The sequence below is a fragment of the Athalia rosae genome, chromosome 7, assembly GCF_917208135.1.
Source record: "Athalia rosae chromosome 7, iyAthRosa1.1, whole genome shotgun sequence".
Taxonomy (NCBI): Eukaryota; Metazoa; Arthropoda; class Insecta; order Hymenoptera; family Athaliidae; genus Athalia; species Athalia rosae.
This window is the reverse complement of record NC_064032.1, coordinates 8,622,540-8,694,628: the sequence shown is the minus strand read 5'-3', so window position 1 is coordinate 8,694,628 and position 72,089 is coordinate 8,622,540. Positions and strand designations below refer to the sequence as shown.

At 36.7% G+C, this 72,089-nt stretch overlaps 3 protein-coding genes and 2 pseudogenes across 4 annotated transcripts; 2 read left to right on the top strand and 3 right to left on the bottom strand.

The window, feature by feature from the left end:
* Nucleotides 1-1,506: 1,506 nt before the first annotated feature.
* On the top strand, nt 1,507-3,030 carry LOC105688991. Of its 2 annotated transcripts, none has more exons than XM_012405676.3 (2): nt 1,507-1,716; nt 1,796-3,030. In XM_012405676.3, the coding sequence occupies exon 2, from the start codon at nt 1,881-1,883 to the stop codon at nt 3,015-3,017; it is 1,137 nt and encodes a 378-aa protein (XP_012261099.2). In that variant the 5' UTR covers nt 1,507-1,716; nt 1,796-1,880; the 3' UTR covers nt 3,018-3,030. The 2 variants fall into 2 exon arrangements, with proteins under 2 accessions (XP_012261099.2, XP_048513995.1); XM_048658038.1 differs by having other exon boundaries at nt 1,783-3,030.
* Nucleotides 3,031-22,916: 19,886 nt separating this feature from the next.
* On the bottom strand, nt 22,917-24,740 carry LOC125501882. The gene has a single exon (XM_048659002.1). The coding sequence runs from the start codon at nt 24,738-24,740 to the stop codon at nt 22,917-22,919; it is 1,824 nt and encodes a 607-aa protein (XP_048514959.1).
* A 161-nt stretch (nt 24,741-24,901) lies between these two features.
* LOC125501718 lies at nt 24,902-25,475 on the bottom strand (annotated as a pseudogene).
* Nucleotides 25,476-30,202: 4,727 nt separating this feature from the next.
* LOC105683895 lies at nt 30,203-35,098 on the top strand (annotated as a pseudogene).
* Nucleotides 35,099-56,880: 21,782 nt separating this feature from the next.
* LOC125501673 (protein ALP1-like) lies at nt 56,881-58,769 on the bottom strand. Its single transcript, XM_048658023.1, has 3 exons — nt 58,366-58,769; nt 58,081-58,176; nt 56,881-58,012 (listed from the first exon to the last, which is right to left on the bottom strand). The coding sequence occupies exons 1-3, from the start codon at nt 58,578-58,580 to the stop codon at nt 57,028-57,030; spliced, it is 1,296 nt and encodes a 431-aa protein (XP_048513980.1). The 5' UTR covers nt 58,581-58,769; the 3' UTR covers nt 56,881-57,027.
* Nucleotides 58,770-72,089: the final 13,320 nt, after the last annotated feature.

The window sequence follows — 72,089 nt, the reverse complement described above, 5'->3', positions numbered from 1 at the left end:
GCACAACACATTGCTGCTTCACGCGCATAACGAAGAGATAGAGGACTTTGAACTAATCTAACTATTGGTCAACTCGCAATCATGATCAGTCTGCAGATACCAATTGTTAATGACACGTTACTAAATATAATCCAATCTGGCGAATGGCTTTATAATGATCACATAGATCATTTCTCATTGCTTCTGAAAAAATGTTCAGAATATGCACCTCAGGAGACATGGCGGGTACGAATGCCTAATACAATAGAACCTGTTTCGCCAAGCGTCAAGCATGTACAAATTTTGCATAGTGGTACGCAAGAAGCTAAACACTGGGTTTGTAGCTACTACGATACAAAATCGATATTCATTTACGATTCTTTAAATTCAGAGGTGCTCCACAAGGACCATGAAATATACTTGAGGGCGTTGTTTCCCTTTTACAACTTCTCACAGAATCCCGTAAAATTTCCTACAGTTCAGCGGCAGCACAATGGGTCTGATTGTGAAGTATTTGCAATCGCTTTTGCTACTTCCATTCTGAATGGGGTAAAACCTAACCAGCTCACATATCATGCGACCCTTATGCGGGCACATTTGCTAAAATTATTCAAAAATAATGAAATCCAACCGTGTTCATGTACAGACGGAACGAATAGTGTTTCAGCAGTCAAAGGAACTGTTCTTCTCTTGTCTCATCGTGACGACAATCAGCTAGTTAGTGATGAGATTTGACTCACAACACAAGTTTCATCTGCTAATAAAAATAGAGAGAAGATAGCACTTGAAAATCGTAAAAGCGTGTTTCGTCTCACACCGAAGTTGGATGCTACGTCCGAAGATATAATAACATCTGGTGGGTCGTTGACTGACGTACATATGGATCACTTAATTGAAAAATATTCAACATTTTCGCCTTAAGGAACGTGGCGAGTTCAAATGCCAAACACAATTAGGCCGGTTTCTCCGAATGAAAAGCATGTTCGAATACTGCACGGCGGTAATACAGGACTAGACGGGCACTGGGTATGCAGTTATTTCGACGGCGAATCGCTATGCATATACGACTCATTAAATAGGAAGACTCTTCATGAGCACCATGAGATATACTTAAGAGAACTGCTTCCTTTTTATCAGTTCCAGAGGCAACGTATCAAATTCCCACAAGTTCAACAGCAAAGTAATGGGTCCGACTGTGGAGTCTTTGCTATTGCATTCGCAATATCGCTTATCAACGGTCATAACCCATCACAAAAAAATTATGATATTTCTCAGATGCGAACACATCTGATAAAAATATTAGAAAGCAACGTCATAGGAAACTTTCCATGCGTTAACAAGCAAAAGGCTACCGCTTCGAAATATAATGGTTCCTCCAGAAAACGTCAGGCACCTGGCGACATTGTCGCGGGACAACGTACACAACAAAATTGAAAGAAAAATACGTTGCACAAGGTAGCACAAGTCAGAAATAACCCTCTGTTAACGAAAATGTCGCATCCACCGCACAAGGATATGAATGTAAAGAAAGAACACTTTCTTCAACTTAATTTAAATTAACTGCGCCACATTAGCTCATGTTCTATAATCGAGATGTCGACAGGGATCGATATATGACATGATGAAGATAGAGAACACACGTGAACATTACTTACAAAATTAGGAAACGGAATAATAAACTAAAGGAGAAGGAAACCGAGGAGAATAGACTTTAATTGTCGTTTCTCTTTCTTTTAGGTAAATGTCATTAAAATAGTATGTAATAGTAGAAACCTTTGTATATACACCACACGTAAATATAAGCTCTTTCTTTTAGAGCAACACTTTGGCAATTCTCCTGAAAGTTCCTCATATCATCTTTTGTCTTATAAAACGACAATTGTGGTCAACAACAAACAAAAATGGTCAGACTACAATTTGAAATTACAATAGTAGCTTCTCCAAAAGATGAAAGATCGAACACATTGGCCATAACCTCAATCAAGACAGAAGATGAGAAAACTTACTGTTTGTCAGGAGACAAAATATACATGGCTAACCACACAGAACTAATGAAAACAGATACTTTTGCTAAGGTAAGGAACAGCATCAAAAGAAGACATCAATCAAGGAAGGTTTGGATTACACTAACGGATAAACTGAAGGAAATCTATTCGGATGAAGAAGGTAATTTACAATTCTTAGATGAATACTTGGAGGAAGTAGAAGCACAGAACCCAGCGGAAGAAAAAAATGATAACTTGAATAAGATATTAGAAAAATTAGTAGAAGCATCACAGAAGAGGAACGGGGAAAAAAATCTGAAAAATATTGCAGAAAAGTATCTGATTGAAAAGTTCACGAGTAAGAACTCGAACGCCAAACAATGGATGGAAACGTTCGAGAAAGAATGCACACGACTTGATATCACAGAAGATGAACAAAAAATAGAAGTATTGAGACTATTCCTGGATAAATCTTGCGCAGATTGGCACTCTGCAACATTAACAAGATTATCAACCGAAGCACAATGGGGTGAATGGAAGAATAGATTCCTAGAGACTTTTGCGGACAAAGGATGGAACACGGTAACGTATGCTCTAGCATTTAAATATAAAGAAGGATCACTCATCGACTACGCGATAAAAAAAGAAAAGCTTTTGTTAGACATGAACAAAGACATAGATTCGGTAACACTAACAGCCCTCATAGCGACAGGACTGCCGGAATTCATATTGAATAGAATAGATAGAGAATCATGCACAGATTCAACAACACTATTCACTGAAATTAGAAAATACGAAAATTTAGCGAATAGAAAAACTTTCATGAAGAGGACAGATAATAAAACCGATTACAAGAAGAGGAATGAAGAAAAGAAGCCATGCAAAATATGCGAAGATCTGAACAAAGGAAGCAGATATCACCCACAGGAAGCATGCTGGTTCAAGACACAGGAAAATAATAAAGAAAGAAATAAACCGAAAGTAGTAGGACAACATTCAGTAATAGAAGTAGAATTAAATACAGAGACAAAAAACGAACAACCACACCATTGATTAGATTGAAAATGTTAATAGAAAATAAACTAGAGGTGAATGGGACATACGACTCAGGCTCACAAATGTCGCTCATAAACTCAAAACTGATTAAAATAATGGAAGAAAAAGAGGATGCGAATAAGATATATTTGAAATCGGTCAATGGTGTGAAGAGTACAAAAGGTTTAGTCACTATGAAAATAAAAATACTGGATATAGAAAAGATGATAGATGTATTCATCGTTGAGAACGAAGACTTCGAAGACTTCATCATAGGCCTAGACATGATAAAAGAATTTCAGCTAACGCAAGACGAGAACTTGGAAATAAAACAAGTGAAAGATATTAGATTGAGAGATACAGATAATATAGCCAATAAGCAAGTACAAAAAACATATTCAGTGAACTTCAATGAACACGTAAAAGAGGATGAATGTGACATAAAAACAGAACACTTAGATGAAGAGAAAAGGGCTATAATAAAGAAAATAATAGACGAATATAAAAGCATATTTGCAATAGACAAATACGACATCGGCACCGTTAAGGATTATGAGGCACGAATAGACTTACTAATTGATCAATACTGCAGCAAAAGGCCTTACAGATGCTCGATGGAAGATAAAAAAGAAATAGAGGAACAAATATCAAAACTCTTAGAGAAAAACCTCATAGAGGAATCATACAGCCCTTTCGCGGCGCCTGTAACGCTTGCGTTTAAGAAAGATGAAAATAGAAAGTCGAGACTTTGTATCGACTTTAGAGACTTGAATAAGATTATAGTACCACAGGCACAACCATTCCCGATAATAGACGAATTAATAATCCGAACTAGGAATTGCAAATACTTCACGTCGTTGGACATAAACTCTGCCTTCTGGTCCATACCACTACGTATCGAGGATAGAAGGAAAACGGCATTTGTCACGCAAGAAGGACACTTCCAGTGGACCTGTCTGCCATTTGGTATGAAAACATCTCCTGCAATTTTCCAACGGATTTTAAGCAATATATTAAGGAAACACGGGTTGACGAAATTTGCGGTGAACTACATCGACGACATTTTGATATATTCGTCATCATTCGAAGAACACGTGAAACACATAAAACAAGTACTACAAGCCATCACAACCGAAGGGTTCAGATTGAAGTTCAAGAAATGTACATTCGCATCGGACTCGGTGAAATACCTCGGACATGTGATCCAAAATAACTCCGTAAGACCACTAAAAGACAATCTCATCTCAATAAAAAATTTTCCGACACCAAAGACGCAGAAGAACATCCGGCAGTTTTTGGGAAAAATAAACTTTTATCACGAATACTTGCCAAAGGGCACAATAATTTTAGATCCACTACACAAATTACTACGAAAAAACGAAAAATTTACATGGTCGGCGGAATGTCAACTCGCATTCGACAGAATAAAAGAAATACTATGCACACAACCAGTATTGGAGATATTTGATCAAGATCTTCCAATTGTAATAAATACGGATGCGTCAATAGAAGGGATCGGAGCCATATTAAAACAAACACAAACAGATGGGAAAAATAGACCGGTAGCATACTTCTCAAAAAAGTTAAATGAGACACAAAAAAAGAAAAAGGCAATTTATTTGGAATGTTTAGCTATTAAGGAGGCGATAAAGTACTGGCAACAATGGCTTATAGGAAAACGATTCACGGTATACTCGGATCACAAACCCCTGGAAAATATGAACGTAAAAACACGAACGGACGAAGAACTGGGGGACCTAACGTATTACCTATCACAGTACGACTTTGAAATAAAATATGTCCCAGGAAAAGAAAATTTGGAGGCGGACTGCCTTAGTAGAAACCCGGTTTTAGAACCGGAAGAAAACAAAGAAGAACTACTGAGAACAGTCAACTTAATCAGAATAGACGAAATAGAAAAAGATCAAGAACGAAACAAAAATATACAAGAGAACAAAATAAAGCTAATGAAGGAAAATAAAATATTCTACAAAAAAAAAAAGGATAAAAAAAAAATAATATTATCTGAAGACTTCAGCAAAAAATTAATAAAAAACATACATGAGGAATGGTGCCACATTGGCATCAGACAGATGACAAGAATGATTAGTTCAAAATACACAGCGAGAAACCTAATAAAAACTATAACAAAAACCTGCAAAGAATGCAAAGTATGCCTAGAAAATAAATCAAGGAGTCAAGGAAAATTCGGGCGGATGTCATTCCTGGGTCCAGCCACAAGACCATTTGAAATAGTATCAATAGACACTATCGGGGGATTTGGAGGAAATCGATCTACAAAGAGGTACCTGCACCTACTGGTAGACCACTATACAAGGTACGCCTTCATAACAACTTCCAAAACACAAAGTGCGAATGACTTTATCAAGTTAGTTAAGAAGGTACTGGACACAGACCAAATAGAGACGATTTTGACAGACCAATATCCGGGCATCAACTCGAAGGAGTTTAAAGAATACCTAGAAGAAAACAACATACAAATGGTACTCACCGCAGTCGACGCACCCTTCTCAAACGGATTGAACGAAAGGCTAAACCAGACAATCGTTAATAAAATAAGATGCAAAATTAACGAAAATATAAATAAGAAGGCTTGGACAACGACGGCGCACGAGTGCGTAGAAAAATACAATGAAACGGAACACTCAATAACCGGATTTGCACCAAGGTATTTACTGGATGGCACAGACGTAAGCATCATACCCAAGGAATTGAGAGAGGCCGAAGATAAAGACACCTGGTATCGGAATAGGAAAGTGGCGTTGGAGAATACTATCAGATCACACAACTACAATAAAAATTTATTCGATAAGAATAAAAAGAACCATGTATTCAACGTCGGAGATTTAATATATGTGGAAAATGGAAATAAATTAAATAGAAGGAAACTCGACAAACTGAGAATCGGACCATTCGAAATAACCGATAAAATTTCGGACACTATCTACAGACTAAAAACAGGAAGAGAAAGAACGGATACAGGTATATTTCACGTGACTAAACTAATACCAGCCACAGCGAACTTATATGAAGCAGATGAAGAAGATACAGATGTAGGAAATTGGGATAGATGATATTAAGAACTTTCACCCCGGGTGGGGAGATGTAAAGAAAGAACACTTTCTTCAACTTAATTTAAATTAACTGCGCCACATTAGCTCATGTTCTATAATCGAGATGTCGACAGGGATCGATATATGACATGATGAAGATAGAGAACACACGTGAACATTACTTACAAAATTAGGAAACGGAATAATAAACTAAAGGAGAAGGAAACCGAGGAGAATAGACTTTAATTGTCGTTTCTCTTTCTTTTAGGTAAATGTCATTAAAATAGTATGTAATAGTAGAAACCTTTGTATATACACCACACGTAAATATAAGCTCTTTCTTTTAGAGCAACACTTTGGCAATTCTCCTGAAAGTTCCTCATATCATCTTTTGTCTTATATGAATAATAATAATGATGACAATAATATCAAAAAAGATGATGACAAGTCATGGGAATCGATTCAGAAGGATATAACCTCAGCAAAGCCCCCAGTGGAACCACGTGACAGCAACACATCCGGACGTACATTGTCGGTCGTGGATGATCGGTTACATGATCGCAACGTACATACAAACCATCCTTTCCGCGCGTATCTCAGTTGTTCGAAAACGTAGAGAACAACACAAAAAATGTTATCATATGAATATCGAAGCGCAGCGGGCTCGGCAGCGAGAACGTTACGCCCTAAATGTCACGAAGCGCAGAGCTCGACAACGAAAACTTTATCTCTGTAATGAAGAAACACGCCGTGCTGGAAAAACATATAGATATCTGCTTGACAATGATAATCAGCGAAGTCTGAAACGTAAACGACATTTGTCCTAAATAGAAAAAGAACGTGAACGGCATCTCAAGCGGCTTGCTGCCCAAATGGACGGAAAACGCGCGCGATTGCGAGCCAATTATTCACGCCGTTGCGATCCTCAGCGTTCGCAAAAGCAGTACAATGAATTTAATGACAAACTAACCAAGAGAAATGATGACGTACGACAAAAAACGAGTGCCGCCAGCAGAATCATTACAAAATATCGACATATCCGCGCGGCTAATTCGATGGCAGTCAGGCAATGTAAAGAGAAATATGTTACAAAGATATTACCAAAAATCAGTGAAAAACGCAGAACTGAGAGCAGATCAAAAGCAGAATCTATAGTAAAATGGTGTCTCCGTGAAAGAGAATGTAACATCATAGCGTTAAAAAAAAAATTAATGGCCGTTAAGAAGCAGGCACAAATATTGTCAACAAAAGCTGCCGAATGTCGTGATTACAGAATTGAGGATGAGCTAGATGCTTTATGTGGTCCATCTAAACACATTGCTTCCGGTGAACCCTATTTTGCAGAAGCCGCATACAAGAGTGTTCACTCATCAGACGCGATCATAATCAACCGAACAGGGCAAGCAGTAAACATCTTGCCATTAGCTGAGCCAACGAAAAAAATCAAAATGCATGAATAAAAGTTGGCTCTGCGGTAACATGTGCAAAACCCAAGACATACATCAGCTGAATAAATACCTCAGTTTTATACAAATCATATTGAATTGCTCGTTGGAAAATATGAATAAATTCATTGGGCTATTGGATTGTACTATAAAACACATAGACATCAAGCTAGGTCATTCACAAGTGTGTTACATGGATACTGCCAGCTGCAAATCAATCTTTTTACCTGTCCAGATATTAGCACCACATTTTCCTTCGGTGCGATACATACAGCGGTTAGTATGCAAGACAGTGAACTGTTTTGGAAAAATACTCACTATAGATAAAGCTCTAGAAGATGGCGACATAACGAAATTGAAAGAAACATCAGAACTTGCCCAACACAAAGCAAATACTCTCGCCAGTAATGTTACGCAAGAAATAGATCTCAACGAAGAAAAGATAATATCTAAGCACGCGATCGCGTTAAGAACATTAACAAAGCGATCTACGGATACTCCACGGTACGTATGTGTATCCTGTGAAAAACTTTGTTTCCAAAGAAAAGTCACGAACTTGCAGAAATTCAGGAAACCTATAACTAGTCTACTTTGGGCAGAACTGATGCAACACGTCGCAGCTCGAGGTAACGATTGCGATTATGTTTGTAATTACTGTCTCCCGAAGCTTCGTCAAGACATTATGCCACCAAAATGCGTACTGAATAAACTTGCTACCGAGTCGGTACCCGAAGTTATATCGCGCTTGAATGATTACGAGCGAATCTTGATTCAAAGAGCAAAGGCATTCCAAACTATTGAAAGAATGGGCACCGTTGCAAAAAAACATCTACCCCATAGAGAGACGGTGCAAAAAGTCAAGGGCAGAACATTTCATTTGCCCCTTCCCGTTGAAGAAACTTTGAAAAAAGTCTGCCGTGAAACGGATCCGATTGATCTAGACCACGAATTCTACATCCTGGTTCGTGGTATCCCAACAGAATCAAAATTGGTTTGGGAACAACTAGTCGATATGAATAAAGTGTGGGAAGCGTTAGTCTGGCTCAAAAAAAATAACCCACAATATTCAAAGATCGAGCTGCCAGCATCAGCCGATCTTTTGCTGGCTCACATGAAAGACGTAGAATTCCAAATACAAGACAACCAAAATACAGAATCAGTTTATGATCACAAAGACGATCCTTTAGTCGAACAAAACGAGACTCACGATGATGGAAAAGCTGATGAGCGCGCAGCATTACTTACTCAGGCTGCGGCATCGGATGCGCTGTACGAACAATATACCATATATCCGATGTACGAAAAAAAAGAAAATGAAACGGCGACTAACCTCTATCAAATGTTGAAAATTCACGACGTGCCATTAGACAACCGTGAAAAAACACTAGATTTGCAATGTTTTCCGCATTTGTATCCTTAAGGTTGTAACGGACAGCACGAAGATAGACCCAAAAGCATAACTCATTTCGAATTCATCAAATCGAGACTTATGTCAAAGCATCCACAATCCAGAACCGATCAACAATACCTTTTCTATCTATTAAACGATGCTAACAACAGACAATTAAACGGTGGTATTTATTACAAACTGAATATTATTAATCCAAGGGAGCGATTTACTGCGGCAAGTTATCTGAGTAAACTTTCCAAGGAAGAGTTGAAGGGAAATTTAAATGCTGTATTTGCAAGACTCCGTAATACGGAGCAATATTGGAGTCGGCCAAGAAATGACGTATCCTGTATGATATATAATTACGGACTGGCGACATGGTTCCTCACATTAAGTCCAAGCGAATGGTTGTGGTCGGATATGACAGAATATCTACGCGAAGTCGGAGGTCCCTCCGCCGTAAATATGTCACCTGGTCAGTTGGTGGCCTCTGATCCAGTGTCCGCATCCAAATTTATCGACAATAAGTTCAAGGCTATGCTCGATTTCATATGTTCTCCAGATAATCCCATTGAAAAGGTAACGCATTTCTTGTGGGGGAGAGAATACCAAGGTAGAGGAACGCAGCATTTTCATTTAATGATCTGGATCAAATTGTAAATGCTAAAAAATTAAAAATATTATCTCCGATTCTTGGAACATCTTCCAATCAAGAGATAGCAAACTTTATTCTTAAATATGCTACTTGCAGAATACCATCTAAAGATGTTTCACCAAACCTCTATCGTCGTGTTAATACTCATCAACGGCATACCCATAATTCCTATTGTTTGCGAAGTAAAGCGAACAAAAATGGGAAATCTGGAAAAGTCTGTCGTTTCGGGTTTTCTCGAACAATCACGAATAATTTCGTTATGCGAGACGTGGCCATTTCGATCGCTGGCAGGCGAACGCTTTAGTCTAAAAGCAGATTGTACGACCTGCCCCGCTCAGAAAAGGAAGGCAATATTAACGACTACAACTCGGCAATTCTTACGGCCTGGGAAGGGAATATGGACATTCAGTTCATTGGAGAAAAAACTACACTCCTGAATCGGTACGTCACTAAATACGTCGCTAAGCCCGAAAAAAGCAACTCAGACACAAGTTTCGCAGACGTAAATTCCACGAAATCTTTGTGTAGTCGTTTATGGAATTTTGCCTCACGCATGTTGAATCATAGAGAGTGTGGAGCTCTTGAAGCCGCAGATACTCTATTGGGGATCCCATTGTACGGCACAGATCCGGAAACTACCATCAGGTGGATAGGCGTGAAAATGATCAGAAATAGAAAAGTAAAATCTCGCAAGGAAATCGAAGCCTTGGAGGCCGATTCCACTGAAATATTTTGCGATTCGTTAGTCGATACGCATTATCCTGCACGACCACAGGAATTGAAATCTACCCGACTTCGTACAATAGTACGATACAACGAAGGTAAAACCAACAAGTAAAGATGTAGAATATTATTCAATGAGCAAGTCGCTATACCTAAAGAAGCGTAAGCGTCCATGCCTTGTAAATCACTATGAAAATAACGTCAATATTCAACCGGAACGTTATTTTTACGCCTTGCTGCTACTCTTTCAACCATGGAGAGAAGTAGACGAACTCCGTAACGGATACGACACTTATGCTGAGTCATTTCAGTCAATGCAATCAGAACTTGCACAAGCATTGGAATATCATGAACACATAACCGAAATACAAAAAGGTATGGAATATGCTAAGGAAATGATTGAAAGAAAAATCGCAGATAACGCAAACGACAATGATAATTCACAAAATAGCGATACTGTACCACTCGGTTGCGTACCTATCGAGGCTGAAGGTGCAATGAAGGAATTCAAAGACGCAGCTAAAAAAGTCGAAACCGTATTAGACGTTTCAGAAATGATAAGCAGGCTGAATATGGATCAGAAAAGAGTTTTCGATCAGGTTATCAAAGCGGTGAGTTCGAACCAAACCTTACGACTTTTCGTCAGTGGAGAAGGTGGAACTGGTAAAAGCTTTCTCATGAAAACTATCAGATGTTGGATCAAGCAGCATGCTAGTAAAGATACTGCGATAACAGCTCCAACCGGAATAGCAGCATTTAATGTTGACGGCTTGACTGTTCACAGGCTATTTCAATTGGCAGTTGAACACGGCCGTACTCCAAAATACAAACCGTTGTCAGACGAGGTCCTCAAAACCATACGGGACCAACTGAGAAACGTTGCCCTGATAGTGATAGACGAAGTTTCGATGATTTCTAACGTTACGTTCATATCATACATCTTAGATTAGTCGAAATCTTCAATACCGCAGACTGTAAAGATGGCTGGTTTGGTAATAAGCACATCCTCCTTTTCGGAGATTTGCTACAACTCCCGCCTGTTCACAAGGGACCCTCGTTCACAAAATTATCGAACTCTGAAGTAGAAAAACTTATAGGCGCAATAGGTAGTGTGGATCTGTGGCGTAATTTATTCACATACGATGAACTCACTATCAATATGAGACAAAAAAACGATCAAACGTATCGCGAGATACTCGCAAGAATACGCCTTGGGATCGTCACTGATTCGGACACGAAAATATTGTCATCGAGGAAAATCACATCTAAAGCAAATGAGTTCAGAGACAGAATACGAGAACTTTGCAATTATATAAACAATATACCTATTGACACAGTCTGTTTACTTCCTACGTGTCGCATGTGTGATGTTCTCAATAAAGCAATACTGAGCGAGATTCAGACCGACGGGATACAATTATTGGCTCATGATACGGTTAATTGTCCACTGTACTTCAAAAAAAAAGTTTAGAAAATGTTGACCACGGATGACGAAGACAGTTCACGAACTGCGGGTCTATCAAGAATAATTATTGTAAAAATTGGCTCAAAAATAATGATTAGACGGAACATTGATGTTACGTTAGGCCTCGTAAACGGCACTATTGGTACAATAACGGCAATATCCCGAGCTGCTGATACCGGCGACGTAGAAACAGTGCAGATTGTCTTAGCTACAGGCGTCGTACATGTTTTGGAGCGCGTTGATGTGAAATTTGAGGTGATGGAAGGCGCTTACGTCATCCGAAAACAATTACCTATTTGCCTCAGTTACGGTATGACAATTTATAAAAGTCAGGGCCTGAGTTTAAAGAACGCCGTAATTGACGCAGGCAATACCGTATTTGCGCGTGGACAAGTTCACGTTGCTCTTTCGCGAGTAACCACACTAGAAGGTCTGCATCTGATCAATTACGATCCTCACTCCGTATTAGCGAATGGATCAGCCATTTCAGAATACAATAGATTGAGAAAAGAGTATCGTCCAGATCTCATACCGATGCCTCTTACGTCAGTAAGAGCACAGAAAGTAGCTGACTGCAGATGGTCGATTGCAAAAGATGTTGTCACATGTCAGGTACCAGCTGAAGAAAAAACTGCAGCTAAATTGTGGCAAATAAAAGGCTTACGAAACGTCGATCACGTTTCTTGTTACGCTAACGCAACAATCCAGTGTATATTACACTGCAAAACACTCAGAGACCATTTATTGCGTCAAAATGAAACAGATGATGTCTTGAGAACGTTAATTAATGATTATGCTAACTCAAAAGACCCGGTGAATGTATTTACCGCTAGAAGACTTGCGGGTGAACAGTTTACTGCGAATCAGCGGCAAAACGCGTCCGAATTCTTAACCGGTCTAATTTCCAATCACAATGACCTTAGCACGATTGTTGAGCATCAGCTGACGATGAAACTGATCTGCAAAAATTGCGGTTATACTAATACCTCAATCGAATGCAGCACAATATTGTCATTGGCACTGCCTAAACCTTGCAAAAAAACACCAAGGTTATCGGACATATTCAACGATAATCTATCGCACTGAAAAACGGTAAAAGGATCGTGCGATACTCGCAAATCGCAAGAAATGTGCGCGAAAACTGAAATATCATCATCAAACAGCTGTTTAATTATTCAGCTGATGCTATTTTCGGTAGAAAACGGAGAAGTTATGAAATCGAACAATTACAGCATAAAAGCAGTACCCACGGAGAAAATTATGATCTGCGCAAAAAGTTACAAAGTAGATATTGCGATTTTCCACCATGGCCGCAACATAACGGACGGACATTATACAAGCATGCTACGAGAAGGGATGTTCGCCTGGGTGAACGCTCATAACGAGAATATCAGGAAGCAAACCTGGCCAAGAAATGCAAAGGACGGATACATATTCTTCTTGCGCCAAATTTAAATGCGGTATAAGACATGTCGATAAAATATAAAAATAAGTATAAAAAAAGAATTAGGCAAATGCCATAGAAGCGCATCCATAATCCCTGCACATCAGTAACTTTACCATCGCCGGTCACAGGCCCGGACGAGAACGGAGATAAGCTGCAAGCAGGGTTTATGGCCGCACAAATATAGCTGGCAGACCGAAGTGCAATACTCGTCCTCTTCAAAGACACGCCGGGCACCCTTAATCGACTAAGGAAATCAATGGATGCAAAACTGCCAGCAAACAGTAGATGAGCCGATTGATAGCCCAACAATCTAAATATTACTCTTCGTATATAATCAAAGTTTTCCACCTATCGCATAAGAGATGAGACAAGCGAAGAGGTTAATGGAACTCGCAATAGAATGGGTTTATGAAATGGAAAAAACGTGGAAAAAACGATATACCATCAATGCAACTATAACGCCTGCATGTCAGTAACTCCGCCATTGCCGGTCCCAAGCCCGGATGAAAAAGGAGGAGGGCTGCATGCAGGGTTATAGTTGTACACGATAGGGGGGGGGGGGGGGGGGGGGGAATAACTATAAAGGATGGAACAGCTGATAGCTACAGGTTATGCATCCTTAATTATATCATCAATTTGTAAATCCACGAATCAACAGAAGTTATTTGACTATTTCATGAGAATCTACAGCTTCGAGTTTTTAATGCTTTTCAGACGCGATATTCCGATCAAAGATGCAGTTTTTGAAACCATGATAATGGAGCACCCCCAATGAGCCACAGCTAAGAGTTTAACATTCATACGGGTGAAATAATAATCGGAGAACACTGCACCCAGTGCCACGAATATAACTCCACAAATACGAACAGCGAACTGAAAAACTACAGACTCTGTTATAGTTTAGCAGTTGCCATTCCACAAATACGAACAGCGAATTAAAAAACTATGGACCCTGTCATAGTTTAGCAGTTGCCAATGCATTTTTGACATAGGAGCTATTACATGAGTTATATAAAATTGACTCACGAAATTTTCAACTGTCGCAGCAAACACGTAGAGCTCCATAATCATTTGATAACCGTAAAACACAAGTGTGATGATCACTCAATTCAGAGACTCGGTAAAGTTTAGCGCGAGGTACATTCAAACGAGCAGGCACTTTACCGAGTGCTCGAAAGCGCAATGAGGATTGTCGTTTTATTGAACAACACACATATCAACAATATGACAGCAAATGCGGAATCTAATCGCTATCTGGGGCGAGCTTTCATTCAGGCTTGACAAAATACAAAAAGTTATGAAATCCCACAAAAGGCACCTACGGTGCAAAAAAGTTCGCCAAGTACATCAAATGTTCAACAGTAATTAACATCAGAATATGTATATCTAATAATTAATTAAAAGAATTCATAAATAATAGGCAAAAAAGAATCCAAATCAATTACTGTGCCAAGTACATGGAACTTTGCTACACGAATAGAAATTCTCGAGAAGATTGAGATGAAAGTAAAACATCCCTAATAATTAATTAAAAGATGACGAAATTGGAAAGCAATCGATGAAAATCAATTCAATGAATCAAAAAACAATAAAAATCGAAAAAATAAATTAAATTGAAAAGAAAATATAAAAAAAAAAATTGGCTTTGGTAGTTCTTGGCGGGCTTTTTCGAAGAAAAAATTCAGAATTCTCGCAGGACAATATAACATTAGCCCGCCAAGAACTACCACCTCCAATTTTTTTTTTAATTTTCTTTTTAATTTAATTTATTTCTTCAATTTTTACTGTTTTTTGATTCATTGAATTGATTTTCATCAATTGCTTTCCAATTTCGTCATCTTTTAATTAATTATTAGGGATGTTTTATTTTCATCCCAATCTTCTCGAGAATTTTTATTCGTGTAGCAAAGTTCCATGTACTTGGCACAGTAATTGATTTGGATTCTTTTTTTCCTATTATTCATGAATTCTTCTAATTAATCATTAGATATACATATTCTGATGTTAATTACTGTTGAACATTTGATGTACTTGGCGAACTTTTTTGCACCGTAGGTGCCTTTTGTGGGATATTTTATACGTCCATGGTCCATGGTACTGTATGTGGGCCTGTCTGAAGACAATATGGCCGTCCGAAAAGCGTAGAGTTGTCGGATATTTGCTAGTGTCAAGTATTCGAGCGTATTTTAGACTTTTGCAAAAAAGTGAGAGGTGCATTCTCTTTTATTAACTGATAGGATAGTGCGCTGGGTAGTCAAAGTGGTGAGCAAGTAACTACACTAGTGTCTAATTGGTGTAAATAGAGATGACGGGTCCCCGCGCTGAGAAATCATCACGGCGCACCTCGCATTTTATAAAATTCAATTGCATAGTTTTTTGACTTTGAAACCTGGTTTTTCCGACTAGCGCATCTTCCTAGCAATTAATGAAAGAGAATGCACCGCTCACTTTTTCGAATGAGTCGAAAATACGCCTCAATAGTTGAAACTACGAAATCTCGCATAGAAAATGATGCATATGGGCCATTCCACGTGAACCGGATCAGTCACCTCTCAGATATTTTTTTAATTTGGCATGTCGATTGTCCATGGGGAGTTAGATTTTTGTGCGGAAGGATTTTTGAATTAGTGCAAATTTCGATTTATTATGAACAATCGAAAAATTGAGAGGCGGTTTCTTCAAAAAATCATAACTTCGTCAAAAATGATGTTGGATTCAATTTTTTTTTTTAAATTTACGCGGATGAGGCCATAGATTTGGAAAAAAAACAAATGGTGCCGGAAAAGTTGATTTATCATTTGTCTATTTGACAATGAATTTTTAAATGATTTTTAAAACACTGACGGATAGCACCGAAAAATTTGAAAAAAATGCTGACATATACTTTGAACTATACTACAGCCTGTGAATTAATTTCAAAGATGCATTCGGCTTCGTTTTTGAGTAAAAAATCATCAAAGTTGGCGGCGCGCGTAAATTCGAGCTCGTCGACGCCTATGCTCGTAATGACGCGCGTCAAGCGACAGAGAATACCCTGTCTACTCTCCATGGTCGCTACTTGGTCGACGCTCCGCGGCAGCATTCACGAGTCATTTTCGCGATGATCGACACCGTTAAAAAATCTGGAAAAAATTCCATAGCTTCCCCATAACACGGCAAAGCGATAGAGTAAGTTCCACAGATGTGTTATTTTTCGTTGTTCAGATATTTTTGTGTCTTGAAATGTGCAAGTAGCGAGCGCGGAGTGCCATATGCGTCCTGATATCTCGAAAACGAGAAATAACACATTTACGATAATCGGGCATACCTATTACAATTACAAACCTCTTGTTGGCTTTTTTGCAAACTTGAATGGCACTTTCTTTTCGCAAATTTAGAATGATCGTTTTCACCTTACGTAAAAAATGAGTCAAATTGATCTCATACCAAAAAATATTCACATCATTGGAGAAAAAACAATCTATCTTTATATTCGCGTATTATTAGTAGACTATGTACCCGAACGTTCTCAAGCTAAACATTAGAGCAACACTAATGCGATGTAAATAATAAAAATGAAAGTTACACTCGACTGGTGCATTAAAGTGCAGGGCAAGTTGAATATTCTGTTATTAATTGTAGCACGGCCGTTTTTTATGATCTTTTAGAATAATTGAATAAAATATATGATCTATTCTCACGACTGTCTGGTATAATGTACACGTAAATGAATTTTGTCGAATTCATCAATTATATAAATCTGTGTATACGTGATTTTTTACCTTCCTGTCGGTTTTCTGATTTGATAAAAATATTTTCAATGAGTTTTTTGATCGTACTCTTGAACGCACTACATATAATTGTCCATGATTGGAAACATCTTTTCTAAGGTCGATACCAATTTTTTCTAAAGGTTGTCCTTGATATTTATTTATCGTCATTGCAAATGCCAGTTTGATTGAAAATTGCCTTCTTTTGAACGTAAAAAGATGAATGTCATCGCAATAAAGCGTAATTCGATTCAGAAATACTATTTCCCTGGCATTATCACTTGTAAGAATCTCACATTTCGGAAAATGATTCCTGAGTTCAATCGCAATTAATCTGGGGCCATTGCAAAAGCCTTCGTTCACACTTAAATTTCGAATGAGCTTCACTACAGAATTTTTTCCTCATCGCACTTCATGTGGTGGTAAGGACGGCGGTGACAAACGGTCCAAGTACTCTGGTAGAATTGTTCACATATACTATTCTTGTCATTAGTTTTGTCGATGCTATTGATGCTTGTATACATTTTTTCATCTTTGCGATCGAGTAATTCTACCACTTGCTGATTGATTTCTTTTACATCAGCATTTCAAGCTGATAGTATTGCACAATTCGCTGCTTTTTCAAATAGTTCCTGATGTATTTTCCGTGTAAACTTTGTACCATCTTAGAATGTGGAGATGCTATACAATGTTCTGGAAATTGAATAAAATACCTTATTGTCATTTGATTTTCCATCGCCAAGGTCTAGTAAAAATTTTGAAAATTCAACTTCATTAGATAAAGTTCTCATGTTTTGCGTTAATTTGAACTTTTTGAAGGATTTCCATAAATTACTGAATTTGATAGATGAGTTAACTGTTTTACTGCGTGTACCTTCCACTTTTATTAGTAATAGTTGTGTAGAATAGCTGCGATTCCAGTAAATGCCATTGTAATCACTCTTTTTCCTTTTGCTTTCAATAAATGCCATGTAGTTTTGTAAATGTAAGTTCCACCAGAGCCACCTGGGCCATTGATGTAGAAGCAAACGCCGCCGGTGAGTTCGGCTGTATTAATCGAATCCGAAACGGCGTCAACAATTTCTTTTCGTTCAGAATTTAATTTTTCATAGTGTCGCACTCCGATTGTAGATGACTCCTCAAGTGATTTATTATTCGATTCTACAGTAATTATTCTTCATTCCATTTCCGAAAAATCAGCAAGACTCAGACCCTCTGCATTCAACCTTTCACTGAATTGTGCATAGGCTCGTGCTCGGCCACGCGACAATCCCTCCCTGCGTGAATAATCCTCGGACATTTCATCTTTGAGTTTTTCCCAAAAATCTCTTGGGTGAACTGGTCGACAGTGGATAAGTATTCTAACGAACAGCCTTTTAAGTTTTCGTAGCATCATCCAAGTTGTAACTTCGTCCATCGTGCGTTTTCACTCTTTGTCATCTCCGATTAAACCTCGAGCTCGTAGCTGTGAATGTCTGATGAACATTTTCATTAACTGTTTTCGAATCTATATAATTTTTTGCACCTTTGACTGTCAGTAGCAGTAATCTCAGATGAAATCATTCATACGACCAATACAATTGAATTGAGCCTTTTGTTGTTTCCATCTATAGACAGTATTTCCGTTAATTTTTGTATTTTTTGTACATATGACGAAACGGAATTTCAGAATAGTGATACTGCCTAGCCTGCGGGTCACGTGCGTTTAACGTCAAGTAATCCAATAACATGCCGGTTCTTTCCAAACTTGATCTTATCGTTTTCTCTTCATTGCCATCCGTGAAAACTACGCTTTGCTCATCTTGTTAGTGAACGGGTAAACGTGTGATAGCATGACTTCTGTCGTGCAAACTGTTTTCTAAAATTCGACAACTCGCTCCAACAGGTTCAACATAACGTGTTTCTATGAAATTTAAAATCTCATCGTGGTCGATCACTGTATTTCCTTGAGGATTTCCGCCAACTGATATAGCAGCTACATCGTGACCTTTGTAAATATATTTGAACAAGTATTTTACGAATTTTATACTTGATACTATTTCCACGATAGTGTGACTATTGGATGTAATTGATAGTCGAGGACAATATGGCACAATATGGTCTTGTCTATCTGCTGCCTGCTGATGTTCAAAAATATTTTACTAACACGACCATTCATGTTTTCCCGCCCGTTATCCAAATAATCTACTGAACCTTGAGAAGATTCGGCACGCAATTCTTTCTGATAATTTTGGCAGTAATCTATCCTATCTTTTTCAATTTTCACGTAAGAATCAACAATCCACTGCTGAAATAATTGTCTGCCGAGTAAAAAAATATTAAATTCAGTGTCTCTGATTGCAATTATATATTTGACATATGCTGCACGGCTAATACGTTTGTACGTTGAACCAATTCTACCGTCACGCGTCAAATCTCTATTCCAACCACGAGTACCATACGGATGAAATAGTGAGTATATCTATGGTTCTACAATCGGATCCATTGAGCTTACATTTTGTAATGTTTTGATACTTTCATTCCGAATACTTACAAAAGTTTCTGGAATTTCACCATCAGCTGTAGTCGAGAACACTGCGGCAACTTTGTTGTATCTTTGAAAGTTCAATTGACGACGATCTCTTCTCGGCTTTAGCGTGAATAAAAATTGTAATCCTGGTGAGATCTCGTTCCTTTGGATTGCTGATATGCGTTGGTTTTCCATTTCATCACCTATCATCTGATGAGCTTTGGCAAAAACGTTGTGTTCACGTATTAACTGATCGACAGTATGCAATATTTTACGGTTTAGCTCGTTATTTCGGTGTAATTGATGATCTGTTTCATCATCTGCATCTACAATGAAAAGCTGACCATTACTTGAAATGTCATTGACTGACGGATCCAACGCAGTATTTACTTAATAACATATTTGTCCATGATTTTCGAAACAATCCGGTCCATCGTGTTTTCCTGGAGTTAACTAAGTTGGCGTTGGACGAAGCAAAACAAACTAGACTATTATAACTTCTTATCCTTTCGAAAAAAAGTCTAGATGTGTGAGGCGAGTTTCAAATCACTCTCGTAATTTGTTTGGAGGATATGGTGTTTGCTCTAGAACCACGTCTCAGTGTAAACAACAATCATCGAAAAGTTTTCTTATCTGACACTCTTTCTACCGCAGAATGTTTGGCAGGGCAAATACCACACAACACATTCATTGGATCAATGTAATGCTGTTCGAATTTGTTGAATCTACTTATATCGACACTTCGCAAAGTGACGTGTAATTTTTGACGTGCCCGAGATTTTTGTCGGTATTCTACAGTGCTAATCCTTTCAACTTGGTTTCGCAACTTGGCGCAATGATTATTAATTATATTGCTTTTGGTATAAATATCATTTCTTTTGTACTCGTTTTGCAAAATTGTCATTAATAACAGAATTTTCCACGTCACTCACAATTAGATTCTTAATTTAGCTTTCCATGGGAGAGATGGCCATATTTGAACCTGATTCTACAATTTGATCTTGTTTTGTGTTAAATAGTCGATCATTGCAGGTTAATTTAGTCACGTCTTCGATTTGGTTAACATCTGCAGTGTCACTTGAGTTGTCCTCGGCATGAATATTAACCGTTATGACTCGTTCTGCAAAATTATCGATAATGTGAGAATTTTCAATATCACTCGAATCTTCAATTTGGCTATCCGAAAGAGCAATACTAATATTTGAACCCATTTTGATTACTCGTTTTTTACTCTGAATGACTCGTATTTCATTGTGAGCGTCAATAGCTGGATGATTAATTTCATTTTCATTAGAATTTTCATGTTTCGCGTAAACCTTTATCATTGACTGATCACTTGTTTCGGCAACATCGGTGATATTTACGTGAGTATACGTTAAATCGTACTGGTTTCCAGCTCTGTCTGTCGTTTTATGAATGTTTCCAATGAATATTTTTAACAGTGAATCGATGTCGGTGAATATCATGAATGAAGCCATTCCCTGACACGCTACTTTACTGTCCAGTCCTTTGGAATGAGAATCATACAACCAAAATTGATCAGTCAACGTGCCTACCGCAACGGAAATTCCATGACATGTCAGAATTCGAGAATTTGATTCACTAAACAAGCGTTGCAAACCGTTTTTCGAATTAGGCATACTAATGTTTGCATTGGTATATACATGCCCAAAAATCACTACGTCAAATGTAAAATGACAATTCTTTGATAAAACTCTAATATTCGTCTTGAGATCTGAAACTGCCAAGTAATTCACATAATTCTCATTCTGATGCACAGTTTCACGGCATGCCATACTGTCAATATATAATTTGTCTCCACGTGTCAATACACTATTGATTATATCATTAGTCCAAAGATTAGCTGGTTTCACAGCAGACATAGCGATTGAAACTGCAGCATTAGCAGTGCACTGCTTACCGTTACTGTATGATGAGAATCGCTCGTCACCTTGGTGAAATGACCCATGTGTGATGATGATTATACTATCGTTGTAACTTCAAGAATGATGTACGATGCTTTCGGACACCTTTTCGGCATTCCTCCCGGTAGGTTTCATTGACAATTCTTTTTTGCGGATATGGTATTCATGCGGCCACTCTAAAAGAATTTCTTCAATATCTCTTTCTTCATTCAAGTTTCTCAACATTTTTCGACAGCTCATTTTTTCTGAAACTTCAGGATTTTCACAGGCAGCTTTTACACCGGACCGAACCGCGGAAAATCGAGGGCGAATCAGCCAATATAATCTGCCAGTATCAACAGCTGTTAATAAATTAAAAAACTCTTACAAATCTCAATTTTGAATGGAATAATTTAACGGATAAGGTAAACGCCTTTGTATGGGCTTCCAAAACTGGAACAACCTCAAATATCAGTCGAAAGAACAAGTCATTGTTTTTCTCTTTGTCTTTCAAATCATCATCATTGTCTTTGTTAAATCGTTCATGTTATCTCAGTACTCTTTCAAAATCAAAATCTTCCGACACAACAAATTCGAGGCAGATTTTGCCAGCTTAGGTGTGGTGACACACCGAACTTATTTCGTACTTGTGGCTGCAATATTCACACCTTGGAGGCGAAAAAAGAAAACAGACTTAATTGCACACTTAAATATGGATTTTTCAGGAAATGGTCGCGGTTCCGGACTATGATGTAAAAAATTACAATTTTACTCACCACAAGACTTGACTCTTCAGTGGTAAGTATGTTTATAAAGTAACTAGCTGACCCGGCAGACTTCGTACTGCCTCAATCGATAAAGAAAAGATCTAAACTTTTGTATAAATTAATTTTAAAACCATCAAAACGTATTGAATAAAAATGCTTTTTTTTAATGAAGCATGAAGTTTTATTATCATTTTCGACACATCATGTTGCTCATCTAAAAATACAGAGTTTTCCTGAAATACTGGCCATTTATAAGGTTCAAATTTGATATTAACAGAGACACACTGTTATGATACAGTTTGTTAATCAATTTAAAGCTTTTTCATAAACTATATTTTTTGTTTTGTTTTGTGGTGCGTAAATGAACAAAGAAGAGGGTTTGTTTTCCGACGCGCGAACACGCGACGTATAATTGTCCATGCGCGAAACAGGGAAACTCCAAGTTGATTCCGCAAACTTCTAAAGACTGTCCTTGCGATTTATTTATTGTCATCGCAAAGGCCAGACGTACTAGAAATTGTAAGCGTTTGAAATCGGATGGTAAATCTGTTGGAATCATCGGTATTCGCGGGATCAAGACATCCTCTCCTTTTATGATTGTTGCCTCAATGACGTTATTCATCAGCTTTTTCACAGCCAGTCTTGTTCCATTGCATAGTCGAGGTTGATTAATGTTACGCAGCATGATGACAACTGATCCTACTTTTAACTGCAAATTGTGAGGTGGTAATCCAGGCAATTCCAGTGAATTTAAAAACTCCGTGGGATAGTTGACTACGTCATCCTGGTTCATAACGGTGTCGACTGATTAAAAGGAAACCAACTGTCCTGGAGAAAATTTTGAATGATCGTATTGAGATCCTCGACATCTTTATTTTCGGCTGCCAATATTGCTCGTTCACCCAGCCAATTATGGTTATTGAACTTTTGCGCTATATCTGGGAAAACACGCTGAATAAGCTCCTCTTTTGAATCTGTGATGTGACAGAAATTTGTGGGTAATGTGATGAATCCGGTCGAGGTGTCCATTGCAACTTCATTATTTCCAATGTCTAACAACTGCTTCGCAAACATATTTGCAGTTTCATCATGTTGCAAAAATACTCGCATGTTAGTTGTTAATTGTAGTGTCTTTACGTACTGCCACAAATAAGTTGATTTTAGGCATGCATTTAGTTCATCAGCAACAGTTGATCGGGGAATAACTGGAAGAGTCTGACGAAAATCACCTGACAACAGAATCATGGCCCCACCAAAAATATTTTGGTTGTCACGAATATCTTTCAATGTTCTGTCCAGTGCCTCCAGTGACCTCTTATGGGCCATTGTGCATTCATCCCAAACAATTAATTCGCATACCTGTAGGATCTTGGCCATTGCGCTATTTTTGGCGATGTTGCAAATTGGTGTTTCCGTGATTTGCATGTTTAATTGTAATTTCAAGGCAGAATGCGCAGTTCGCCCGCCTTCTAGCAGAGTCGCAGCTATTCCGGATGAAGCCAACACTAGAGCAACATCATTTCGCGATCTGATCCTCGCCAACAGCAATGAAATTGAGAATGTTTTTCCTGTTCCTCCGGGAGCATCAAGGAAATAAATTCCACCAGATCCACTGTTCACAGCTTCTATCAAAGTGTCGTACGCAATTCTTTGTTGTTGATTTAATTGTGGAACATTTGTACGAACTGTTTTGGCCAATTCTTCAATGTCGTACTGTTGTTCCCTTTGCAACTCGTGGTTTAATGCATCGTGCATATGACGATTGGGTGCTGTCATTCTCAAACACGACAATACTTCATTTGCTATCAATAAACACATATCTTCTATCATGATCGATGTCTCATTGTAAATTTCTTCAGTCATTTGTAGTGTAGGATTCAAAGTTTCACGGCGCACACGATGCAAAACATCCTCAGACATGTCATCTTTATACTTAACCCACAAATCTTTTGGATTCGAGGGGAAACATGTCGATATGATAATCGCAAACAATGTACGAATTTGATGCGGCGATGAAGATATTACGGAATCCTTGAGCGTATCATCCCAGTGCGAATCATTCTCAAGTAAATGTAATAGTTGGCATGCCTCACGGTAAGTCGCACACAGCTGTCCATTAACTGTTCTCAGTTGTTTGAACGATGTCGGACCACGAACATTCACCAACAACAATCGCAAATAATAACATTCATCGTTATTTGGATGTACTGTGTAGATGCGACCCAGAGCGTCTGAAGCAAATACATTTGGATGTCCTTCAACTGGTGTTCCTTGTTTTCGACGCTGAAACGATTTCGATGATGCATTCCATATGTAATAGCGTGGCATGTCAGCATACAGCAAAGTGCGAGCAAAATCATCAGTTTGACAGACTGTGAAGAAACTTGTTAATGTTGTCGATGGTGGACGTGCCGCTCTGTCTGCCGCGTTCGATGCATTAAAATAAACTCGTTGACCATTTTCTAAATGGACCGCCAAATGGACTACTGTAGGGTATCTTTCATGGATCGCAAATGAAAATATTCGCCAAATTGCTTCGTTGCTACTTACATAGCGCCCCATCTGGTACTGTGATATTTCATCATTTGCATTGGTTACAGCGAAGACAGCCATATCGCTGCCTTTGTTAACATATTTACATATGTACTTTATCGACTTTACAGAGTTACAATATTCCACATTGATGCGAGTCTCAAAAGTTTTGGACAATATTGGCGAGTATGGCACAATCCAACGATTGTCTACATCAAGATTTTGTTCTCTTACCTTTACAACTACCGATCGCCCATTGTCCGCAACTGATCGCCGACGATACAATGGGTATCCATCATTTCCCGTTACGGTTTCAGCAAGCAGGTCTCTTGGGTATCGCTTGGAACACTTGCCGTCGACCATACAGGGTGAATTGTAGTTGAAAAGTCCGCAAGGTCCATGTATCATGTGTTTGGTAACTACTGCATGCAATTTTGGGTCAACTGTTTCATCTGGAATTTCAGCTGATATTATGGAATCAATCTCATCTGGCCTTATTTTGTCCACTCACCAGAGTAAAATATGCGCATGTGGCAATCCACGCTTTTGCCATTCTACAGAGTACATCCAACAACGGACTCGGCCATACACACAATGCTTTATTGCGAAATTCATGAGAGATTTTAATTTTTGTTTAAATACTCCGGCAATTATGTCATGTCTATCAACTGGTGTTTGGTTATGTAGCAATTCCCTCTTGATTTCGGACCAATTTGGGTTACATGTGAATGTAACAAATAAGTCTGGGCGGCCATAATGCCTAACATATGACATAGCATCCTGAGCATATTCGTGCATGTGGCGTGGGCTTCCTATATAAGTGCCTGGCAAAATTGTCATTCTTCCTACATTATTCACATTGCCATCGGCATTCATAGCATCGCGGAGATGAATGTATTCCTCTGATCGTAGCTGTCGTTGGTTCAAACGGATGTATGTTAATCGTTCAGTCTCAATTTTAACATACATGTCAACTGCAAACTGATGAAAAAGTCGTTGACACAACAAAATATGATTCATTTCACCTCGACGGATCATGAGTCTGTATGAGTAGAAATTCATAGCACTAACTTTTTTGTTGGTTTCAGCACCTGCAATCAAAAATGATAAATGTTACTTAGATGAATTGAATTTGAAAATATTATTTAATCCTGCTCAATTTATTTACCTGTTACTTGATTTACCATTTTGATATTAAAATGGTACCCATCTTCCCCCTGCCAGAAGATCAAAGGATATTGTAATCCATCATAGCTCCTGTGTGTTTCAGATACACGTTTTAAATTACTATTCCGACGATGAAGAACAATATCTCTAGATTGTAAATTTTCTCCCACAATGACAACAGCCACTTCATCAATGGTAGGTGAATTAAACCTCCTTGTGTGTTCACCGGCAGGTGTTTTGTCAGCTCGAATGATAATATTATGGCTATCAGATGGCATCCGATCCAATGCTATTTTGAACATGTTTACTAAATTGTTATTCTGATGAAGAAACATTTGTAATTCTTGGACAATGGTTCTCTTCACTGTTGGATTGTGAGCACAACGATTATCAACTTCCGCATCTGAATTGCCTATAAAATGAATTTGTAAAAATTGATGATCTGCATCAGGTAGTGGTAACAGTGCCCCCAGTAAGTGATAAATTTGTCCTTGTATCTGTAATATTTTTAAATTTGTGCATTAATTATTTCCGATATATATATTTTAGTACAAACTTGAATATTATCAAAAAATATTCTGCTATAATACCTTGAATGTGGGCATGAAATTGTCCTGTATAATATGTGTAGCGCCAAATGATGTCATCTGAAAACAGTTGTTATATTTCTGGATGTTGGCCAAGAAGTGCTTAGAATCATTTCCAATCCCAGAAACTAAAGAGCGTAAAGGATCTGGTGGTAGGACCAATTGTGGCAATTTTACTTTGCCTCCAGCACAACATAATCCCGCAGATTCACCAGTGTATTTCAACGCCTTACAATATTTACAAATTATTTTCATTTCCCCAATTGTTACCGATTTGTCGGCACAATAATCAATTGCCGGATCATAGTGGAATGCAGCTCGTTCAAGAATCACAGAAGCACTGCGTCTGCGGATTCGCTCATTTTCATTATGTCGTGCTTGCTGTTGTTGTGTTTGATGTGCACGAACTCGTTGCATTCTAAGCCTATCTACTTCATTGTCACTCACTAAATAACGCAATTCTGACATAGCAATACGACTATTTTCTTGATCTGTCTCTCTCTGGTCATCAGTGCGGTTAGCACGTGAGGTAGCTCTTCGCACATTTGATTGACTGCGACGACCTAAGTCAGGTCGTCTTCTCCTCGGCATCGTAACGTAATTAATCAAAGTGAGAAAATTTTGTGCTCACTTAACAGTAAAGTGTCACTATCACAAACTATCAACAAAAAAAGAGCACACTACTTTGAATGTCACTATCACAAAGGATCACAAAAGTAAAGAAAGTTCTCGCGCACGTAGCGGTAATCGTCACTCACGAAGATTTTTTTTTTTGAATAAAGTTTTTACGGCTCTGCTTATAGCATTCGAGCCAATCATTTATTTCACAAATTTTTTCACAAAACAGTTTTCTTAGCATTAAAGCAGTAATCTTGATATTTTGTTGGTAGCACAGATATGGGTTTCAAATTTCTTTAAATGTATTAATTATGTAATTATATAAAATTGGATAAGTCTTTGGATTTTTCAGTATAGTTGGCAAGAGGCGGGGGATTCACTCACAAAGATAGAAGGATGCACTCATAGAAGATCGTAAATGGTTGCGTTCAGAAACATAGTTTGTGACAAAACTTAAGATTTATCAAATTAAAAAAATAATCTGACACATTACCTAATAACTGAAGTTAGCTAAAATTAAGTTTAGCGAAGCCGACCAAATTGATTGAAAATCAGTACTACTAATGATTTATTACATTTTGTGACTATGCAATTTTATCGCGTTCGCGATTCACTTTTGCTTAGTTTCGGAACGCGACATTAGACTCTTTGACGTTAAGAACACAACTGAATTGCTTAGACAACAGTGATTTGAACTCTATTAAATAGCAATAAAGTTCAAATTGACTCTACATTTTATTTAGAAAACATTTGTATGGGAAATAGAAAAGGGCTGTTTTTAAGGTTTTCCCGGCAATTATTCGATTTTTTCTCGCCTTTTAAACCTTCCCTAGACTTCCACGAACATTTCAAGACTAAGATAAGATAAATCCGTTCAGCCGTTCTCGAGTTTTAGCGAGACTAACGAACAGCAATTCATTTTTATATATTGTTACGCTGGGGGAAATCTCTTCACGGGATATTGGCGTATACGCATCGCATGGTCCGATAGGTAGGTTAGTGCCAGTCATGTAGGGCTGCTGTCGCGCTATCATGACGTTGTGGCCAACGTCATGATGCCTGACCGCGGGCAGTCAGCCGCCTCCTCTTGGCGCTACCTCCAAACTCTTCGTCAGATGTCTTTGACGTCTGTCAATCTGACGTTGCCTAGTAGGCTGTTATTATTGTAAATAACAGTCTGTTCAGAACTAGCGAAGAGAGCGCACGCACCTTTTCTGAATAAAACAGACTTATTGCTAATCTAATCCCCTGACCCGTTTATTTCCAATCCGGTTATCCGCCCGGAGTAACAATATATAGATTGCACAGTGGCGTACAAACTAGTAGGGTCGGGGATTTTTGGTAACGGCCGAAGATGAAAGCTATTTGAAAAGAGAAATGCAACGAACTTTTCTTTTCTGAAAGGCATATTGAACTCACCATAAGTTTTTCAAATTTCGAACATAGTTGCTCATATTGTCATAGGACAATAATTATTGATGTTTCGTTCGAAATAAAGCTTATTTTGCATACTATAGACTTTTTTGCAAAATATTCCAGATAATATTCTTAATATACATCGAGTGATTTCTATTATATGTCAAAGACACACAATTGAGCAATTCGAACAACAGAAGATTATCGCAGTATTCAAGTTTCTCACAGCTAACTACCAGAAGAATCAAATGTCATCAATGTAAAGCGAAACCCAATGACGAATTGCTATCATGCTCGGGCATCAGAAAATCGGATTTGGTTGAGTTTTTCGTGCCGGTGTCAATTAGATGATTCAAAATTCTTTTTTTAAAAGCAGATTGCATGAGTAATTTTGATGTTAAAATGTATATGAAGTTATTCGTGGGTGAAAATGGAATTCCTAATATAATATTATGTTCGACGCGTGTGTCATTTTGTAAAACAAGAGTGAATCGGTAATCTTGGTTATCGTAAACATCACATTCATATTTAAACGCTTATTGTTAGTTATAACCAAATTTCAATTTTCAATGCAGCCAATCAGCAAATTAAAATCGGCCTGCACGCGAAATGCAACGGCACCAATGGGTACTAGCTCATTTTGCAGTGCAAATTCAGAAACACGAGGTTGATCTCGAATTTCGACTTTTCATCTCGTAATTCGATTTTCGATTGGTCATCAACTTTTGAAAATGGGAGTTGGTATAATGATACAAGTTAGTGCGTCAATTCTCAACTAATCGTTTTTTGTTTGTTGCTCCTACTTTTTCATTCTGTTTCATTTCGTTCAAGACTGAAAATTTTTAAACGTTGTTGCACACATTTCGGTGATGTCGTGTATTATCAACATTTCAAATGGATATATTTTTAGTTTTCGAGATTTTTCGTTACATCAAATGTGAGTGTCATGTCGTTTTTAGTTGTTCCCGAGGTAAAAGAATATTTTGATGAGACCCTACCATGTATTTTTTGTGAAATTGCAAACAATGTAGTGAGAAATCCGAAACCTAATAAATATATAACCATACAACGTGCAGCTCATCGACGCAAGGATGAAGCCGCTATCCGGTTTGTAAATTTGTTTACTTCTTCTCTTGAAGAACAAACATTTGCGTGGCACGAAATATGTTATAGGCCAGTCAATAGAGCACAAAAAGAGTCGATTTTTGCAATAAAATTGTACAAAGAACGACTCACGCTATGTTTCGGAGAATAGCGCGTAGATGAAAATGTATGTTCCAGGTAGAGGAGAATCGCTCTGAAAATTTGTTAAACTAAGAAGAGAATTGGAAAACCCACAAATGGTTTTTTTACACACCTCGATCAGTGAATTTTCCACCAATAAAAAACTAGAGAAACCGCGAAAGAAACCGTTTGTTCGAAAATTCTTTACTCCGTCCAATTTGAAGCTGGAGAAACAATCTTGCGGTAAATGATAGAAAATAATAAGTAGTTGATCGATGCGTAGAATGGTTTTCGTACGACGCATAGTTTTCGCACAATCGCGTTGTGAACAATAAGAGGGCTCATCTTGTCAAATGCATAAGTTTGAGGAGAGTGGCCTGATTGAAATTCTGTAACGTTTTCGAAAAGTGGAGATTGAAAACTTCCATTCGTCTCCCTTGAATTTTCAAGTGGGAGGTGCAAAATGTCTCGAAAATAGCTTGGCAATGCAATAAAAACTGTACTCTTGGTCAATATACGACCGTTAACGAAATGTTGGAATCTTTTAGAGGACGCTACAAGTTCAAGCAATACATAGCTAACAAACCAGCAAAATATGGTATCAGAATTTACGCACTTGTTGATTCCAGAAAATTTTATACATCAAATTTGAAAATTCATTGTGGCAAACGACCTTTCGGACCGTATCAAAAATCTAATGCCGTTGTCGATGTTATGAACTGTCTTTGTGAACCTATTTGAGATACCGGTCGCAATATCACTTGTGACAATTTTTTCACGTCTATTCCATTAGCAGAAGATTATGTGAAAAATCGTCGCACTACTCTTATAAAGACGATAGGGAAAAATAAAGGAGAATTGCCGCTAGAATTGATTGAATGTAAAAAGCGTGATATTCCTAGCAGCAAGTTCATATTTAATCATTCGTGTACAGTTGTGTCATATGTTCCGAAAAAAAATAAGAATGTTTTTTCGCTTTCACCTCTTCATTCTTCAGATAAAATAGATGTCGATACTGGATCTAAATTAAAACCCGAGATTTTGACATTTTACAACCACACAAAAGCTGGTGTTGATGTGGTTGATCAATTAAAAGCCAAGTATTCTGTTGCCCGAGAAGCACATCGTTGGCCCATGCTCATTTTTTATTAATTCTTGTCTAAATTGTCAGAGATATCCCTATTTGTGTATGAGCAAAAATTATAAAATCGCGGATAAAGTCGGTTTTTGTGAATGAATTTTTTTTTTTTTCTGTATCTAGAAAGTACTCATGGAAGACTACCTTCACGATTTTGTGGCACCATGTGACCATCGTTCGTGCGAAAGTATGGGCAATCCGCGGATTTTGCCTCGTCGCGTATTGTTGCTCAACTATGAAACTAGGTGAGCGAATCTTCGACTATTCTCTGGGAAAGGGATTGAAGTTACTGCTCCATCAATTACAATACTACAAGTTGATTATTCATCAAGTTATTCGAAAAAATCGGAAAATTTTAAAATAAAATTTTTCATCCTCCAAGGTAAAGTACTTAAGATGTTTCCGAGCGACCTTTGAATCCAAATATCAACGAACTTTCAACTCTTGAGCTTGATATATAAAAGAATAGAAATATAGATATATATCTATGATGAAAGTGAAGATCAGGCGTTCGAAAATTTCCCAGAATTTTTCAACTAAATTAGGTTCGATATATCTATGGTATTATCATGCGTTATTGAATTTTCCTCTCATGATTCTGCAACTTTTGTTCCACACATTTTCCAAAAGAATTCTTAGGTTTACAGGTTACCTGTATCATAGCCTGTATCTATCGTTAAAAATTTATGGATACCGTGTATAACATGGCTAATTTTTCTCGGTCACATATCTGTCGGTCAAGTTGAACAGCTACGTCGAATTATTATATCGATCGGTCACCGTAACCAAGTTGACGCCAAATATTAATTTTTTTCAAAAAACCAAACGCCAAAAAATTGCTCACGAATTGCTCTTTCGAAATACACAATTGCTCTACTCCTATAATTAATTGTTAATTAATTAATCGCAATTAAAAAATCAAAATTTTATTCCCTTTTATCTCTAATTGTAAGGACTTTTTTTGATCGTACTTGGTGCCAAAAAATTGCTCATCCTTTTTTCTATCAGTAATGACAATTGTTTTATACATAAAATCGTTTTTAATTAATTAACAATATAAATAATTATTTTGTGCCTTTAAACCTGCGAGTGACAATTGTGACGTCATCGTCGCGACAATTTGTTTGTCGCTTTTATGTGGACAAGCCACAGTGACATATTAGGCTACATGCGTGTACGTCTATGTAAACAAACTCTTAATTGTTATTCTTTTTATTGTTAGACTGAATGTTTAATAATGAAAAAATAATTATTTTTCTAATTGAGAAAGTTTTTCTGTATTGCTGAAATTAAATAGTAAGTTTTTTTTCATAGCATTATCTTTTAGAAATATAGTAAGTCAATTTTCTTTTTTTTTTTATTCAATAGTCATTTTTTATTATAAATCGCAGAAATGATAGATATGTTTCCCTATGTTATAGGTTTTTTTCGGGCATTCAATTATGATTACCTTGAAAAACTGATCAATAACGAACAGGAATAGGACAAGTTCAGAGATCTTGCTCTTAAGAGTAAAGACAATTCAGTTGCTCAAAAACTCCTTACATTTACTGTTGAAGATTTTCATGACACATTTATGGAAGCTATTGAGAAAGTCGGTGCTGAAATCAGCCATGTAAATTAGTGACAGTAAATCTGTGTTTAATGTTGTGCATCTTGGTCTAGTAAAGTCGGTTCTACGGAATAAAGAGTGTAAGGCATAGTCATAGCATTACATATGCCTAGAGCAGACCGCAGACAAGCAATTAATAATTGCTGATATATTGTGTTTAATATAAGAATCATCAAGTCTCATTTTTAGCTCCAGTGCGTCACAACATCCAAGCAAGTAACGTTTGCAAACGTTAACTTGGTATACTAAATTCTATCAAAAAATGTACGTATCTTCATAAACATTACATCAATTCTGACTATAAACTTACTCAGCATGTGTTAATTCCTATTGCTAATTTATTAATATTCTGGTAAATTTTTTCATTTAATCACATAACAGTACATCATAGTAATCATTTCCTGATATATTCAACTCTTTTTTCACTATTTAAACAAAGAAATATTTTGATCCATTTTTAATGTTCACAGTTAATTAATTTTAATATGACTAATTTTTATTTATTTTTAACAGCAACATTGAGGCAGGTATTAGAAGATACAAAATATTTGGTGAAAGCAAGACACACATTAGGATTCCTAGGATTTCTAGAATTTACGGTAGTTTATGTTATGCGAGTTTATCTGTCGGTTCCCTTGTGTCGATAGAATATCAGATGAATTACTCTGATAATGATGATGGCCATGATATTACTGATATCAGCCCAAAAATTACTTCTTTTAATGGTGCATTTGTACCTGTAAGTTTTTTTTCTTTTTTGATAAATAATTCCATCAAATAAAATTATTCAATTGAAGTTTTTAATTAAAGTGAATATTTGAATATAATTTATTTATGAATCATCCGTTTATCTCAGCAGATTCTAGTACATATTAAATTTATTTATTTAACTAGCCATTTTATAGTTATTTAAACATTAATCATCTAGTATTTCTGTAGGAAATTTTAATTTTTAAATGTTGGGCAGAAAAATTAATAGAATTTATTTTTACAGAGTCCAGGAGAGTTCAATTGGGATGATAAGACGCAAGGGATAATACTGGGTTCATTGTTCTTCGTCTATGTAATCACAAATTTTCCAGATGGACAAATGGCTAAAAAAGTCAGGGGTGAATTAATTTACGGTCTAGGTGTATTTATAACTATTTTATTAACCATAGTAAGTCGATTTGCTGCTTACTGGGGTTTTGGTCCGTTTTTAGCAGTAAAAATTGCTGAAGGATTCACTAAGGTATTTTTTATTTGTAATAGTAATACTTTTACCTTTAGTTAAATCTAGCATACGAACTTTCATTTCACTTGAATTTCTATTGTCTCTTGAAATAATTTAATTAATTATGCAAACAATGAAAAATTTTTTTTTGTAATTATTGAATTTTTAAAAAAAATATTAATCATCTATAATTTTTATAATTTATAATTTAAACTATATTTAAATAATCAAATTGACAAAATTAATTAATAATTTCAGGGTGTGACATTTCTTGCAATGTATTCAATGCCTGCACACTGGCTCCTACCATTGGAGCGAAGTAAATTTGCTGTTTTAGTTTATGCAGGTGACTATACTTCAATTAACAATAAGATATTATATAACAACAATAACTAATTAAAACATAAACTTTTTCTTAGGTTCTTATTTTGGTACTGTGATAACGTTACGACTGAGGAGTTATCTATGTTCATTAGAATTCTGGAGCGGTTGGCTGTTAGCTTCTTATCTATTCGAAGCTCTCGGCATCATGGAGTACATATTTTGGGTTTTATTTGTCTTCATCACACCTGTAGAGCACGCTCGTATTGATTACCAGGGAAATTATACATTGAAGCCTGAGTTGAGTCCAGTAACACAGTAATTTTAATTTTAATACTTACATTACTCATTAATTAAATTACAAATTAAAATAAAAATTTTCATTGATCAGGACGAAGATAAAGGCGTTCCATAGCTCGCCGTCCTGATATCAGGGCCGATGTGGGCGATAACAATAACACAATGTGGTCAATCATGGGCCTTTTACACCCTCTTGACTAAGCTCTCTCTTTGACATCTAGAAAGATGCATTCCTCTCAACATTGCCATACTTGACCACCTAGATAATGGGACTAATGATATGTAATTTAGCGGACTCGCTCCTGGAGAAGCGAATCATGCCGGCCATGCTGGTCACTTATATAAGATTTTACCAAAACTTTATTTTAAGCAATCGAATAGTCATTGAATTTTATCATCAGCAAGCAGAACCAATGTACAGAGAATCAGATCATACTCATATAATTGCAATGAATACAGCATTAAATACTAAAGTAAGAGTAAAATATACGGACCGTGGGGCAGTTATCAAAGTTGTAGCTCATGATTTATCGAAAAGTTTAACGCCGTCAATTCACTTTTTATGTCGACCTGGTCACATAACATTCTTTATTCTTGATCATAATGTTAATAACTTTAATAATTATAATGATGATTTATTAATGCATTGAGACACTAGTCTAATACTTTATGTTCAGTAAACAATTGAATAGCGTACTAATGATGAATGTTTAGTTGGTGTTGAGAATTGTTGTTGGTGTTTAATTTATTTTAATGTTTGTTGCTGTGTAATTTATTTAATTATTATGACTTCTTGGGCAGCAGTATCTCATTTTGAAATACTTGAGACAATACAAAAGTTCAAGTTTGAAATTTGTGAAGAAAATGGTAAACTAAAATCTAGGTCCAATCCAATTTGGAAGGAAATTTGTTCTAAATGGAAGTTAGATTCTGGAACTTACCGCATGAAACCTTTAAATCTATATTTTTATATATCACAAAATCGTAATGCTATTTTGACCAGTTATATTAAATCTCGAGATATAAATGATTCTGAGACTGAGGTAGAAGAAACATGTGCGGATGACAAATCATCGTCAGCAAGCGATGATCGTGATTTTCTAGACGATCAAAATGATCCTGATTTTAGTCCCCACACGCAACGGAAAAATCATCCTTGTAAAAACAAGGTATTGAAATTTACTATAAAATTTTCTGCAGAAGTATGGGCCTCTTTGAAACCTATCCAAAAAATAGACAAAAACAATAAACCGTATTTGACATTACAACCAAACTGGACACATACATTAGCAGAATTAATTTATAATGCAACGAAATTGCCTTGTGCATTCAGTTTTCGAAGTAATAAAGTTTTTAGTCTCGACGAGGAAAATAATGAAAGTTCTGAAAAAAATTATAATTATAGAGTTAAAGTGGATGGTTTTTGTGCTGAGAAAAATTGTCGAACGGCAATCTATGGTGAATCGAATTATAATACTCTTGATAAAAATACTGAAATGACACTTATTACTTTAAATACCAAAGAAATTGCTCATTTTAAAAAACGTTATGTATCGAAAGGAAGAAGAACAGAAGTGAAGAACGAGTTAAAAAATAAAAAAAGTACTAAGTACCGAGAGGAATTAATTTTAAAATTCCAGGAATATGGAGATCAAGTGTCACCGCTCATCCCATCAACTAAGGTTTTAAACGGAATAAAACAAGAAGCTGACAACGAAGACTTTGAAATACAGGGTGATTTATGGAAAAATTTGACTAGATTGCGGTACAGTGTTGAATTTTGTTCTACGCTACGACAAACTGGCTACGATAAATTTTTTGCATTTTATTGGAGCATGGAACAAACTGATGTCTACAACGACTTACTTAAACTGAATCCTATAGTTTCTATAGATGCAACTGGAAGTCTTGTTCGAAAAATAAATGATAGTGGACGTCGTTTAAATGGACCAATATTTCTGTATCAAATCGTGACTCATATAGATAATTTAATTGTTCCAGTATGTCAGATGCTTTCGGAACGCCACGACACCAATATTATTACAACTTGGCTTCGAGAATGGATTTCTAGTGGTGCTCACATTCCGCAGGATGTCGTGACAGATATGTCCAAGTCATTACAAAATGCAATTTGCTTAGCGACAAATAATCAAACTTATGGCGAATATCTAGAGTCCTGTTATCAATGTTTAATTGGTAAACAACAGCCCAATAAACACCTATCCGTACATTTTGCGTATATTATACGTATATTCCGTGGATTTTCGGTATCAATATATTATGATATTGATATTACACGTATATGAACATACGTTTATAATGAGAAACAGCAAAACGTATATGGTATTCGTTTTGGAAACAAATTAATACTCTTATCGATTGATAATATACGTTTTTATTATCGAAAGATAAAACGTGTATAATATACGTGACTTAGAGGTTTATTAGGATTAAAATAAACCCATTCAATAAACGTTCTCAGTCAACGATTCTGAACCCGTTCACAGTGTTCCAACAATATACGCTCAAGAACCGTTTAAACGATACGTACGTTTTATTCGCAGTTGATGCGTTTCGTTGACGAATCAGTATTCGTACATGATACGAATCATGGAATCCCGAATCATGGAATTTCAACGTGTCTGCTTATTCGAATAATATATATGTCGATTAAACTTTTTCCATTCAACGATTTTGAACCCGGTCACAATATCCCAACAATATGCGTCCAAGAAACGCATACATGATACGTACGTTTTATTCGTAATTGATGCGTTTCCTTGACGAATCAGTATGCGTACATGATACGCTCCCGAATCATGGAATTTCAACGTGTCTGCTTATTCGAATACTATATACGTCGATTAAACTTTTTCCATTTAACAATTTTGAACCCGGTCACAATATCCCAACAATATACGTCCAAGAAACGCATACATGATACGTACGTTTTATTCGTAGTTGATGCGTTTCCTTGACGAATCAGTATGCGTACATGATACGCTCCCGAATCATGGAATGTCAACGTGTCTGCTTATTCGAATACTATATACGTCGATTAAACTTTTTCCATTTAACAATTTTGAACCCGGTCACAATATCCCAACAATATACGTCCAAGAAACGCATACATGATACGTACGTTTTATTCGTAGTTGATGCGTTTCCTTGACGAATCAGTATGCGTACATGATACGCTCCCGAATCATGGAATGTCAACGTGTCTGCTTATTCGAATATTATATACTGTAACGCATCACATGAAGACCCACGTGATCCGGATAACATGGGGACAATCAGGGTTCCGGTCCCGCCAAGAAAAAGGCCATCAGAGGGCGGCGGGCGGCTGGGCGCCAAACGGAAGATGCGCACAGCGCAAGGCGCAGCTCAAGATGGCGAAATCTAGGGTATAAAAGGCAGCCACCAACCGGGAACGAGGTTGCTCTACCAGCGGTCAGCTGCGAGTCGACACCGGCGCAACTTCACCGTTCAAATTAGCTAGCGAACCAATCTCTCAGATAACCTTATTTCATTACGGCATCGCGCCAACAACCTTTTGTTTGTTAGCACCGCGATATCAATTCGGGGTTATCACCCACACATCTTAAAGTATTGGCAAAGGCCGCTTAAATAGTAAAGATAGTTAAATAAGTTAGCTCAGGGCAGATTAAGAATTTAATTAATAATTTTCGTTTAGTTTCCGCCGTACAATCGGTACAAATTTGCCAAAGAGAACACTTTTGTAAAAACCAGTGTCATCAGACTTCTTGTTTTTTTCTTTAAATAATAATTGTTTTGATTTTTCTTTGTTTGATCATTCTATTTGGCCGCTGTTTTTGGTTTTCTTTTCACCCTGTAACAAAGTTCAGTCCTTAGAGCCAGCTTTGGTGGGGCGAGGCGTACAACAGGCAGTACTGGTTGAGCTATAATTGCAATCCGTATCTGATCTTGTGCTCACCGTTCCCCACCCGAGTCTGAATAGACAGGCACGGAGTGCATAAGTGCTCCCTGCTCTGGAGGGGCTATACGACTCTGGTAGAGCATCGTTTCCATCCGAGTTCGGCAGCCATTCGGCCCAATCTGCCCACATCTCCACGGACAGCCTTGGTCCAACTGTGAGTTGACCCGGGTCTGGTTCCCCCGACGCGGCTCTGGTCCAGTATCGGATCCGAGTCCGTATCCTGCCCACATCCCAGCCCACGAGACGTTGATTACACAAGAAGGAGCCGTAAGTTAAATAAGTAGTGCAAAAAACCCACCACTACCGGCCGTGTCCCACAAGCTCCGCTTAGGGAACGTCCCGGAAAGTTGCAATACGTTGATGACACTTTTGTCATTCAACGATTTTGAACCCGTTCACAGTACCCCAACAATATACGCCTAAGAAACGAATAAATGATGCCTTCGTTTTATTCGTAGTTGCATAATGGTAATTGATGCGTGTCCTTGACCAATCGGTATGCGTATACGATTAGGCAATGACATAGTCGGAGAGCTGGTAACGAGTTTGGGGAAGGTTTTTCAGGCATTTTGAAATTGTAAAAAATTGTATTATATCAATGTTGGTGAATCAGGAATCGAGAGTCTGGAAGAGCGTTTGTGGTTATTTTGCTACTGTGCAGCTTAAATTGAAAATTAGAATAATTCCAAGGTGCCTGAAGGATATTTTTTTTGGATTAATTTTTGGCGAATGTCATAATAGCTGCGCAGTAGCAAAATAACCGCAAACGCTCTTCCAGACTATCGATTCCAGATTCACCAATATTGATATAATACAATTTTTTACAATTTCAAACTGCCTAAAATACCTTCCCCAAATTCGTCACCAGCTCTTGGGCTAACACGTCTCATGTATAGACTCAAACGTAATACGTATGTATACTACTGTTTCAATACGTATGCTATGACGTGTTTTATGTTGCAATTATATATTACGTTCGGAAATAAACGTACGTATACGCCCAGTTTCGGTGGCCAAAGTATTTTTTTAACTAGTACTTCAGCATTAGATATTTCCACGTTTTTGTATCATGGAATTTGAAACTTTCGAAAACAAGAATTTACTCACGAATTGTTCGTTACAATTTTTTTTTATCTCTTGCGACGGAAGGGCATGATAGTTTTTATTGAAAATGAGAGTTAGCAAGTAGATTTCTACTGTGTCACCGAGAAAGTTCTGAAATTTCTAGGGTAGCGTTTATGCCATTTTTTTTATATAATATAATATGTAATTCTTTTCAATTCTTTCTAATTTGTTGAATGAAAAACAAATTGTATCCGTCATACATGTATGCTTTTTTTTTCTTCAACAGTTCTGTAATTATCTTTATAATATACCTATAGACTGACGAAAATTCATGAGTTATGATTATCAGTAAATGAAAAAAATAAAATAAAAAACTGGTTCAAGAATCATCTACCCAAAAAAAAAAAATCAAAATCATGGTAAAGGTCCTTCTGAAAACTTCAGGGTTTTTTTAGTGCATCCAAATCTGTGCAGTATACAAAAACCAAACCGCGTAAAACATACACCCGAACCGAAGATGGAAAGATAGTTGTGTAGGTTTTTATACAAAAAAATTTATCGTTGAAAGAGTGGTTTCAAGCGGCCAGTCCCGATCGATGTTTATTGTTTAGTACGTACTAGATATTGCGCTGGACGAGGCTGCTCACTCTCGGCTCAACCTTCTCTGTCTAACCCAACCACCACAGCTCGCGCCGCTCGGCGTGCCGGTCCCAACGTGCAACCACATGCATCCCAATTGCCATACGCACTACGCAGTAGCGCAGAGCTGAGGCAACACGTGGGATTGATTCGTGCAGTGCATATTTGCCGAAAGTCATATTTTATAAATTAAAGAAGATCAGTGCCTTCAAGTTCCAATACGGTAAGTAATTACACATAATAAATATGGTAAATTAACTGGATTTTCATTTTGAATAAACAAACGGTATTACTATGTTGCAAGATGCAATATTTGGTCTCAAAAATAAACTTGCGATTAGCCTGCCGTGTCTTCTGATAAAATCACGGCATTTTCAGTCACCATTAATGACAAGAAGTATTATTTATTCATGGTAGAAAATTCAGAAATATGTCCTAATATGAACTATTGCTATTGATATACGTTGGCAGTATCAATTGGTATATAAGGGGTATAATGTACGTGTAATGCGTTTAATATACTCACGATATACTAATAGTTCACACTATTGCTACACTGAGAAATGCATATGCGAATATTTGTTATATTTTGTATATTACTAGATCGATGGATCCACTGCCAGTATAAGGGCTGGTACGATATGAATAAATTATTTTTCAATACTTATACCAATTCATACGTATAAAAATACAAATTCGAGATTTTAACGTAATTTTTTCAGTTTATCATTCTCTGGATACATTCATCATAATAACTCGATTTTTTTCAAAATGTTAGTCAAGACGTTATTGCTTAACCCTTCGAGTTCACATGTTCTGGAAATAACGCGCCGGTCACAGGGGGTCGCAATGACCCCAGACATGTTTAAACGATAGCCGCGTTGCCAGTATCGTTCCGAACGACTCATAAGAATTCAGGATATTAGCTTGAACCTTTCAGAATGAGAATATCATGGCTAAAAATTTTTATCAAATTTTCAAAATAGCGAAAAAAAATCAGCAAGGAGGCAATGCGTTAAAAAAAAAAAAAAAAAAAAAAAAATGTCCTCTCTGCGGGCGCCAATAACTTATACTACTTCTAGCTTAAAGTTACACTTGGGGTCATTTTGACCCCGGGTGACCTCGAAGGGTTAATACCATTTAATTATACTATGAATCAGTAGAAATAAGTATTGGAAAATAATTGACGTATATCGTACTAGCCCTTATACTGGCAGTGGATCCATCTAATGATATACAAAATATAACTAATTTCGCATATCCATTTCTCAGTGTATTGATACGTTGGCGGTATAAATCGGTATATAAGGGGTATAATGTACGTATAATACGTTTATTATACTCGCTATATACTAATAATTCACACTATTGCTATCGATCGCGTCGCGTCGGTGGCATAAATTGGTATATATAAGGTGCATATAATGTATACGTATAATGCGTTTATTATACTTATTGTAACAGATTTTGACTATAACTGTTACATACACGGTATCTACAGTAAAATTATTTATTGAACGCAATATTGATGCTATCATATTATTTTATTTCACAAATTCACTGTAAATGAATCATCAGATGTGCGAAAAATTGGTTCTCATGAGAACGTGGGGCGCAAAATAACAGCCAGCAAATTTGAGAACGCGTTTATACGTATAATTTACATTGTCGCAGGATGAATCTTTATGCATTGTTATGGTATACGGCTTGCATCATACGCGATCATCTGTGCGGAACATTCCACGAAGAATAATATATATTATATATATTAATCGTTCTTTTATTTTTGTGCCGTTTTGATTGATTCTCTCGAAATAGGTATATCGTATGATATACGTTCAATACGTAACAAATACACGTTTGACAAGGGGTAGAATACGCGTATCGCTCATAAATTATGACAATTTGCACTTTCTTCCCGCAATAGGCTGAATATTGTGTGTTATTTTTCGGTATCTTCACTAGGTCTTTAGATATTTTCATAGTTCGGTACTCTACCGTAAAATAGTAGATCGGATCAAAACCCATACATGAGCAAGTTCGTAGAATCGTCATCTTGTGAGTGCAAAAAAAAACCCAAGTTATTAATAAAAGATCACAGCTCTCCGGCCTGCTTTTTCATATTCATTGAGATAATGAACATATTTTTTTATGTGTATCCTTGGGTAGTCACACTCATTCTAGGGAAAAGTAACTTCTGAAGGTTAGGAGGTGAATATTTTGTTTTTTTCCAAAATTTGCGACAGTCTTACAGTATATGGGGCATTCCATGCCAAATCACCGAGTTTTTGACCTGACCCTCTTAGATTCGGCTGAAATTTTTTTATCATTTTCTACCCAACCAAAGACATTTTTCAGAATATTTATAGATTTTTTTTCCCAACCCAAGAAAAGTTACGAATTTTTGAAAAAAAACCGCTTTTTTTTTTTAAAAAATGCTAGAACTTTTTGAAAAATCTACTAATTGGGATCGTACCAAATGGAAAATTTTTGTTTTTAGATGTAGTTTTCAGAGAAAAATACGAAAAAATTTTCAGATGTCAGGATCTATGAAATATTTTAGTTTTTTCAATGAAACCGTCATTTTTTCGAGGTCCGAAACTTTCGATTCTCAATTCTTTTGTCTCAAAAAAAAACTTCAACTAATACTGCATTTAACCCCGCCATTCCCAAGTTGTGCTCACTTTACCTTAATTTTTTTTTTTTCGATTAAAAAAAAATTTTTTGAAAATTTGTTTGTTTTACATAAATTTGCACTGAAATTTTTTTGGGTTGCTCGCAAAACCTCCGAGGTTGAATAAAATTGAAGTTTAAAAACTTATCGAACGAATTTTTTATTTTTAAATTAATATTTATTTTTTGTTTTTTAATTTTTTTTTTAATTTAAAAAAAAATTTTTATGATTATTTCGGTTCAATTTTATTTAACCTCGGAGGTTTAACGAGAAACCCGAAAAAATTTCAGTGCAAATTCATGTAAAAAAAAAAAATTTTCAAAAAAAAATTTTTTTCAATCGAAAAAAACAAAATATAAGGTAAAGTGGGCACAACTTGGGAATGGTGGGGTTAAATGCAGTATTAGTTGAAGTTTTTTTTCGGACAAAAGAATTGAGAATCGAATGTTTCGGACCTCGAAAAAATGATGGTTTCATTGAAAAAACTAAAATATTTCATAGATCCTGACATTTGAAAATTTTTTCGTATTTTTTTCTGAAAACTACATCTAAAAACAAAAATTTTCCATTTAGTCCGGTCCCAGTTGGTCGATTTTTGAAAAAGTTCTAGCATTTTTTAAAAAAAGAGCGGTTTTTTTCAAAAATTCGTAACTTTTCTTGGGTTGGGAAAAAAAATTTCAGCCAAATCTAAGAGGGTCGGGTCAAAAACTCGGTGATTTGGCATGGAATGCCCCATATATACTAGGGTGCTTAAAAAAAAATTGTTATTTTTTTTTTCTCTTACCCTCTCAAATTTTTCTATTAAATGTAAAAAAAATCTCACCAAAGACAGGCGCTGTAGCTCAACTCTAAGAGGTCGCTCTTTTAATTTTAGTTTCCCATTTAATTAACATGGGAAAAATTTCTTTTTTATTAAAATTGAATTTACATATAATTAACGCAATTTTTTACAAATAACCATAGTATATTCTTGAAGTTGAGTCTTTGAACTTTCCAAAACTCTATAATAACGCATGATTATCATAACTAAAAGATTAGTTACAGCCATCTGAAAATTACTAAATTCTGGACCAGTCCAAAATTTAGTAATTTTCAGATGGCTGTGACTAATTTTTTAGTTATGATAATCATGCGTTATTATAGAGTTTTGGAAAGTTCAAAGACTCAACTTCAAGAATATACTATGGTTATTTGTAAAAAATTGCGTTAATTATATGTAAATTCAATTTTAATTAAAAAAAAAAATTCCCATGTTAATTAAATGGGGAACTAAAATTAAAAGAGCGACCTCTTACGATTAGAGTTGAGCTACAGCGCCCGTCTTTGGTGGGAATTTTTTTTACATCAAATATAAACATTTAAGAGGGTAAGAACAAAAAATAAAAAATAAATTTTTTTTTTGAAGCACCCTAATATATACGTATGGATGAATGTTCAGCAAGATACAGACAATTAAAAAATCCTTACCATAAAGGCATGGACTTCAATCAAAATTTGCGTTTTTTTCCGAACTTTCATGGGGTAACAAATTTCAAATCATAAATACATCAGGTTTTTCAATGATTTTTCTTTTCTCAGATATTTCCACATTACATTGGCACGAAAAATCATAAGCCCCAATCACTCAGTATAATCTTACTGGACTACGATTTAAATTATTTTATCTCAACTAGACTGCAATCCCAGATCATTGAGAACAAAAACTACACAATGTCACGCAAGTGTACAAAAATATATACCCACAAATACTTGCGCCGTATGCATCGTCGCGAGGTGTTGAAATCTCTTACGGAAAGAACAATATTAAAGCTACAAAATGAAAATAATGGACATTGCGCGTTCGATGAACAAGATCTGAGTTCTTCTAACGACGACAATAGCGATGTATTGAATCGTCCTTGTTCTAGTGCTGACGAAAGTTACCAGATAGACATGATATTTGATAGAGATTCGCAGCATACTGCAAGAGTTGCAAAAGAAGTCCCCCAAAATGAAAATGAAACCTTTATCAATGGATTACGGAAAATAGCATACACAAACAACGCATCTCAAGTAACCATTCAAGAAATAATGAATTTGATTCGGCCAAAATATCCGTTTTTACCACAATCTGCTAGAACGCTCCTCGGGACGCCAAGGACTAGAAAAAATATTTTATTAGATACGGGGAAAATGGTATATTTCGGATTAGAAGCCGGCATTGCACGGAAATTGCACTTTGAATCAAATAACGCTCCGCAAGAAGTTGTAAATATATCGATTGATTGTAACATCGATGGCTTACCGATATTTAAGAGTAGTAGAAGCCAATTTTGGCCTATTCTAGCACGAAGCACGTCTTTGGAGGATCAAAGTCCATTCGCTGTAGCCATTTTCTACGGAACAGAGAAACCGCAGCCGTTGGATTTATTTCTTAAAAATTTTACCGACGAATTAGAAATATTGCAAACGGAAGGGTTTATCTATAATAATCAGCGTTATCGTGTTAAACTTCGATGCTTTTCTTGTGACGCGCCCGCGAGATCAATGCTAAAATCTATTTCATCCCACACTAGCTTTCACGGTTGCGAAAGATGTAAACATAAAGGTATTCGACGCGATCACAATATATTTTATCCAATAACAGAGAAAAAATATGGACGGAGGAAAGATCAAGATTTTCAATCCGGTAAATCATCTAAGCACATCAAGGAAACTAAATCATGCTTAGTTAAGTTGATCGGGCTTGTATCCCAGTTTGTTCTTGATCCCATGCATCTGATATATCTCGGCGTTATGAAGAGATTGATAAAAAAATGTTGGTTGGCTGGGATACGCAAATTTCGATTATCAAAATTGGCTGTTCAAAAGTTAGTTGATGAATTGTTAAATAAATTGAAAGATTTCATTCCAAACGACTTTAGTCGTAAGTGTAGAGGGTTCTCGGAAGTAGACCGATGGAAGGCCACCGAGTATAGACTATTTTTGCTTTATACTGGTCCGGTTTTGATGCGAGAGGTCTTAAGCGAAGAACAATATTCACATTTTATGCTGTTGCACGCTGCTGTATTCATATTAAGTAACAAAATTTTAATATCCCGTTATTTAGAAGTTGCGCGAAAAGCCTTGTCAGATTTTGTTACCAAAGCAGCAGACCTGTATGGTCCAACATTTGTAGTTTATAACGTACACTCTCTGTTACATATTTGCGACGACGTAGCTCTGTATGGAACTCTGGAAGAGTACAGTTGTTTTCCATATGAAAACTTTCTCGGGCACCTGAAAAGACGCATCCGTTCCAAAAAGCAACCTTTGTCTCAAATTTGTAACCGTTTGACAGAAGAGAATCTGATAACGGGTGCTGAAATCCCCAAAACTTTAGAATATACTGCGAAAGGCATTAAATACACAGCCAACGATTGTGATTCATTTCAATGCAAAACTTTAATCGCCAGAGACTTCATCATTTCAACTGAACAACCAGATAATATCGTTGTCGTGCACAGACAAATTTGCAGTATAAAGACAATCAACTTCATTGCAGGGAAATACAAGTTTATCGGAATACCTTTCATGTACGTGCAAAATTTATACGAAGAACCAATTCCTTCATCTAAATTGGTAATATACTTCGTTAGAGGATCCCGCAACCCTATCACTTTTTCTATCACTGATATTTCACATAAATGTATATGTCTTCCATATAGAAATGGTTACTCTGTGTTTCCCTTATTACATCAAAAAAAATGATCGTGGGTCTATTTAAATAACAGTAAATCAAACTATAATATCTGTCCATACTGTAATATTTTATTTTATTATTACTTTATATGATCTCATAGCTCGTAGTATCAATCAATGTATATTATTTATTCCCTTTTTTAAATACTATTTTTCCTGGCGTTCATTATGAACATGATTTAAATAATGCTTCGGTCCTCTTGAGGTACAAATAGACTGGTCAATAAATAATGAGACGCCATCAAATCACAATATAAATGAATAACAAGTATAAGTAGAATAAGTAACAAACGAATAATGTAAAGTAACGAGTAAAATACTCTATGTGTATAAATAAAATAAGCGACACGTAACGGGTATTGAATAAAGTACAAAATAAATGAACGCGTGCTAAAAGTGTATATGATAAAAATAAACAATGAAATAGTAAGAACGGGATATAAATATAACACAGCACCATAAAAATCACAATCGTTAAAAATCCTATGTTCAGCTCGATCTCCCTGGCGTATTAACATTTATTGAATATATATATATATGCGAAACTTATCTTAATTATAACGTGCGATGCTCACAACTGCCCAGGGAGAAGAGACGGATCTTAATTTCGCCTTTCGGCACCTTCCTCCTAATTCCCCCCTACTCCTACCTATCTCTTTCTCTTTCCATGTTTTTCCTTTTTCAATCAGTCATGTTTGACCCGTTACATCATCCCCCTTTGCATGGAGCGCACTTGTCAAGCTGCATGCACAATCTTTTCCTATCTTTGACGTCATATTCTTACTTAAACAATACAATATAATTACTTACATACTAACAAAAAGAACATTGACTACCCTACAACTACAAACTAATTATTCGCCTAGACAGTAGCGGCGTTTGGAGGTAGGTGCGACTTGTCTGCGTGTTGAGTAGCCTGATAATACATTCGCAAGCTTGCACGATTATATGTCCCTCTGACCTTGTTTTGGTCATCTCGTTCCGCTAACACAAACGCGTTACCACCAACTGTTTTAATAATTCGATATGGACCCTCAAACAAGTGAAAGAATTTGTGTGTCACTCTTTCTATGGCATTCGATTGGTGAGGCACTCGCAGCAGAACCAAATCACCATTCGTCAACTGGATTCGGCTCTTAGTTTTTTGTTGCCCTTTCCTTTGATTAAAACATTTCTCAAGACGCTCCTTTGCCAACATAATCTTTACCTCATGAGCTTGCTCAATTGCTGGTGGATACTCAACAATTTCCCTTATTTTCTCTTGCGGATTAGTTCCAAAGTGCAGTTCATGCGGACAAAATCCCGTACCGTGGTGTGTCGTTACATTGAACAATGTTTCTATTTTAGGGACGTATTTGACCCACTTCGTATGTTGCTCCGCACAAAATGTTCGAAAGAATCTGCCTAACTCACGCATTACCCTTTCTGCGGGGTTAGACTGAGGGTGTCGTATGGAGGAGTATGTTACTTTAATATTGTGTTTTTCTAATTCATTTTTCCATATCGGCGATGTGAATTGCGTTCCGTGATCCGACAATATGCACTCAGGTTTACCCCTTTTTTTTATGTAATCGTCAATAATTTTCTTTAAAGTTACACGGGTCGTAGCCTTCTTCATTGGGTATAGAGTAACTAGTTTGGAAAACGCGTCTATTGTTACAAAAATATATGCCACTCCCCCGATCGAGGCAGGAAGAGGCCCATAATAGTCTACTGTTAATAACTGATTTGGTTTATCGGCTTTTACCATCTGAAATTCGCCCTCCATCTTGATTGTTAGATGTTTTACCCTCTGGCATAAATCACACGTTATAATATACTTCTTTACATCTCGTGTCATTCCTCTCCAATAATAGTATTGCTGTAAATATTTTTCCGTTTTATATATCCCTACATGACCGAGCTTGCTGTGTGTTGAACTGACTATTAAATGTTGCATTGACTTCGGGACCGCTATTTGCCAACTTTGTGCATCTTTGTTTTGATGAAACCATATTCCGTTATAATTCTGAAACCTGACCCTATCATCCCCCTCGCACGATCTACGGATGAACTTGTTCAATTCTAGATCCTGCGACTGTTCAGTAGCCAGTTTCTTGAATTGCTTACGGAGTATCGGATCTATCTCTAATTGGCACGCTGCTACAATCGCTTGTACACTGGACGTCTCTCCGTAGCATGCAAAATATGCATCAATATCTGCGATGACTAGTTTGTCCGTCACTTCTTCGCTGAACCGGCCACTTGGGTTCCTACTGAAAAAATCTGCGACGATGTTATCACTTCCCTTACAATATTTAACCGTGAACGTGTACTCTTGTAAGATCAGACTCCATCTACTTAGCCTCGCAGTCTGATAAGGTGTAGTATTTAAAAATGTTAAGCCTTTATGATCCGTTATTACCTCAAAGCGCGTTCCGACTAGGTATATTCTAAATTTTGACACCGCATAAATAATCGCCAACAACTCTTTTTCCGTCGTGGTATAGTTTCTTTCTGCTGGAATCAAACCCCTGCTGACTAGTGAAATAATCCGTTCATGGTTTTCGTCATCGATTTGAAATAATATGCCGCTAATTCCTTTGTCGGATGCATCTGTTTGTACCTTAAATTCTTTATTCGGTAACACGTGACTTAACGTCACTACTTTTGTGAAATTTGATTTTAATGAAATAAATGCTTGGTTATGTGATGGTGTCCAGATCCATTTGGCATCTTTCTTTAATAATTCGCGGAATGGTTCTACTAATCTAGAATGCGCAATACTAAACTGCCTATAATAATTACATATACCTAAAAATCTCTGCAACTGGACCTTGCTATTTGGAGGTTCAAAATTTTGTATTATTTTCAAACGGTCTTCATCTGGAAAAATGCCTTGAGACGTGAGAGTAAATCCTAGAAATGGTACCGATTTCCGGACGAACAACGATTTCGTGAGGCGTAATGTGAAATTATTTTGATACAAAACTTTGAAAAGTTGATCCAAATGAGCAAGATGTTCGTCGAATGTTTTAGATGTAACCAATAGGTCGTCTATGTAATAAGTCAGAAAATTTTGCAACCTATCACCAAGCGCTAGACTCATCGCACGAATGAATCCACTCCCCGCAGTTTTCAAACCAAATGGGATTCTTGTAAATTGATAAAGACTGGAACCATGGAGAAACGCCGTGTAAGGCCGCGATTCTTTTGACAATGGGACCTGCCAGTATCCATGCGTTAAATCCAGGGTAGTGAAATACGTCATGCCATGGTGCTTTTGCATAATCTCGCTAATTATGGGTGGAGACTCGTTATCTCCATCGATTGCATCATTTAGAAATCTCGCGTCTAAACACAGCCTAACCGCTCCTGTCTTCTTTTTTACTACTCGCAACGGATTGCAAAACGGGCTCACTGAACGTTCTATAACGCCTGCTTCCAGCATCTGCCTAATCTCTTCATCCACCGATTCCCTAAGCGACATCGGTACCGGGTAAGATCGTCGTACAAATGTTTTATCTTTCGATAGCCGAATTTTATGTTCATATGAGGTTACGCAACCCGGTTTGTCCGAAAAGAGAATTTTATGGCGTAAAATGGTCTCGACTATTTGATGTTTCTGATTCTCAGTTAATCCTATCAGCTCTCGCGCGATCGCATGCAACTCCTCGAAGAATCTTACGTCCTTTTCTGGCGTTTGTTTGACTAATTCCTTTACATCAATATTCGTCTCTAAAATCATTTTCTGATTCGGGTCTCGTATTCTTTGTAAATCATGTGACACGTCATCTACATTATCCTTACGTACTAAATCATTCCGTCCATTGACTTCGTTAATATTAATATTCGTCTCTACAATTGACTTCTGATTCGGGTTTTGCCTTTTTCGCAAATCATATGACACGTCATCTACCTTATCTCTACATGCTAAATTGCTGCGTTGGTTAATTTCGTTCTCTTCGCGAACAATGCGGAGATGTGTGATTTGTCCGTTTTTTGTGGACTCTAAATTCTCCGGGGTGTTGCACTCGAAAAGGATCGACCGTCGATTCACTTCACATCCGTCTAACCACATTCTATTGTTTGCGTAGTCGATAACCGCTCGGTTTCTTTCTAGCCAATCGTTTCCTAATATCATATCGGACGTTAAAAAGGGAATTACTAAGAAAATTTGCTTAAAATGTTGTGCTTCAATGTCAAATTCTACAAGTACTTGGCGTCGTACCGTCGTCGTTTTGCTACCAATGGCGGGGGTTGTATACACGTTACTTACTGGGAATTCGCTTAATACTATCTCATGGGCTATGTTCTTATATGTCAATTCAGAAATACATGTTACCTGACTGCCCGTATCAATCAGAGCGTGCATGGTTTTGCCAGCGACATGAACTACGGCATGTGGGCATGCTTTTATGGTTACGCGAGCTCTTCCTTCACCGATTTATCTCCTTCCACCTCATTGGATAGGTCCTCAACAAAGTCAAAAAATTTTCGGGACGTTACCGGACCACGTTGTAACGCACCCGCTTCTAGTTTAAATGTTCGCACGAATTGCTATCTGATCTTTGATTTTGGTAAGCTGGTCTACTTTCGGTGTTATTGAACTGATAGTAATGCATCCTGGCGCCGTCATTGATTCTGGGCGGGGGAAACCTGGTGTATGCAACTACCATACGGTCTTGGTTTGAATATGAGGGCCTATTTTGTTGTACAACTGCTACCTGTTCTGCTTGACTTTGGCGCACTCGCCAATTTCCATCCCCCCGATTTTGACGTGGTCTCTGTGCCTGATATCTTTGGTATCCCCTCGAAGCTTGCCAATTTTGTTTGTCTCGCGCCTCTGCGACCGTGATATTGCTCAAATTTGCTGATCGTATATTTTTATTGCCGCTATTCTGACCCTGATTATTATAATGATGACCATTGACCCTGCCTGATTCTCGCTTTTCATATTCTTCGTGAACCTCATCCAACTGTGACAGGACTTGCACAACCAAATTTGTATTTGCCAGATCTACCGTGGCCAATGCCGTTCTAACTCGCGATGGCAGTTGTTGCGCAATTAAATAATTGATTTCATATGTTGGAAGTTTCGGTTGGAAATGTCTTGTGTCCCTCAGTTGTTTGTAAAAATATGTTAGCAACGAACCGTCTTGTTGCCTATATCGACGTGACAACCACTGGTTCTTGAATCTGACTTGAACCGGAATGGAATAAAATTCTGCCTCGAATGCTAACCTAAATGCCTCATAATCGTTTATTATACCTTTTGTCACCTCATACCATATTTTGACTCTTCCCTCTAGAATACTTTCAATTACTAACAGTCGGTGGTCACCGCGAACATTCTTATATTTAAAATACCTCTCAAGATCTTCCAAAAAGTCCACAGGGTGGCCATTTTCGCTAAATTTGGGTACCTTCACGTCTATGTGCAAGTATTGCAAGTGCTTTACTAAACCACTCACCACCTGATCATTGTCCGGAATTTGTATTTGAGGTTGATCAGCTTGGCTTTGCTGTATCATTTCTAACCGAGTTCTCTCTAAGTCTACTCTTTGCTGATCGATTTTTGCCTGCTCCTCCTTCAAACGCCGCCACTCCTTTTGTATTTCCATACGCATTATGTTATCCTGTATGCCATTAACCTCTACGTGCTGGTCTGACCTGATAATTGGAACATTTGAATCAGTCATTGTCATTTTCTTATTTGTATTAGTCTTACTTATCTTTTTGATTTTTATTTTATTTTCGTCGCTAGAAATAATCCTGTATTCGCTTGTATCAGATTGTTTACATGACCGTGTGACTGGTGGTGACCGTTCGACCGGCATTCGAAATCTGTGTTAATTCGAGTCTATTGTTCGGGCGCCAATGTAATATTTTATTTTATTATTACTTTATATGATCTCATAGCTCGTAGTATCAATCAATGTATATTATTTATTCCCTTTTTTAAATACTATTTTTCCTGGCGTTCATTATGAACATGATTTAAATAATGCTTCGGTCCTCTTGAGGTACAAATAGACTGGTCAATAAATAATGAGACGCCATCAAATCACAATATAAATGAATAACAAGTATAAGTAGAATAAGTAACAAACGAATAATGTAAAGTAACGAGTAAAATACTCTATGTGTATAAATAAAATAAGCGACACGTAACGGGTATTGAATAAAGTACAAAATAAATGAACGCGTGCTAAAAGTGTATATGATAAAAATAAACAATGAAATAGTAAGAACGGGATATAAATATAACACAGCACCATAAAAATCACAATCGTTAAAAATCCTATGTTCAGCTCGATCTCCCTGGCGTATTAACATTTATTGAATATATATATATATGCGAAACTTATCTTAATTATAACGTGCGATGCTCACAACTGCCCAGGGAGAAGAGACGGATCTTAATTTCGCCTTTCGGCACCTTCCTCCTAATTCCCCCCTACTCCTACCTATCTCTTTCTCTTTCCATGTTTTTCCTTTTTCAATCAGTCATGTTTGACCCGTTACAATACCTATATTTCAAAAATCATATAATTTTTAGTTACGTTCCAGGGTACTCTGATGGCCACAATAATCACAGGTATATACATGCCTATTAGGGTGTTTGAAAAAAAAACCTTTTTTTTTTAATTTTGAACCATAAAAATCTTTTGAAGCCTCTCACTGCGTTTGAAGATTTTCCTTTTAAAATACACAGGAAAAATTATTTTTCGTCTCAAAATTACTCCCATTCAGTACTATTCAGCTCATCTTTATCAATAATACGCTGATTTGGTGAGGGAATGACACCTCTTGAAAAGTACCTGCTTCGAACAAAATTTTTTCCAAACAAAATTTTGGGATTTCAACAGCGCGAAATCCCCAAATTCATCAATTTCCATTGGTTTTTCTGGAATATCTCGTGAAATAATCGATTTGCGAAAAAATTGCAAAGAAATTTTTTCATAGAAAATTGAATTTTCTACAAAAAAGTATTCTTGAATTTATCTTCTAAAATGCATTTTTTAGTTAGAAAACGTGATTTTTCACTCAAAAACGTGATTTTTCAAAAAAATCAATTTCAACTATTAGATAAAAACAAAAAAATTCGAAGCAGGTGCTTTTCAAAATGTGTCATTCTCTCATCAAATAAGCGCAGTATCGATAAAGATAGGCTGCATAGTACTGAATGGGGATAATTTTAAGACAAAAACTAATTTTTCCTGTATATTTTAAATGGGAAATCTTTAAAGGCGATGAGAGGCTTCAAATTTGAATATTAAGAGCTGAATTTTGTACAAAAATTGTCGTTTTAATGTACATATTAATAGTATAGTGTGTATCAAGGAGGCTAAGTTGGTCTTTATACGCCGAGCGTGATGTTTGCAGTATGAGTCGTAGAACGAATACTGCAATCACGCGAGGCGTAGAAAGACCATAGCCTTCATGGTACACACGATATTTTATGCAACACAGGTACGATTTTCGCGCGCCCCAGCATAAAGAGTGATTTTTGACCGGTCGTGTTCATTATTTACCTGCAGAGAGGGATATAATGATTCTTTATTTTCCTAGGACAATAAAGTAAGTGAAAACGACTCGCAGTCAATAAACGCCTACTTACTGTTCGCTTCACAGACCCCATAAAGCGCGTAAATCGTGCCTGTGTTGCATAAAAGATTTTTATGGTTCAGGAAAAAAAAAGAAAAACTTTTTTTTTTGGAACACTATAATGCCTATGGAGAAGAAGAAAATTAGAAATATTTGCAGGAAAAGGATAGACAGAGAATTTATTAACCCTCAAACACTAATGATGTTTTGAGCGAACGTTAAAGCTAACGGATGGGTCGTTCGTGTCTTTCGCTTATATTTCACAATTTTCAAACTTTTTAAAAAATGTGAAAAAATTCCTGGGCCTTCTTTGAACCCTTAACTAAATGATAATAATTTTTCCCACCCTGAAAAAACCAATTTTTAATAACAATTTCATGCAAAATATGGAGACGTGCGGGCATTTTTCACGACAATGTTTAACAAATCATATCTCCTATGATTTTTCAAATACATTGAGAAATCCAACGGCATTTTTTTTATTGAAATAACACCCTTTTAGAAAAAAATATGAGAAATTTCGAGGGTTAAAATCGGACCCTTATTTTTTTATCCCGAAAAATGCCTATTTCTTGATCCCCGTATGTGTTTAATGAAGGAAGGGATATTCGGAAAAACTTTCACGCGTATGAAATTGTATTTTTCAATAATGTTTATTACATTTTTATTAAAAAATAAATTTGCTTAAAAAAAAAATGAATTTCGCTAAAAGAAAAGGAATTTTGCTTTAAAAAAAAATTAATTTTGCTTAAAAAAAAATCCGAAAACAATGTAGATACAGTTTTTCTTATTAAATGACCGTATTTTACACGAAAAAAAAAAACAAAGATTTCATTTTCACTGACGTTGAAGCTAACGATGGGTCGTTCGTGTCTTCCGTCGATCTTGAAAGCTCGCTGGTCACAAGTGGAATGAGGGAAAATTCCGGAACTTGGCCCTTAGGTTACCACCTCCCTAAACATTCCCTCTCCCCGGGTTCCAAATTTTTACCTGCAAGGGTCTACGAGAAATCATAACGGAAAATTTTGGCCAGGACACGAATGACCCGACCCATCGTTAGCGTTTGAAGGTTAAGGGGCATTTGGAGTCTCCGCTGGTAATCTAACCTAGCTAACATAGGGAATGTTTATTTTTCATCAAATCAAAGCGATCTTTTGGAAAAGTGGAATACTTGGCCACTTTCTGCCATCGTACTCCATGAATTATCAAAATTTCGTCAAAATCGGCCGAGCCGTTTGCCGGAAAGTACAATTTTCGTTTTTAAATGCACAGAAACCGTTTCGAAAACGAAAATCGTACTTTCCGGCAAACGACTCGATCGATTTTGATGAAATTTTGGGAATTTAATGAATACGATGGCAGAAAGTGGCCAAGTATTTCACTTTTGCAAAATATCTATTAGATTCGATGACAAATGAATATTTCTTATGTTAGCTAGGTTAGATTGCCAGCGGCGACTCCAATTGCCCCTTAAAGCCGGGATTACGATGAACTTAACGTAACGTAACGTAACGGGACGGGACTTGACGGAACAGGACGGAAGAGTTTAAATGCGTGCTATCAGGTGGAGCTAATTACGACAAACTTAACGCAACGCGACGGAACCGGACGAGACGACAAAGCTTGACAATGTCAATCTTTTACGTCCCGTTCCGTCGAGTCGGCGGTACCACGTGATCTTATTAACCAATCACGACAGCTGTGACGTCATTACTACAGAACACGCGCAGCGCGAAGAATCAACATTGTTTGTAAGTATACGATTGTTGAATTTGAGAGCGTTTATCGTTGCATTATGGACGATAATATATTGATCGAGGCCGTGAGATCTCGTCGTGAAATCTACGACAAAGGCCACGCAGGGTTTAAAAATCCAGCTGTGAAAGATAGTGCGTGGAGATCGGTCGCTGATGCGGTTCACGGTAGGGTTGATTAGAATTTTTCAATCTAAACGTTGACTATATAGGATCTTCAGTGAACGATCTAAATTTACAATATGTATATTCTGTATAATATACGCATGATGTGCAAACATGTATATTATTGTGGAAGACAAAATCTGTTGATAGTACTAATATTATTTCCATTGACAGCTAGTGTCCCAGAGTGTACTGCACGTTGGAACACGTTACGAGAGCGATACGCTAAAGAAAAAAGGCTTCAAGCAGAATCGAGGAGTGGAGCAGGAGCTTCTCAAAGGCCAGTGTGGCCCTACTGGAGTGCGCTGTCTTTTCTAAACCCCTACATGCGTCATAGAAAGTGAGTATTCTCATCAGAGTTTTATCTATTTATTCTGTTTATGTCATCTTGCAAATTTCAGTCATATTCATGCTTAAATCTTTGCAATTTCATTCTCTTACAGATCCGTAACAAATTTATCAATACCACCTTCTGCATCATTCGTACAACTGCCACTTTCATCACCAACTCTTTCGGTATCTTCTTTCGACGATGAAGTATCAACAATACCATCACCAGACAACATGGATTCTACCCAGGATACGGAAGACCTGTGTTTTGAGACTCAATCCACGCAATATGTGGAAAATGTGCCATGCCGAGTCATTGCTAGTTGTCCTCCCGTAGCAACAATTCCTACCCTACCGAACTTGAAAACAACGAAAGCTACTGCTGCTTCCTTGCCCTATCTAGGCTCGACTGGACGGTGCAAGAAGCCAAAAATGGATGACACTGCAGAAATGTTCAGAGAGACTCTCGTCAATCTCAATAAAAGCATGGCAGCACCCAATCCGCCCTCGCAACAAATTAACAGAAGTGACCCCGATCATTTGATTGGCCAGAGTGTCACGGCAAGTTTGCAGTCAATACAAAATAAAGTTCTGAAGCTGCGATTTAGAAAAAGATTCAGAGAATTGGTTCAGGAGTGTGAAGAGGCGATTTTTGAAGAAGTATGATGGTTGTGTACTCACTGTTTTATTCACATATTTCAAAATATTCGTTTTATTATGATTTCTGTATGATTACTGTGATATTTAAAATAAAATAAACTATTGTAGTAGATATTATCCATGTACTTATATTTTTCCCACAATGAGTAAAACAGAAGTTTAAAAACATACATAGGCTTAAATAACACAAAATGTATCGCTGATACAACTAAACCTACAAAATTAGCCCCTGTCGAATTTGAACAATGTTGTTCTGCCATGGCACAGCACCTTGCTCATTGACAAAATCTCTAAGTGCGTTTCGATATTTGACAGTTCGCACCGCTGCATTGCGTGCTCCCAAGCGAGGACCTTCAATGATAGCCCCATTTTCTCCTGCTAGAATGTCTCGCCATTCTCCTTCAACGAGATTACATCCGGGTAGCTCAATATCTATGAAATTAGGCGGGCAGTATTCTTGTTGTAGCTTTCGACCAGCTGTTTTCATGATAAAGTTGTGAAGGCATATGGCGGACTCAACTATCGACTCTGTGTTCTCCAGCGACGCACATATAGGATGCCGGAAGATTCTCCATCGAGCAGAAAGAATTCCAAATGAATTTTCGATCACTCTCCTGGCTCTACTCAGTCTGTAATTGAAAATGGCATCTCTGTCCGGCAATTCGCGTCCGCTGTATGGCTTCATCAGGTAGGGTTTTAAAGGGAATGCAGCATCTCCAACAAGAAAAAAAGGCATATCGGCATCCGTTCCTGGCAGATAATTTGAGGGAGGGATTCCCAAAGTTTTTCCTTCGAGACGTTGGCCTAGTTCAGAGCTTTGAAAAATACCACCATCGCTCTGTGACCCTTCCGCACCAATATCAACCATGAGAAAATTATAATGAGCATCACAGATTGCAAGCAACACTATGCTAAACGTTTTCTTATAATTGAAAAATATGCTTTGCGAGGTTTGTGGGGCCTGAATTTGTATATGTTTCCCATCGATTGCTCCAATGCAATGAGGGAACTGCCACTCGTTCCAAAATCCACTGGCGACATTTCTCCATTCCTCCTCTGAAGTAGGTGGTGCCAAGTACAGTCGCTTTAAAACCGCGATTACAACCTGTGTGGTCTCTTTGAGGATGCATGAAACCGTACTTTGGGCACACCGGTATGCGAAGCTGAGTGAGTCTTGACTATCACCAGCTGCCAGAAACCTGTGAAAAAATCAATAATAGTAAATAAATGTACTTTAACTTTATTTGCTGATAATAGATCAACGTACCTCAAAGTCATTGCAAGTCTTTGAGCCGGGGTGATTACGGTATACATTTTACGTTTGATTATGAGAGGGCCGACCATAGCTAACAGGTATTCGAATCTGAAAAAATACATGTACAATATCAATAACAATGAGTGCATCTGTCGTATAATTGCTCTTCATCATTGCAAATTGGACGGAAGAGTAATTCGTTGCTACAATAAACTATGATTATTTAGTATCAAACTTCGTTTGCTCTATATGTTGCGTAAAACTGGAAATAAGTTCTTTAATAAATATGTAACTTACCTTTCGCCGTTCATTCGCGTATACGTAAAAAACATATAGGCGTCACCAATACGTAATTCTTCGAAGAGGTTGTGCCCATCCCCATGCTGAATCCTACCCTTAAAAATGTTACGAACTCCGATCGATCTTACGCGCCTCTTTTTTCTTAGCTTAAGATACAAATATCCAAACCAAAGAACATTCAACATTTTGTAGTGCTCTTGTGTGACAGGCATTCGAAAGATGTAAACACGACCACGACTGTTAAATGTCAACAGAGCAGACGACTTCTGCGCTAGCTCGTTCCGTACCGTCACGGCGATCGTAATCGCGCGCTGCCTTCGTATCGTTAAGTTCGCGTTCCGTCCCGTTCCGTCAAGTCCCGTCCCGTGACGTTACGTTACGTTAAGTTCATCGTAATCCCGGCTTAAGGGTTGAAGCCTACTAGACGGCGGCGGATGGCAGCGAACTATTTGCTTCTCATGTTATCTAATTAGATTACAAAGGAAGAAAGTAGTTCGCTGCCGTCCGCCGCCGTCTAGTGGGCGTAGGCCTTAATACGCTAGTTATATTCTTCACAATCGTGCCTGCAATAAAATATTTCATGATTTTTCCAAACAGCTGCCGTAAAAATTCATTTTACGGACTCGCCAGATGCCACTGATATCCAAATTTCAGCAGCTATAAAGGATTGGTTGAAGCAGGCCAAGCATAGGCATGCATGTCAGCAGAAGAGAGATACGTGAACTAGAGTACTTTTGTCTTATTTTGAGAGGTCCCTCACGTAAGGGAGTAATATTACAAGTTTGGATACTTTTTTCAAACAAGTTTTCTGAACCTGATATTAACCGTTTTTGAGTTTTATTTGTTTTGAGTATATTCTTTAAAGACTATGGAAACTGATAAGTTTATAGCAAACATCCATTTTTTATTAGATATTACAGAAAAAAAAACCTATGCGTTCAAAGAGAGTAAAGGCTGCGAAAGTTTTGATTTTAGACTTTTCGAGAGAAGTGCCCCAGTATACTCAGATGCAATATAGTTCCAGAGAATATCCAGATGAATAAAGTATTTTTCATACAAGCCTATGTATAATGAAGAATTAAATATTTCGTTTGTTTATTTTACTAGGATTCCACATTTTATCATATTTATTCTTGATAGATTCTAATGTTAAAGATCGCCAACTTGCAGTGATATTCACATACTATGTAATAATTAGCACGAGCAACGATATATTACTATGTAAGAAATTATGTTATTTTCGTAGAAGTATATGGGGCATTCCACGTGAAACTAGAAGTCATCGGCCTGACCCTGTGGGATTTCGATGACCAATAAATTTTTCGGTTTGTTTCGGTCAAAAATGATATCTGTGATTTTTCGAAATTTTTCCACCATTTTGTAAGGGTGTGGCGACCTCATGAAGTGCGGAAATATCTTTTACACGAAAATGGAAACTTCTAAAATCGATGAAACTTTTTTGTAAAATCGAGGACTTGAAAACACATTGTTTTGTCATGGTTCGAAAATGGGACGAAAATGCTGAGTATTTTTGTTTCGGATTCTTGTTTTTCAAAAAAAAAAAAATGGTTCAAAATTTATTTTTAGAGATGATTTTTTGTAGAAAAGAATAAAATAAAAAGAAACTCCGTCTTGGTAAAATTCGATTTTCGTTATGGTTGAAAAGTTAAACGAAGAAAACGATGCTCAATTTTATTATTTTTGTTCAGATTAGGCATCGTTTTCTTCGTTTAACTTTTCAACCATAACGAAAATCGAATTCCACTAAGACGGAGATTCGTTTCATTTCATCTTTTACTACAGAAAACCATCATTAAAAATAAATGTCAATAAAAAAACTGTTTTTGAAAAACAAAAATACTTAGCATTTTCGTCCCATTTTCGAACCATGACAAAACAATGTGTTTTCGAGTCCTCGATTTAAAAAAAAAGTTTCATCGATTTCAAAAATTTCCATTTTCGTGTCAAGGATATTTCCTCACTTCATGAGACCGCCTTACAAAACACACATCCTTACAAAATAGCGAGCAAGTTTCGAAAAATTAGCAGTATCGTTTTTCACGGGAACAAACCAAAATATCCATTGGTCATTAAAATCCCAAGGGGTCAGGCCGATGACCGCCTGGTTTGACGTGATATGCCCTATATATACCCCATATATAAACAATATAACTATAGATAGATTATCTAGTCTTGAAGTTCACCAAATTGCAGTGATATGTAACGAAATATTATCATATTAGAAATTATATTATTTTTGCAAAAGTATGTATAAACATAACATAATGGCCATACGACACCAAAGAGTTGACCTGTTTTTTTAAAATAAAAATGATTTATAACTGTACAACACAATGTCACATTTCTGAGTATACCCACTATATATCACATGTTTCCTTTACTGATTTTTGGTAGGTTTATTGTACGATTTTATAAACGCGTATTATACGTTTGGATTACATTTATTCTTGACAATGCCGATCACAACGGATATAAAACGTCTGGCATATACGTATGAGAAAGTAACGTTTATGCACCATAATGATCAGATAACCGTATATTCATCGAGTCTTCGTAACGATTTTTATACAGATATTATTAATCAATATACACGTCAATGCGACTTCATAAACATCGGATACTGATACGAATATTGAACGAATAATACTTGCACCCAAACAGATATTTCAGATTTATCTCGAATATATTATTATATGTAGGTGTGAGACGTTTAATATAGGTGAATATAGAACGGCAATGAAACGAATAAGTTTCAACAATTATCTGTTTATTGTACGTTTCATACTGAGGCATAATAAACGTGTGAGAAACACGCTTCTCGAATACGCTAAATAAACGCTTAACTGAGGAACATTTTTCTTCTAAATAAACGTAGAGTATATGACCGCTTTCCACGTTTTTTCAACGAATAGGTGTTTATTGGGAGTCTGTATCAAAACCATATTTAAGAATTGATATTGCGCATTTAATGCATTGGATTTCTTCTTTAAAATGTTTCACCAATGCGAAACCAGGTATTAAAGATTTTTATCTACGCGTTATTGGACTAATGAGTACTATTAATTGTTTTGATCAACTAAAAAAATTGATGACAGCAATTTTTAAAATCTGCCAAAATAGCCATGGCTGTAAAGAAGATATTAAATGGATTTTTTCTAAAATAGAAACATTTAAATTTGATAGTACTATTGATTTGAAGAGTATACGAGAAACAACATTTTGTGATAAAGAAAAGGATTGTGACGAACATTTAGTTTGCAACGTCGATGAAAAAGAAAATACAAGTGACCAGGAACTTGACAATTTTATTGACAATCTTGCAAAAGATACATGTATTAGTAGTATGAAGTTGGATCTCGCCGTTAGCTTCGATGACATCAATTCATACTATTTTCCTGAAATTCTTGAAGAATTAAAACGACTATTTAAAAAATTTCCCGCTTGGACAAATGTAATGCGAGCAATTTTTGGCTCCGAGAATGACATTCCAACATCTGCAAGATCTGAAAACTATTTCAGAACAATTAAAGAAGACTTCCTGAATAACCATCGACCTAGTAGTATAATTAAAATACTCATAAAACACATGCGATCCTTAGTAGCTCGGATGATAGACGCTAGATCTGAATTTGACAAGAAATCTTTAATACAACCAAAATTTAATGTAAAAAACGATACCAAAACAAATAAAATAAATAATGTATTGAATGCCTGCGAAAACTGGAAAAATAAATTAAATTCAGACGAAGACGTAAACTTTACTGGCAAAGAAAGTGACAATTATTCAATAATGGATTCAATTAGTTCGCATCCTATATCTATTAGTGATTCAACAGCACCAAATTCTTCACTGACTATTTTGACTCCTGAAAAAAAACATTCTAACTCACCTATGTTGGACTCGTCACTTCTTTCAAATGAAAAAAATAATAATTCTTCTCTATTGACATCTGATTTAATTCAATTAATCTCAAGAAACAAGACAGATGATTCGTATTACATGAAATCTCCATTACATAAATCTACACCTGAAAAAAATGAAGAAAACATTTTGACGTTCTCGGCATCCAATGCACTTTCTTTTACTCAACATGGTGATAATGGTTTTAGTATTATATTAGAATCACCTAAAAAATTTAATTTAAAAACTGAAAAAATACCAACAAAACAACAAAACAAGCACCCAGAGGAAATAATTGATAAAAAAGAAGAATCTATAACCTCATTTCCTAATCTGCATATCCTCGACAAAAATGTTACTGATAAGAAACTAACAACAAAAAGAAAAGTCATGCACTCTGAGCCAATTGTTGACAAAAAAAGAGGTAAATATGTTGCTCCATGTTCTGATATCCAGACACTTTATGAAAATATTGCTGTTAAAAAAGTATCTAAGATAATAAAGAAGAAAAAAATTATTGAAAACGGCAATAGACAAAAACCCCGTACAGTTCATAAAAAAAAATATTTTTTGCGAAATACTTGCGGATTTGATAGCCTGTGTGAAATTTTTTCATTTGGATATTTGAATTTCAAGAATATAAAAAATTTTATCGATTCACAGAGTCAATCCAAATGTTTTTTATCATGTGTTATAAATTATGCTAGCTTTGGGGCTTTAGCATCATTTTATAAAAAAAGAATTGAATTATTATTCTCTATATATCCAGGTCGAGAAGGTGCAATTAATTGTGCGGACGATATCAACGTATTGATGCAGCGACTATTCGCTCAATTTCCATGTAACTCGAGCAGTACAGAGTTTTGGTGCACAAATGATTTATGTAGAAAAAAAATCGTAAAAAAATTTACAACATTAAGTATCTCAGCAAAAAAAGTATGGGAGAGTGGGATAGAAAAATTGCAAGATAGCGTTATGGATGCATTAAAAGGACGATCATTACTTCACTGTAGATCGTGTTTACAAAACTCCGTTCTAAAATCTACTTTTATTGGCGTATTTTTATGTTTAGACATAAGTCACTTTTACCAACCTTCTCCTTCTCTCTCGAAAATTCATGAGGATCAACGTTTAACTGAAAATTTGGGTAGTATTCCAATAAAACTAAAGATACTCGATAAAAATTATTTATTATTTGGTGTAGTAGAGTTTGTCCCACCAGTATTTTTGAACAAAGTCGGTCATTATGTTGCTTACACAAGGTCAATCAACAATAATTGGGTCGAAATTAATGACTTGGACTCAAAGCCTAACTCATGTAATGCAAAATCGACTAATATTAATATTTCATTGTTATTTTATGTTTTAATTTGATATCTATGTTTTATAAACTAAATTATAATGAAATGAAATAAAAATAAAAAATTTATCATTTTAGATCAAATTGTTTTTCTTGATGTAATGTTTTACTAGTAATAAATTATTAATATTTTCAATGAGCTCATTTATACAATAATAATTAAGTTAGAAGGTAGATTATGTTTCTTCTTCATTCTCAACAGAGACATGCAATATAATTTCAACATTAATACACAGTAAGTGATAAATAAATTATTTTTAATGTAACACTTAGTCTTGGTAAATAAGCTTAATTACAGAGAATTGAATAAAGAAATGAAATTAAAATTATGAACTATGACAAACTCTTTATTATAACAGAATGCCACCAAATTGTGTCGTTTGATAAAATTTATTTCATTTTTATTTTACATTTCTTTTCAAAAATAAAACTAAAATTTAAAATTTAGTTTGTAACTGATTCCCGTGAAGTGATAAGTAATAATTAATCGCATTTAAAATTAAATTTATCAGTAACCAAATGAATTGTATTATAATGTTTTTTAATCACTATTAGATCATGTCATTATTTCTAAATAATCGTCGTATTTTATAGACTTGCTTGCTTAAAGTCCAATGGTATTTTCCACCAGCTTTCTTTTTCACTTTTGTGGTCACGCTACTTCGTTAGTTTTTTTCTCCTTAAAAACTTCTTTACTTTAAAAACCTCCCCTCCATGATCTGTAAAAATACAATCAACATGATTATAAGGGAATTAACCAAATTGAAATACTGTAAAGTTTTCTTAACAACGAGTATTTAAAATAATGTTGGAGGAAAAATAAAAATAAATTAGCCTTCATTCTAGCTCACCTTCAAAACTCAGGAGCATCTAGATTTTCCCTTCTTTTTTCGGCTAAGACTTATAACTACAGACTAGAGATCCTCGCACTCCATTCTGTTCTCATTATACTTCATACTCTCCAGTGAAAGGCCGCCAACGTATATCTCTCTTCGGTTTATTAAATAACGACACTTTTAACCTTTAATTCGTACTGTTAATAAATTGTGAGTAATTAGTATGAGAAATAGCACGATTAGTATTGATGATGTGATTATTTATTCCTCATGAGACACTTTTTAATTGATTCTTCTTGCGCGTGACAAGATGATAAGATAAGTTTTTCATTAATTTTTTTGTTTATCTATTGATAGAAATTTTACATAAATTTATCTGTATTATGAATAAAATAGTAAACATCTGAATTGTTTACGTAGACGTACACGCATGTAACCTGAATTATTTCAAGAGACACTAGAAATTCAAGTTAAATGAAAGTTCATATGCTAGATTTAACTAAAGGTAAAAGTATTACTATTACAAATAAAAAATACCTTAGTGAATCCTTCAACAATTTTTACTGCTAAAAACGGACCAAAACCCCAGTAAGCTTCAATGTATAATTTTCCCTGGTAATCAATATGAGGGTGCTCTACAGGTGTGTTGTAGACAAATAAAACCCAAAATATGTACTCCATGATGCCTAGAGCTTCGAATAAGTAAGAAGCTAACAGCCAACCGCTCCAGAATTCTAATGAACATAGATAACTCCTCAGTGGTAACGTTATCACAGTACCAAAATTTGAACCTAAGAGAAAGTTTATGTTTTAATTAGTTATTGTTGTTTTATAATATGTTATTGTTAATTGAAGTATAGTCACCTGCATAAACTAAAGCAGCAAATTTACTTCGCTCCAATGGTAGGAGCCAATGCGCAGGCATTGAATACATTGCAAGAAATGTCACACCCTGAAATTATTAATTAATTTCGTCAATTTGATTATTTAAATATAGTTTAAATTATAAATTATAAAAATTATAGATGATTAATATTTTTTTTAAAAATTCAATAATTACAAAAAAAAATTTTTCATTGTTTGCATAATTAATTAAATTATTTCAAGAGACAATAGAAATTCAAGTTAAATGAAAGTTCGTATGCTAGATTTAACTAAAGGTAAAAGTATTAATATTACAAATAAAAAATACCTTAGTGAATCCTTCAGCAATTTTTACTGCTAAAAACGGACCAAAACCCCAGTAAGCAGCAAATCGACTTACTATGGTTGATAAAATAGTTATAAATACACCTAGACCGTAAATTATTTCACTAATTCATTATTAAACATTCAGTCTAACAATTAAGAGTTTGTTTACATAGACGTACACGCATGTAACCTAATATGTCACTGTGGCTTGTCCTCATAAAAGCGACAAACAAATTGTCGCGAAGATGACGTCACAATTGTCACTCGCAGGTTTAAAGGCACAAAATAATTATTTACATTGTTAATTAATTAAAAACGATTTTATGTATAAAACAATTATCATTACTGATAGAAGAAAGGATGAGCAATTTTTTGGCACCAAGTACGATCAAAAAAAGTCCTTACAATTAGAGATAAAAGGGAATAAAATTTTGATTTTTTAATTGCGATTAATTAATTAACAATTAATTATAGGAGTAGAGCAATTGTGTATTTCGAAAGAGCAATTCGTGAGCAATTTTTTGGCGTTTGGTTTTTTGAAAAAAATTAATATTTGGCGTCAACTTGGTTACGGTCGATCGGTCTAAAAAATAATTTGCGAAATCGTGTGACTTATAGCGTATCAGATCGTTCTGTGGGTAAAACAGCGTCCTGAAGCGAAATCCTCAAAAAAGATATTTTCGCCGAGCGCGCCGACTACATTCATGTCGCGACACTACGATTTGCCAGCAACTTGTCCGATCTAGTTCAATATATGTATGCTTGTAAGTTTTATTCTGTTATCCCAATGGACCGACTTGGCGGAACTGTAAACCAAGACCACAAATTCACGGTAGGTCAAGTTCTCGGCAGCTGACTTATTCATATTCGGATTACCATCCACAAGATGAAGGATTGTCCATCTTCGGATGAATAGTTCTGATTCTTGTGCATGAGAATACCAATATGGACAAGTGAACCACTGAGAATTAAACCTACTGTGCATTTCTGGTCGTGATTTACATTGTACCGAGCTCGTTGGTTCGGCTGTTGGGACTTTCAGGTGAGTGGGTTATTCAGAAATGGGGAGGAAACGGGGTTGGGGGTATAGAGTGGGATACAGACATGCATCTTATATATTCAAATTCGGGTTTTCGCCTACGCCATTGCCACCGACTCAGCTGTAGAGTAAGCAAATGTAATGTACGATAGCTGCTCAAGAGCGATCTTGCTCTTCAAAAACCCACTCAAGCCTTGAGATCGTCTGTGACATATTTGGTAGAATATTACTAAGTCAGAATTGTGATTCTCACTGGAGCAAGTATAACAGTGAGAAGCTTAGAACTTCGACATGCAAGATTTGCAAAGCATTGGAATCTGGTATTGCCCTCGCCAAGGACTCAGCTGTAGAGTAAGCAAATGTAGCGTACGATAGCTGCTCAAGAGCGGTCTTGTTATTCGAAAAATGGCCAAGGCCGTGAAAGAAATTGTGATCTATTTTGAAGGATATAATATGTTGTACTATGCATGTCAATGTTATTACTTTTGAAACTTGTCTGGCAGGACGTTTTATGTTTTTTGTAATGTATGTGCTGTGTGTACGGCATGTATATTAGGAATACATAGGGTCTGTTTATTGTAGTTAGTTTGCTATATCTTGTTCTACGCATATTTATATGCTATAGTAAAATATTTTTACCGAATCATTACTTGTTATCATTCGAATCTAGATTTAGGATGTGTATGAATGCACCATCAATTTTTCGCCTGGAATTACTAATATGAAGTGGAAATATGCCACCATCTTGCTTATAGTTTTTCGAAATTCTGAAATAAATACACCTACATCATTATTGTTTGCAAATTTTGCAATCAGACTCGTGCCAATCGCAAAATCAGAACTGTTCCAACATTCAGGGATGCGAATGATTGAAATCACAACAGATATCAATTCCGCGTATACGAATTCAGAATGGATTCATAATACGCGGTTGGAGCGCGCTGTGCAGCGGAAAATTCGAACACTAGTGTACCGTATGTCTGAAGACAATATGGCCGTCCGAAAAGCGTAGATTGTCGAATATTTGCTAGTTTCAAGTATTTGAGCGTATTTTAGACTTTTCCAAAAAAATGAGAGGTGCATTCTCTTTTATTAATTGCTAGGATGGTGCGCTGGGCAGTCAAAGTGGTAAGCAAGTGACTAAACTAGTGTATAATTGGTGCGAATAGAGATGACGGGTCCCCACGCTGGGAAATCATGACGACGCACCTCGCATTTTCTAAAATTCAATTTCATAGTTTTTTGACTTTAATACCTGGTTTTCCCGACCAGCGCTCCTTCCTAGCAATTAATAAAAGAGAATGCACCTCTTACTTCTCCGAGTAAGTCGAAATACGCCTAAATAGTTAAAACTACGAAATCTCGCATAAAAAATGATATATACATTGCGACGTGGCTTTTAACCCTTAGCACTCCGTTGTCGCTGCTGAGGCGACATCGAAGTAGAAGCCAATAGCTCCGTTGTCGCGGCTGGTGCGACACGCCGCGCCAGCATTTAGAGGCAACATTGTATCTTCATATAGGTAGGAAGATGTTTCGGTACACGCTTAGTGTAATCTGAAATTTCCTCTGCAGCACACGTTTGCCCGGTGCCAAACCGATCCTTTATTTTCAAAGTCTTTTGCGCTAGAATATTTTTTTACCGTTAAATGGCCGGAAATAATAGTTATGAAAAGAATGGATTTTCGGAAAGTGAGGATGAATTGGACCTCCCGATATACGGAAATAGTTTGATTCAAAGTGACAGAAATGAAGATGGATACAGTGATACTGAGGGCGATAGTGATGACAGCGATGTAATAGTATACCGAAGACGAAATGTACGGCGTATTGAATCAGATACTGATGATGACGCAGGCACCTCAATGGGAAATGATGACTGGGTCGACGTTACGGAGGATGGGTACAGGCCCTATCGAATCAATTTTTCTATTGGATCAAAAATGACAGGCCCGCAAGTTTCCTCCGATATTTTGGAACCGATCCAATTTTTCAAACTGTTTTTCACGGACGAGCTAGTTGATGATATTATAAGAGAAACAAATAATTATGCAAGATCTGTGTTGGCATCAAAAAATCTTAGCAAAGACTCTGTATGGCACACGTGGCATGATGTTGATACAGATGAATTCTGGGCATTTATCGGAGTCATCCTAGATATGGGTACAATGCCTCTCGCCAATATGCAAGAGTATTGGTCTACTAGGAATAACAGCAGAATCCCCTTCTTTCCGAGTGTATTTACAAGAGCTCGATTTCAACAAATATTTTGGATGCTCCACTCAAAAACACCGGACTCTGGTAACACGGATCTAAATACCCGCATACAGCGGGTCAGCATTTTTTTGGAATACCTGGATTCAAAATTTTCTGAATATTTTATTCCTGGACAAAACATTTGTGTGGACGAATCCATAGTCCAGTTTAAAGGGAAAATCTCCTTCATTACTTATAACCCTATAAAGCCAACGAAGTGGGGTATAAGAATTTATGCGATGGCAGACTCGGAAACAGGATATATTTACACCATTTTGCCTTATTATGGAAGTCTCACATCACAAAACCTTGTCCGTCCAAATCTACCAGTTACCACTAGGATTCCGCTACATCTGTACCAAAAACTCTTAAACAATATTCCCGAGGCACAGGGTTATCACATGTTCACCGATAGGTACTATACCAGTATCCCTTTGGCAGAAGAGCTCAGGAAATTGAATTGCCACTTAACTGGGACTATAAAAGCCAATAGAAAAGGTATTCCATCGGTCTCAAAAAAAACAAAATTTTCTGAAGAAAATACCTTCGTCAGCAAGAAAGGGAATGTCATGTTCCTGGCCTGGAAAGACAAAAGAATCGTCTCTCTCTTAACCACATGGAATGATACTGGTATGGTGGATTTAACAAGAATTCTACGAGGAGGGAAAGTGGTTAACATTAGGAAGCCTAATGCAATTACCAGCTACACAGCTTCTATGGGCGGCGTTGATCGAGCCGATCAATACGCATCCATGTATTGTTTTTTACGAAGATCCCTTAAGTGGTGGAGGAAAATGTTTTTCTGGGGCATGGAGGTGTCGGTCATTAACTCCTATATTTTATATAAAACTATAAAAAAAAATCGAAATGAGAAACCGTTGACGCACCTAAAGTTCGTCAAATTACTGGTCGATCAACTCGTTAACAATTTCCGGCAACAAAGGACGAGAGCGTCAACTTCCTCGTTTGCGTCTGCTGAAGTAAGGCTGAACGGTAAGCTTCACGAAATGCGGAGAGGGAAAAAAAGAGATTGCGTTGTGTGCTCGAACAGGCAGAAGAAAGGCGAAAGACATGAAACCAGCGAATATTGCGATACCTGCCCTGGTAAACCACGAATGCATCTTGGGGATTGTTTTTCAAGATACCATAAAATGAAAAATTTCAAAAAATAAATATGATTTTTGTATATTGTTGTATCTTTGTATCGGTATATGCTTTTTATGTTTTTATTGTTGTACTTTAGTATTATTATATTATTTATATTATAATTTTTATAATAAAATAAAACTTTCAAATGTATACAAGCTTTCTTCAATAACAAGACAAGCTCTTTGACCTTTCTCAGAAGCGCGGCCGCAACATTTCAAATGCTATCAGATTACCGAATAGGTCATGGTTAAGATCGCCCGGAGCTCGCAACATTGTAAATACTTTCGTAGCAAGCGATAGCTCATGGTCAAAATGACCCGGAGTTACTGAAACCTCACCTCAAAAATAGTCCGGAGTGCAAAGGGTTGAAAATCAACCTTTTTAGTGGCCCCACGTTGGGCGCCACTTGCGACGTAGAAGGTTTTTTTTTTTCCCCCAGGCGGGTTGGACCCGGGAAAACCCACGTGCCTTCGGCGCGATCTGTACGAAACTGAAAACGGAAAACGGAACGGAAAACGGAAAACGGAACGGAAAACGGAACGAAAAGATTGTTGGGCGCCAGACGCGTGTCGCGTCACTGAACGGAATAACAAAACTTACGGAATAAACGAAAGCAGATCCGGCGGAGTGGCTGGCTAGGCACAGGCTGTTCAACAGCGAAATAAATAGTAGAGTGGCGTGGATCCACAACAACAATTCGGGCACAAATAAAATAACAATAACGTAACGTAATTTCGGGAGACTGTATTTTAACAAATTCGGCAGGAAATACCGAATCGGTAGATTTACAATAGGTCGAGAGTAACAAAATATAATTCGGTTAACAGTAGCGGGAGATCATTTACGGGAGTACAGAATTATAATTTCGATATTCGAAAGGCCTACGGGAGTTTACTGATTCTTTTACAAATTATCCGAATGTGCGATAATTACGAACGGGAGAAAAGGCGCGGTTTTACACGGAGCGCATTTCCGTGGCTACTCTACGGTAACAGACGATAGATTTTCCAAATTGATCGGGAACGTAACGGAACGCAAGATTTACCGTAGGGGTAACAAATTACTCAAAGAAATGACAAATTAAATACGAGAGAAAATATTACATAAATTATAACAAAATACCATACAGCATCACCAAATATCACCAAGGCTTTCCTTAACGTAGTACTTAAATTTTACTCAATAACTCAACGTATTAACTGATGCCCCGTGCAGCAAATGCACGGGAGAAACGGTAGAAGACCAATTAAATGCTCAGAGAGCGAAAATACAAAACGTACGGTAACGGAATTCAGCCACGAGGTAAACCGGGAGGAATTACAAAATTGCCCAAAAAACCGAAAAACGTAACGAACCGGACCGTACCAAATTGCGGTGGGGCTCGTTCCCACCGACTTATCAAATACGGGATGCAGTGGGCCTTTTACCCACTGACTTACACTCTAAATTTACGGGATGCAGTGGGCCTTTTACCCACTGACTTACACACAAAATAAACTGCGGTGGGGCTAGTTCCCACCGACTTACAAAAACAATAAAACAAAAATACGTAATATTTTAGGCAATTTGCAATCCCCACGTGGCTACTTCGTGCCTCTCTCGGAAGGTGGAAAACCTTACCCTCACGAAGGAGTTCGGCACCCACTGATTCTAACTTAATACAAATGTTCTAACTGGCTCTAGATTTGAATATACTGAGAACTAAAGGGCGGATAGGAGTGAATCTAAAGTGCAACGGTAGCGGTAGCGTTAGGTGAAAAACGGTAGCGAGAGACAGTAGATTTGGGAAAGCGGCAAAGGAAGATCTGAATTGGTGAGGAAGGATCTAGCCAAAACGTCCTGTCTGTACAGCGGTATCTCGTAGAGTAGGACGAGTTGAGCGCCGGTGTCCAGGATCTTCTTACTCGGAAATCGTCCGGATTGGCGATTCCCTCTCCTAATTAGGCCACAGGTGTAGGGCGCAATTCT

Excerpts from the sequence above, each read along its gene's own strand:
- LOC105688991 (XM_012405676.3), top strand. The coding sequence starts at position 1,881 with ATGGTCAGACTACAATTTGAAATTACAATAGTAGCTTCTCCAAAAGAT.
- LOC125501673 (XM_048658023.1), bottom strand. The coding sequence starts at position 58,580 with ATGCCTGTCACACAAGAGCACTACAAAATGTTGAATGTTCTTTGGTTT. Across the intron at positions 58,177-58,365 it reads ACGCGAATGAACGGCGAAAG|ATTCGAATACCTGTTAGCTA; the intron begins GTAAGTTACATA and ends GTATTTTTTCAG. Across the intron at positions 58,013-58,080 it reads AGACTTGCAATGACTTTGAG|GTTTCTGGCAGCTGGTGATA; the intron begins GTACGTTGATCT and ends ATTTTTTCACAG.
- LOC125501882 (XM_048659002.1), bottom strand. The coding sequence starts at position 24,740 with ATGGCTGTCTTCGCTGTAACCAATGCAAATGATGAAATATCACAGTAC.